Raw genomic sequence first — 72,089 nt, 5'->3', positions numbered from 1 at the left:
TGATACACCTTTAGCTAGTCTAAGAAAAAAAGAGACTCAAATAAAATCGGAAATTAAAGAGAAGCCATAACAACTAATACCACAGAAGTACAGAGGATCATATGGGATTACTATGAACTATTCTATACCAACACACTGGATAATCTAGAAGAAATGGGTAAATTCCTAGAAATATACAACCTTCCAAGAGTGAATCATAAAGAAATAGAAAATCTGACCAGACCAGTAATGAGTAAGAAGATCGAATCAGGAATCGAAAAATCTCCCAACAAAGAAAAGCCTAGGACCAGATGGTTTCCCTGGTGAATACTACCAAACATTTTAAGAATAATTATCACCAATCCTTGTCAAACTCTTCCAGAAAACTGAAGAGGAGGGAACACTTTCAAACTCATTTTATGAGGCCAGCATTACCCTGATACCAAAACCAGATAAAGACACTACAAGAAAAAATTACAGGCCAATATCCCTGATGAAAAAAAATTTTTAATTCTCAACAGAATATTAGCAAACTGAATTGAACAGTACATTAAAAGAATCATACACCATGATCAAGTGGTATTTATTCCTGAATGTAAGGATGGTTCAACATACACAAATAATTAATGTGATATATCACATGAATAGAAAAAAGCTATAAAACATATGATCATCTCAATAGATGCAGAAAAAGCATTTGACAAAATACTTCTTTTCATAATAAAAACTCTCAAGAGGGAATTCCCTGGCAGTCCAGTGGTTAGGACTCTGGCTCTCACTGCTGAGGGCCCAGGTTCTTCCCTGGTCAGGGAGCTAAGATCCCATAAGCTGCACGGTGCAGCAAAAGGAAAAAAAAAAAGAAACACTTTCAAGAAACTAGGTACAGAAGGAATGTACTGCAACATAATAAAGGACATATATGACAAGCCCACAGCTAACATTATACTCAATGGTGAAAGGCTGAAAGCTTTTTTCTAAGAAAAAGGCATTATGCTAAGGGAAATAAGTCAGGCAGAGAAAGATAAATACTATGTGGTCTCACTTAAATGTGGAATCTAAAAAAAAAATAAACCCATAGAAACAAATAGTAGAATGGTGGTTGCTAGGGGCAGAGGGGTGGGTAAAATGGGGAGATGCTGGTCAAAGTGTCTAAACTGGATATGAGATATAAATTCTGGGGGCTAATGTACAGCATGGGTGACTATAGTTACAATACTGTATTATATATACTGTATTATACACTTGAAAGAAATTAAATCTTAAATGTTCTCAACACAAAAAAGAAACGACAGTTGTATGAGATGACAGAGGTGTTAACTAACCCTACTGTGGTAATCGTTTGGTGGCATGTAAATGTATCAATTCATCACATTGTACACCTTAAACTTACACAATGTTAAATGTCAATTATATCTCAATCAATCTGGGGGAAAACAGTGCTAGAGATTCCATAAACAGAAAGACATTCGTTGGCTCTCTACATTTAGATGTACTAAATTCATAAAACATGACCTCAAAGCTCAAAAGGTTTCTAAAGCTTTAACTCTGCGCTGTGCTGGCCCTTGAGTTTAAAATTCAGACTGATGTTTCACGTCTCCCCAGTCCTGGAGAGAAGGGGGAAAAATGGCACGTGAACATAATGACCCATCCTAGGTCCACAGTTGTTGGTAAGTTACAGAACCCTAAAATGTCAGTTAGAAAAGAGGTCTTTTGAATTACCTAACCCAGGACTCACAGACTGGTTTCACTGCACATATATATATATCATCTGAGAAGGAGTGGCTGCCTGGGGTGCTGGGGAGAAATGAGGCTACATCTGAGCCCAAAGGGGAAAAAAGGCTGTGACTGAATTTATCACATCTGCCATGGGCTCTGGAAGAAGAAAGGCAGCACTCACCAGGAACTCAGGCAAACTCCCTTTGTACAATTAGAGAAACCAAGGCAACAAAGGGTTGCAGCCAGTACATCCCGCTCGCCAGGGTCCGACCCTTCTCAGTTCTTGTTTGCTCATCAATTCCCACACCTGAACCCTGTGTGACACCTGCCAGCAATTCCCCCTTCCTGGTCCTCCCCCTTCCAGGACTTGCTTTCTCCTTCTAAAACAAGCTGAAAATTCAGAGTCTACAGTGTTCTACCTGCTCCATGGGGCCCCACAGGGAGTTCTGTTTCTGGAAGTTTCCACCTGTCCTACTTGAGCCATTCTTGGGTTGGCAGGGTTTTGATGTGACACACCTCATCTCCTTAACCTGAGTCCCAATCTAGGTAAAGTGCCCTTACCTAGATTGGCACTTACCACACCTGACTTAACTAGTGTTTGGGTCGTAGCTATTCCTGTATTTCTAAGCCATAAGGTCCTTTAGAGAAGGGGCTGGATCTTTGTATTCTGCACAGTGCATAACATAGGGCAGGGACTTCCCTGGCGGCTCAGTGGTTAAGAATCCGCCTGCCGGGCTTCCCTGGTGGCGCAGTGGTTGAGAGTCCACCTGCCGATGCAGGGGATACAGGTTCGTGTCCCGGTCCGGGAAGATCCCACATGCCCCGGAGCAACTAAGACTGTGTGCCACAACTACTGAGCCCGCGTGCTACAACTACTGAAGCCCACGCACCTAGAGCCCGTGCTCCGCAACAAGAGAAGCCATGACAACGAGAAGCCTGCGCACCGCAACGAAGAGTAGCCCCTGCTCACCACAACTAGAGAAAGCCCACGCACAGCAACGAAGACCCAACGCAGCCAAAAATAAATTAATAAATATATGTGAAATGAGAACATGAGAGGCTATAACTAAGTCTCTTGTTACTCTTTTGTACTTCAGAGCTTCGAGACCAAAGTACACGTTTTTAAATCTGACAGAGCAATGCATTTCACCTCCTTCCTTCTGTACAACACACCTCACCCACACCACTGAAGCTCCCGAATCATTTTTCCAGGTAGTCACCATGCTTGCCTTACAGCCCTTCACTCTTTTTTTGCTTAGTGCAGTAGTTTCCCAATTTTATTTTAGCAGCAGAACTCTTGGGTCAACTCTTTGGTGAAATACTTCACCAAACCCCAAAGATAAAATGGCAAAAAGCAGTGCAGTGAGGGTGCCCTGCTCACATCTCCCTTGCTCCTTTCAGCATCCCCACGGCACTCCCAGGGCCCCCAGATCACTAGAGTTCAGAGCATCTCTCACCAGCTTGTACCATTCTCTCCAGTATCCTATCCCCTAGCCCAGCCTCTACTTAGCTGCCAGCCTAATATTAACACTGGTCTAAGCTTAACACCCCTTTCAACCTGCCATCAAGTTCAAACCCTTCCTGCTGGTTCCTCGGCAAAAACTTAACCGGACACACCTTCAACCTATGCCCCCACTTCCCTCCTCTACTTACGTCCCTCTGGCTTCAGCGGAATCTCCTATACACACCATGCTGCTTTCACTCACGAGACTTCCTTCCAGATCCAGAGCCCCCTCCTTGCCGAGACCCACCCCCCCACCCCGCCTTCAAGTAGCCCATTATCCTCCCCACCCCCAGCCTCTTTCAGATTCCACTGCTTGACGCCACCCTTCACTCACACCAAAATCCACGAGTCACCCTAAATCCTCCCTCTCCCCGACCCTGCACATCCAATGAATCACCAGTGTTGGGATCTGGCCTTGTGAATATAACTTAAACCCATACCCCTCTCCCTCCTCACTGCCATGGCCTCATTCTTAGACTCTCTTACCTCTCTTAGGGATTCTTGGAAAAGCTTCCTGATGGGTCTCCCTGTCTTGCCAATTCACCCTGTCCTAAGCCTAAGGTCATCCATCCAAATTATAGTCCCCTTCCACTGGCCCCCTTGCTTAAAATCCTTCAACAGCTCCCACCGGCTTTGCGTTAAGGTCCAAGCTCTAAGCTGAGTATAAAAGGCTATATTCATCCTCTGGTCCCCATCTACCTTTCTGACCCCACCTACCACGCCCCCAGGCTCAGCCAGCAGTTCAGCCATCCCAAATCATCACCATTTTTCCATAGGGCCCTTTCTCTCTCACCTCAGAGAAAGTTGACGTTCCACCAATACTCACCGGGACAGACTTAGCTGTTAAATACAGAAAGACTTTTGAACAGGTTGGTAAACAGCCACTGCCCCAAACCCCCAAGTGCCTCCTGCTGTTCCAGCCATTCCACCCCCCACCTCCAGCAATCCCAGGGTGAACGTCTGGACCAACAAGGAGGAAAGTTGTTAAACACCTTGGCTCTCACCCCTGCCTGGGGGCCTTTGCATGTACCCTCTGCCTGGACCACCCTTTACCCCAGCCCCTGGTATCCCCTACTTCTCCCCCATGACATCCCTGTCCCCCACCCCCAGGGAGAGGCAGGAGACTCCTCCAGTCTCACTGTGTCACCCCCTCCTCTGTCTCCTCATGGAGCCTTCTTTGTGCTTCTGTTATACAACCTGCCCTGTTATACTGCGACTTCTTACTCATCTCTCCCTCTCCCACTCAACCAAGAAGCTCCCTGGGAGCTACGGCCACGTCTCATCCACATCAGAGATGCTCAATATGTGTTTGGTGAACTAGGCCTCCTAGCAATTTAGAAAAGCCCCACCTCCTTACAGCTCTCTACCTCCTCTCCTTCACGTAATCCCAGACTCACATCTCCAGCACCACCCCAGGGCTTACTTTGTGTGGAGCTAAGCACACAGAAGGTGCTCCCTAAATACTATTTCTAAGGCTGCTATGTATGTACCTCCCCCCTCCAAAATGAGGACATAACAGCCCTGCTTAGCTGAAATCAAGAGATCCAGCTGGGGCCAAGTGAGCCGGGAACTAGCTGCCAGAAACAGCTAAGCACACGCGTCCACGCAGCTGGCGGAGCCAAGAGCCACTCGTTCCAGCTCCTCCTTGTGAAGGAGGAGCACTTTGCCCAGCACCCCCTCCCCAACCCGAGCTTTTCCTCCTGCCCTCAGTTGAGATCCCAAATAAGGCAGCCCAAAGCTGGGTTACAGAAAGATAAAGGAGGGGCTCAAACAAGCCTCTGGTTTCAGCTGCGTGGTGCTGTGTGTTTTTAAAGGAGAGAGAAAACAGAATCAAAAGAATGTCTTTTCTCTTTCAGAGACAACCACAGGCAAAATCACCCAGGCTTTCCCACCTTCAGCAGATTTTTTCCTAACAGGACTTAGAACACAGGGAGAGGGTGGGTGTTGTCTCATGGGCTTGGAGCAGCGAAATCTGATAAACAGAAGTGTCATCAGTGCTTCCTGGGCAGGCTGGGGAGGAGGGGAAGAAGGAAGGAAAGGAGGGAGGGAGGGAGAGAAGAAGGAAGGAAGGGAGGGAGGGAGGGAAGGAAGGAAGGGGGAGGGAGGGAGGGGGAGGGAAGGGAGGACACACGTAATCAGCAGCTACCACAGGCCAGGCACTATGCCAAGTGCTTTGCACGTGTCCTCTCCCTGAACCATGAAAACAACCCTCTGAGCTTGGTATTATTCCTATTTTAAAGCAGAGGGAACTGAGGCTTGGGGAAGTCCTTTGATGTGCCCAAGGGTAGAGGGCTAGCAAGTGGCAGGGCTGAAATCATAAGCCAACATATCTGACTGTGATTCTAACACGCTCTCTGCAGCACTGGCCCCTCTGCCTTCCTTTGAGTTTTCCCAAATCTCCAACAGGATCAAGCTTTGCTTGACATCACTCTCCCCGCTTTCTGCTTGACGGAGCAGGTCTACACCCGCTGTGGCTTCTCAACATCAGGGGAATTTACTCAACACCCACATGCATGCATGTGCTTTTCACAAGGTCAGAGCTAAAGATTAATAGTGGATGGGGGATTAAGGACAGCACTGTTTCCACATGCCCAAGGAAAGTGGAGAACTAGAATCGCCCCTTATTTGAGCATCTATTCAAAGTATCACCTACGCTGCAGGCCTTCCTTGGCTCCCTATCTAGTGTTCTTCTTACCCATCCCCCACTTCCCCTGCTATTACAACACACATAGTTTCTCCTTTCCCCTTACCACAGTGTGGAATTACTCTTACCCATGTTTCCTTGTCCAGTATCTATCTGCCCACTAGAATGTGAAGTCCAGCTATGACAGAGGCAAAGCATGCTGTCCAGGAGTTCTGAGTCAGACCAGAACCCCAACGTGGTTTATTCCACAGCCCAAACCACTCTACCTGGTAGGTCTCCCCACCACTCAATTCACTCAATTTACCTGGCCTGAAAGAGCTGTATGTAATGTACTACCTAACATGAAGCTGGTCTCCAGCTGGATGCAGAGTCTCAACTCTGCTGGCTTCTATCTCTAAGAGATTCTTCCAGCAGCATCAGACTAGATCTCTCCTAGATCTTAGAAGAGCCACTGCAAAATGAGACAAGGGGTCCTCCTGAAGGACGCCTTGCTCTGGCTGCCCACACCTTGCATCAGGTTGACGGAAGCACTACCTCATTTTCCCATGAACTGCTTGTTTGCCAGTCATAGGTATTTGGCTGTAAGTTTACAGCAGTTCCTGAAATGCCAGCCAAATGCAGATTCCAGGGTCCTGAACTTCTGATTCTGGTATGTTGTAACTTCAAATCTTTCCTTCTTACTAGACTCCTGGAGAAAGAGAAGAGAGATTGACCCCGTCTCTGCACTTGTTACCTGTGGACAAGCCATCAGCACTGATAACTCAGAGTTCATTCATACAAATAATGGCTGGTCCAACGATACTTTAAAACTCTTGCACTAGTGATTTTGGAGAGACCAACAGTTCAGTCACTCACCTCCACTAAGGGGACAATGTCACACAGCAATAGGTTCCCACCCATCCCCAGTCCTTCAGGCAACTTGCTATTTCTGAGCACGGTCAAGATTTCCTTCTCCACTTGAAGCTCCAAAATCTGTGTGTGGATGGGGCTAAACAGTTACACTCAGTGGAGAAATAAGATCAGGCTGATAGCTACTGCTCCTGTCACTTATCTCCAGGAAGCTCTTTAGGACGAAGACCTTGAAATATCACTCAGAAAAATCTCACCCAGCCCGTCCCTTTGCAAAGACCAAAAGCTCTGGTCTGGGGAGAAAGCATCGCCACAACAAGGTCTCTCCAGCCCCACACACGATCATATGCCTGACTTCTGCTGCTCCACTTCACACACTTGTTTCTCTCCAAGTGGGGAAGCTGGGTGGTACAACCGCTGCACAAAATCATCCCTGGCACAGTCGCACTTGAGAGAGAAGCCGAAGAAGCCATAAGCCACAATCACCCGTTCCAAAATCCCAAACCTAAGAGAAGCCAAAGACTAAACCCTTGTGACATCACAAAATTGATCACACAGGTGCCACGGAACCTGTCTCATTGATAAGCATAGCGTGGATTCCCAGCAACTATGTTCAGAAGAGATCCCTGGTTCAAGGCTTCCTCCCACGGTGGAAGCACCTCCTCTTCCCACATGGCTCCCATGACTCCACTCCATTCATAAACCAGAGCCTGAGCTTATGAATGAGCTCACACACAGAGCTGAGAAGTCTTACAGAGAATATGACTCCTGTCCCACCACAATTTAATTCATCAAGTATGGTTATTGGTTTCAAGTCTACTTTTACGTTAATTTTGCATATACTACTTCCCACTCCAAAGGAGAAAAGAACTGGAGTGCTACCCAGTTAGAGGAAACAACTCATGGAAGTCTTTCTTAGACTTAATCAAAGGTACCCTTGTTTCTCATATCAAATATGCAAAATTAAGCAAATTATACCAAGATTGCTCTTTATTCTTTTCATTTCATCATAGGTTTGGGGTGTCACCAGAATGGCGCTATATTTCTAAATGGCATTTCTCTCCCCAGCACAAGAGCTATTTTGTCTAGCTTACACAACTGCCAGCCACAGCAGTGTCGTACACTTGGCATTTCCACTCCTCTGAGTTTCACCTTCCCAGCCAAGAACTCTGGCCTTCTGTACCTGCTCCCCACTAAAAACACTCTCTTGAATGTAACTTGACAACCCAATTCAATTCAATCCACAGGCATTATACTTCCATTCAGTAAATTTGTACCTCTCAGTCCACAATTAAGAAGGAAATATGGTCCATGTACCCCGTACATCTTACAGCAGGAAGAAAAATGTATGTATCTGGCTTAAATGAAAACTCCCAGCAAGCTAAGATTCAAAACTGAGATCCCGAGTAAAGGGTTTGCCCTTCTCTAAGTGGTTTCTGAACCAGCCAAGTGTTCCTTCCCCCTGTCGCTCACACGGGGGACCTGCCCAGCCATCCACCTTCTTAAGGGGAAATTCAAGGTCCAGAAGTAAGCAGTGGGTATGATTTAGTTGCAACCCTGAGCCCTAACTCCAAGACACGACCTGTCCAAATATGTTACTGCCATCCGTGCATTTACCCAGAGGCTGATCTCCATCAATAGTTCTTTTGTTTGGAGTTTTGCAAACTCTACTGTCAAAGGCAGCTACCATCGGCAGATGTGAACAACAGCAGTGTTGGCTAGTGTTTCTCTGACCTAACCAACCTGCCAATTCCTCCTGCTTATAAGAAGTGCCTGAATGACACCTCCACTGGCCAGCAATCTGCTGGGCCTCTTCTTCCAATCCTCTCCTTCCCCCACCCCCTTGTCTGGGTCATGTTTCAAGTGTTTTTGGTTACTGTGGCATGTTGCCTGTGAATGTTAAATGTTCAGCAATCTGTGGGCTCCTTAGTGCTTTTGTGCAAATAGGTTGGCTTTGGAAAAAAAAAAAACTGATCTCAACGAAAGAGAGCAACACAGCAAGTCAACAGTTCAAACGAAGTTACAAAGGAAGAAGGCTGCCTATTCAAGAAGAGGTACACAGCACAACACAGCACAGCATGGCGAGGAACTAGGATGTATCTTCTGGGGAGGCAGGATGCATGGGGGAGTAATGACTGCCTGCCAGGAAATGAATCCTGCAAGGCCTTGGGGAAATATGAGAATCCCTGGATCTTGGTGTCCTCAAAAATGGAGAGATTTGTACCAATCTGATGGCGCTGTTTGTGAAGATTTCATGAGGGGAGACATGTGCTTGGCTCAGTAACTGTGAGATCAGATTAGAAACTAAAACACACTGCTGAGGGGAAACCTGAAAATTATCCAAAGTAAGTCTCCATCTGCAGATATTTCCAATCTGGATGTTCAAAAAGGGATGCATATGTTTTGTGCACACACACACACAGGGTTAGCCTGTATTCTTTTTGTATTCTTTGGAATAAACAATGATTACCATAATAATGGTAATATGGCTACCACTAATTGAACACTTACTACTTGCCAGGCACAAGCACTTTATCTACACTCCTTTCATCTTCAGAACAGCCTTTCTGGGGATGACTAGGGTCCCAGTTCAGACTTGAGACTCAGAGAGAAGTAACAGACCTCTGAATATACAAGTAGTTAGTGGCAGATCCCAGAGTTCACCTTCTGGACTGCCTGACACCCATGTCCAGGTTCTTCTCACTACACTGTACAACCTCTCTTCTTATGGAAAAAAGGCTGCTAAGTATAAGAAGGAAATGTCCAGCCAGCGGGGCCTCCTGTTCCCCAGATGCCGGGAATTATGGAAAAACTGCTAAAGCAAGCTTCGGTTCAGAGAGAGGTGGATTTCTCCTTGTTCGAGCTGCCAGTCTGTGCTGACAACCAACATGTTCCAACAGAATTACCCAAATCCCTGTCCTACCCAGTGAATCCCCCTCCCCCGTGTGGCAGCCCCAACAAACAGCCCAGGGTTGCCTAGTTCAAGGGCGTGACCTCTCTCCAGTTTGCAGAGACAGCAAACGTACCCAGGGAGCACGGGACACTCTCAAAGCACAGACACACGCCAGGCCTAATTAGCTTATTTTTACCTATGCTGCTCCTCCCAGCAGGGTCCAATCCCTGCAGCCAAAAGGCTAAGAACCCTGCTGCCAGCATCTCTGCAGTGGCTTCTCAGAGCCTGTTCATAATTAATTTTATAAAGGGCCTTGGCTCCCCATCCCCATTCCATGTGCCTGATTCAGGTGAGATCATGACAGTAATCGTTGCCAAAGCTCTGTCCAGTGGAATATGTGCCCACTGGTATGTGTGTGTGCATGTGTGTGTGTGTGTGAGAGAGACAGAGATGGGGGGTGGGGGCAGATTCTTCAACACACCAAGAAGCTAACAAACGATGTTCTCATGCTTTTCAAATCTAGGACTGGCCTGAAATTCAGGAATTTATCCAACTAATTGGGTGCTTTTGTGTGTGTCAGACACTGCCCTCAGCACTGGGGATGTAGAAATGACTCAGACATAGGATCTCTGTCCCCAAGGAACTTACCATGAATTAGAGCATCTACACATGTCAATGACAAGACAGGTAGTCAGTGCTGTGAGAGGCATCAGGACAAGCTGCTACAAGACCACAGAGAGGGAACATCTCACTCAGTGTTAGGAGGTCCAGGAAGACTTCCCGAAAGCCATCAAAAACTCAGAACCGGGCTTCCCTGGTGGCGCAGTGGTTAAGAATCCGCCTGCCAATGCAGGGGACACGGGTTCAAGCCCTGGTCCGGGAAGATCCCACATGACAAGGAGCAACTAAGCCTGTGCACCACAACTACTGAACCTGCGCTCTAGAGCCCGCGAGCCACAACTACTGAAGCCCGCGTGCCTAGAGCCTGAGCTCTGCAACAAGAGAAGCCACAGCAATGAGAAGCCCGCACAACCGCAACGAAGAGTAGCCCCCACTCGCCGCAACTAGAGAAAGCCGCGTGCAGCAACAAAGACCCAATGCAGCCAAAAATAAATAATAAATAAATAAATATATTTTTAAAAAGCAATATGCACCTGTTCCAGGAAAAAAAAAAACAACAACTCAGAAGCTAGCACAGACCCTGGCACGATAAAGGCACTCAACAAATACTTTTGTATCAAATAAAGTGTCTTCTGTATTGAATGAAAGTTTCTCTATACTGACTCCCTGAAAACCTAATAAGAATTAGCTAGGCATATTTGTATCAGCTAGGAATGCTTTCGCCTACCTCAAGTAGTTTAAACAATTAGGGGGTTACTTTTTCACATAATAAGAAATCCAGACATAAGTGGCAGTTGGTATTGGTCCAGCATCTCAATGATGTCAGAAATGACATCTCAGTGATTCTCTTGATCTTTCCCACATGGTCACAAGATGATTTCCATAGCTCCAAACATCACATCTCACACCAAAGCACAAAAAGAGAAGGAAGCATGGCACCAAGTTGGCTTCTCTTTTTAAAGAAAATCTTTCTTCCAAAATCCGCTCCCCCCCCCCGTGCCGTAGGTTTCTGATCACTCCTTGGCCAGACCTTGCTAAATGGCTACTCCCAGTTTCAGAGAACCCAAGAAAGTCACAGTTTTTAGGCTCCATAGTGAAGACAAGCAGTATCTTTTTGCATCTGGCTTATTTCACTTAGCATAATGTCCATTTTGTAACATGGGTCAGAATTTCCTTGCTTAAGGCTGAATAATATCCTGTTGTATGTATGTACCGTATTTTATTTATCCATTCATCTGTTGATGGACATCAAGTCCTACCTATTTTTTTTTTTTTTTTTCTTTTTTGCGGTACTCAGGCCTCTCACTGCTGTGGCCTCTCCCGTTGCGGAGCACAGGCTCCGGACGCGCAGGCTCAGCGGCTGCTCTGCGGCATGTGGGATCCTCCCAGACCAGGGCACGAACCCGTGTCCCCTGCATCGGTAGGTGGACTCTCAACCACTGCGCCATCAGGGAAGCCCTCTACCTATTTTTTATGCCCCCAAAATAATGCTTTCTCCCATAACCAGAACATTCTAGCCCTCAGTAACCTTTCTTAGTGTATTCACCATCTCTGTGAGAAATAAACACCTATTTTGTTTAAGCTGCATTTTCTATTAATCAAAGTCAAATCTGTTCTTTATTAATATACCTCATTTGTCAAATGAATATATTCACAGTACCCACCTCTGAGGGCTGATAATCATATGGTATGTAACTGTGTGACCGTACCAGTTGTTAAAATACTTCCACACCAGGACTTCCCTGGCGGTCCGGTGGTTAGGACACCATGCTTCCATTGCAGGGGGCGCAGCTTCAATCCCTGGTCAGGGAACTAAGATCCCACGTGCCATGCAGTGCAACCAAAAATTTTTTTAAATTTCCATATCAATAAACAGAAGTCACCTCAACACCCGGGGGAAAAAAACATGAAAAATTAGGAATTGATTTAGGACTCACTGATTTTGCTTCAACTTTATAAATAGTTACAGTTAGTGGTTTGTTTATTGTTTTTTTGTTTTTTCTTTCAGTAAGAACTTTTTCTCACCTCTCCCAGGACATCCATGTGCTTGTGTGCACTTTGTAGTACAGTGTTTAATTTTATCCATCAGCAATACTAATCCTGCTCACTTGTTTGCCTAAGTAATGCCAAAACCATGGGGGGTTGGTTCAATGTTTCCCTCTCAGTCAGTGGTCTTGATGTTTTCCCCACCCCTGTCTTTCAGAACAAGGATTCAGCCTATGTGTCCCAAAAAAGACCTTGAATTCAAACTTGAATTCACCTGGATTCATCTTTGCTGAAACTGTGGCTTTCACACCTTTCTCTCTCTCTCTCTCTGTGCTGCTGATTACAATCTTAAAATTTCCCCCAAGATGTAAGTCAAATCGGTAGGAGAAGAAATGTTACAGAAATGATTTGGGGTGGGGAGTTTGTCAGGAGGTCTGACCAACCAAAAACGCTACATGCCAGTGAACGCATGAGGGTGGCCTCGGTGTAATAAGAACAGAGAACCTTGGGCCTAAGGGTGCCGGCTCTGCTCCCCACAGCAGTAGGCATGTAAGTACAGTGGCTGATAAAAGAACAGGGAGCCTAAAATGACCTGATAAGGAGCTGGTCCCACCACAGAATCTTAAACAGAGCAGGAGCATGATCAGAATAGAGATGGGGACTCCGCTGCATGGGGTGGTGGATTGGAGAAGAGAGAAGCAGAAGGAAGGACAGCCAGGGCAGACACTGCAGCAATCAGCTAAGAAGAGGATGGATCCTACCTATGCTGGGTGACAGGAGGAAGAGGTGCGGCTGGGAGTCTGCAAAGGAGAAACTGCAGGGAAGGACAAGGATTTGATGACTGTCTGAATGTGGGGTACGGAAGTCACAGGAATCAGAACTGCCAGAAGTGTCCACCTGAGGAACAAAGAAAGTGGTGGGGCCCAAATTCGGGCTCTTGGAAAACAACTGAATGGAAAGGGCTAAAGCCTGACATTCAAGGAAAGAAGCAGAGAAGCTCTCTGAACTCAGGTTAGTAGTAAAATAGTCTACTGTTTAAGTCTAGAGCAGCAAATCTAGCCCAACCCCAGGATATAATAACAGCCTACAAGGTGATGGAACAAAAAATGGGTAAAGGTGGCCAAGACTTGCCTTAAAGTTATTGGGGTCCTGTAGCCAGCTCTTACCAGAAATGCTGCACAGCCTTTCTTAAAAAATAAATTATATAAATTTACAATTAAATAAACTATATTAAAAACAAAGGTGCTGAGGGACTTCCCTGGTGGTGCAGATGATAAGACTCCACGCTCCCAATGCAGGGGGCCGGGGTTTGACCTCTGGTCAGGGAACTAGATCCCACATGCACGCCGCAACTAAGAGTTTGCATGCCACAACTACGGAGCCCGCCTTCCACAGCTAAGACCCCACACAACCAAATAAATAAAATTTTTTTTTAAAAAAAAAGGTGACAAATATTTAAAACTCATCACTTCCTAATTATTTTACCACATTTTACTGTTACTACAGTCTATGCCCTTGAGGTCATTTACATGTGTTGTATCAACGCTGTGGAAATACTATGGAATGGTGGGCTACTGCACATATCCGCCGGACTCTGGGTTTGGTGATGTCACATGAGTAGTCTTCAATCAGAAATGCTGGGATTATTTACACCATGGAAATTGGCAAGTGCTATGTACCAGCTCTTCCAGGTCAGGGTTCTGGAAAGCAGCCTTCCACTAGGGTGAAAGCTGGTGTCTCTCATTCAAGTAGGGACACTTGACTTTGCAGTGCCTTCCCTCACCAAGGCAATACTCAGTCCTTGGAAGCCTCTTCCATCTATCTGCCTTACATCCTCTGGCTTTTGGGGTGCCAGGCTTGGGATGGCACCTAGACCTTAAATGGCCTGCATTAAAGCTTTGGTGTCTTCAGGATCTCCAAACTCTATCCAAGTCTCTCGTTTGTTGTTTAAGAACCCTTCTTTAGGGCAGCAGTACATTCTCTGCTCTTACCCAGGCACCTACAAAGATGTAGCCTCTGGGTTAAATTAAGTTCCCAGAGATATGCTGTCAGGGCCTGCCAATCTCCTGCAGGACACTCCCTCACTACTATGCCTTGTCCGTTCACACCAAATGGTTTTCTGTCAAGAAACCTTGTTATCTATAATAGAAGAACAAAGAAAGTCACCAAAAGGCAGCTTAATGGGCCTTTTTAAAAGTTAGGTGGAGCTGTTCCAGCCATGCAAGAGGGTTCTGGAATCCAAGCCCCTCTTCCCAGCCCCCACCATCACTACCACCCCTTCCATTCACACCCTTTATCATCCCTGCTGCTCCGTTTCTGTAACAAACAGCTAGCTCATCTCCCTGATGCTGTTTAGTGCCCTTCTGCCCACTTCATCTGTTCTCCACATGGCAGACACCAGTCCTTCCTAGATGTGAACATGATAGGAGGCCACTGCCTTCGGCTCACACTCCGTGGCCGGGATGATCTGGTCTCCATAACCTCTCCAGCCTCCCTTCTCAGCAGCCTCCCCTGCTCCCCTCACTCCTTCCTAGAGCACCATCCCCTGGCTCCCCTGGCCTTTCTGCAAGTAGACTGCTCTCTCCATAAGGCCTCTACCCACTCCATACCCACTCCTAGCCTTTGGCCCGTCTTCAGGACTCAGCTCAAGGGGTCATCCTCATCCCAAGACTGGGTTGGGGGGTCTCTCTTTGGGACCCCCAGCTTCCTAGGCTTCCTGCCATCATGGTACTGACCACGTGGTATTGCCACAATACCTCCTCATGCTGAAGCCATCAAACCCAACACTACATGCCCCACAGCCAGAACAGCATCTTATTTATGGTAAGACCTTATTCTGGGCATTTGGCTTGGCCTGGCACACAGTAAGCATTCAGTAAATGTTTGAATGAATAGATGGATGACATCAGAGCCTTGGTGTGCTGGCACTTACAAGTATGCCATCTCAAGGGCGGAAAGGTCGGTTGTTTAAGAACACATGCTTTAGAGGGACTTGGATGTACATTCCAATCATGCCTCCCACTCACTGAGTGACCTTGGGACCATTCCTGATGTGAGCGCTTATAAGAATTCTCTATGTATTAACTCATTTAATCCTCATAATCACTCTACGAGGACCACACTGTTGTAGTTATTACTATGATTACTTTTTTAATAATAGTAATAACTATTAGTTATTAATAGTAATAACTATTACTACTAATAACAGAAGAGAAAGCTGAGGCATGAAGAACTTGCTAAGTGGGAAAATCAGCATTTGAAACCTCACACTTATCCCCTAGGCTTCACTGCACATCAGCAGCTTAGAACAAGGCCAGACACGTGGTAAGTGCTCAAGAAATGTGAGCCTCCCCCAGACCACAGCTTTGGGGAACTCCAGAACTCCAGTCAGTTTCCCATATCTAGGAGAGCACTCTCTCTGCCTGATCAATCTGTTGCTATCATCCAGGACCAAATCTTCTAACATTTGTGCCATTTGGTTCCCAGCGCCGGCATCGTTGGGAAGGTTTCTGTCCCACAAGGGAAGCAGTGTGGGCCATAAAAATGACCCTGAACTAAGAAGACAGGGCAAGGCAAACTTCACATTTCTAAAGCTCAATTTCCTCATCTGTAAAATGGAGTGGAAATACAGTTGTCAACAACTTCACAGGGTTGTCCTTAAATTTAAATGGGGTATAAAATGTAAAGTATTTTATAAATCATGGAAGCTATAAAAGACATTGGTTATTAGTCACAGGGGAAGACCAAGGGGGTAGAGTGGTGGTTCAGGTGTGGGTGGGAGTGATTGTGGGGTTGTTCAGAAAGAATGACTCCTTTTCATACCCCTCTCTTCTCTCCTCCCTTGAGCCTGAGCATGGGCAGAACAGCAGCCTGCAGGTCTGTTGCTACATACAGATAAAACAGAATTTCCGTGTTGGGAGTTGCTATAGACTGAACACTTGTATCCCCCTCAAAATTTGTATGCTGCTTTCTAGTCTCCAGTGTGATGGTATTAGGAGGTGGAAACTTTGGACGATGATTAGATCACAAGGGCAGAGCCCTCATGAACGGGATTAGTGCCCTTATAAAGAGGCCCCAGAGACGTCCTTTATGCTCTCCACCATGCAAGTTTATAGCGAGAAGACAGCCATCTATGAACCAGGAGGTGGACTCACACCAGACACTGAATCTGTCGGCGCCTTGATCTTGGACTTCCCAGACTCCAGAATCCTGAGAAACAAATTCCTATTGTTTACAAGCCATCCAGTCTGTGGTATTCTGTAATAGCAGCCCAAATAGACTTAAGAAAGGAGTTTTGTACAAATTATTTTGAACTGACATGATTTCCAAAAGCAGATCTGCCATATAACTATTTTAGCCTCGACATCATGAAAAAAAAAGAGCTCCAAAACAACAACAGTCATAACACAAACACACACACACACACACACACACCCCTCAAACCATTATTTATAACTGGAAAAAATTTCTTGATGAAGTCCAATTCATACTCATTCCGTATAGGGTTTTGTTTGTTTATTTGCAATGCAAACCATTAGTTGCTTGTTTTATAGGGTTTGAATTACTAGAAAAGCTATTACCAGCAAATAGGATTGGCAGCCTGACTTCACCAGGCAGACCTGAACATTTGCATTTTCTGGCTTTTGTATGCTTAAGTTCACAAACTAAAGTCCTCATCAACAAGCTTTTTACATTTGAATAGATTACAAAGTGTTTATAGGTCCGGGGTCCTTCCAAGACAGTAGTTAATTGGTCTCACAAACAACAGCAGGAGAGTCTCATTATCCTGATTTAATGAAGGAAGACACTTCATCCAGAGAAGTTAAGGGACTGGATCCAGGCCTGAGCACTGAGTCTAATCATCATTGTCATCAGCATCATTACCGTAGTCACTAATTTTTAACATGCTAGGAGGGCACTCCAACAATCTGTCCTTGTCCTCCAGGAGCTCAGAGATTAATAGACCTTTGATGTAACCATTTCTCAAAGAGCTAAGTAGGTAATAAAACATAAATTGAGAGTCATGTATTGAGAGTCATATTCTGATGCCTCAGACCTCCATTCTTCATTAGAAGAAGTCAAAGGAACCAACTCCAAAACCATGGGGAGGTCAGTGCTCTGCTGGGTCTCGGTTTCCCCATCTGCAGTAGAGAATCAGTACCCCCGATCATGACTTCTTTTCCTAAGGATCACCTGGCACACTTGTTAAACACTCAGATCCCCAGGCCCCTACACTGCAGGTATGGAATGGACCCAGGATCAGAGTCTAGGGAAAATACTGTTTTAACTAAGGATGCAATAGAGGACAGGATGAAAGCTTTGGGGCTAAATGTGTCCAAGGCACTGTCATTGTTCAGTGCCGCCCTCACAGCTGCTGACCCAGAAATATGGTTTATTTTTGAAGTTTAGACAAACCCAGAGCCTAAGAGATCACTTATCTCCATAGTACATAGAATTGAGTTCAGCTAAGAACACTGAATGGCAATGATCACCCAAGTAGGACCATGATGAGGTGCCTTTTCCACAGGGCACAGTCTATCCAAGAGTAGTCAGGAGGGCATAAAAATGAGGAATGGTCCAAGCCAAAGAGTTTGGGCTCCAAGTGACCTGGAACAAGCTCCTTACCTTCCTTGAGCCTCAGTTTCCTCAGTGGTAAAGTGCGATTAATATACAGCATAGGGCTTCCCTGGTGGCACAGTGGTGAAGAATCCGCCTGCCAATGCAGGGGACACAGGTTCGAGCCCTGGTCCAGGAAGATCCCACATGCCGTGGAGCAAATAAGCCGGTGCGCCACAACTACTGAGTCTGCGCACCACAATTACTGAGCCTGCACTCTAGAGCCCACGAGCCACAGCTACGAAGCCCAGAAACCCGCGCACCTAGAGCCCGTGCTCCGCAACAAGAGAAGCCACCGCGATGGAAGCCGGCGCACCACAATGAAGAGTAGCCCCAGCTCCCCACAACTAGAGAAAGCCCGCGTGCAGCAATGAAGACCCAACGTAGCCAAAAATAAATAAATGTTCTTTAAATATATACATATATATATATATAGAGAGAGAGAGAGAGAGAGAGCGCATAGATAAACCTTGAAAACATTATGCTAAGTGAAAGCCGCCATTCGCAAAAGACTACATATTGTATGATTCCATTTATATGAAATGTCCGGAGTAGGCAAATCCATAGAGGCGTAAAGCACATTAGTGGTGCCAGGGGCTGGGGAGAATGGAGAATGACTGCTTCACGGGTACAGGGTTTCCTTTGGGGGTGATGAAAATGTCCCAGAACTAGAGAGGGGTGACTGGCTGCACAACATTGTGAATGTAATGAATTCCAGTGAATTGTACGTTTTAAAATAGTGAATTATACATTCTGTGTATTTTACCACAATCTTTTAAGAATGCAAATGACAATAACTTGCCTCCACACTCTCTCCCCAACTAGCAGTTAGGAAGTCAGTGACAACAGAAGGGACACCCAGCCAGGCAGGCTGGAGCTACGGTGCTCTCCTCCTCATAAGCATCTTAGAACCAGACTGATTGCCTATATGCCCATGAGGATATTTCCTTCTATAACCCAGTTCTCCACGTGCATTACCATTCAGTCTTTTAATCTTCTAAACTGCCATATAGGAAAGCGAGGCTCAGAGCATCTAAGAGCTTGTAAGTGGGTGACGTAGCCAGATTCGAATCCAGGTCAGTCTGAGACCAAAACCTGAGCTCTTTTGATTATAATACACTGTCTCCCAAGAGCAATGATATTAATTTTTTATAAACACACACATACTTTGTATACTTTTTATACTTTACAAAAGGCTTTCATTCAAACTCTTTGCCTTTATTCTCCTCATAACCCTGTGGAGTAGGTACTACCTCCATTTTACAGATAAGGCAAAGTAATGTGTTCTGCCCAAAGTTACTGGCCAGATCCCAAGAATCTGCTCCTCCTCTTCCCCTGAGAGCAGTTTCCATGCAGAGAAATTAGATTACAAACAGAAATAGGGTAGGTCCCGTGAGAACTTTCTAGATCAAGGGTATGGGGGGGAAAAAAGAAAGTTTTTTTGTTTGGGGTTTGCTTTGTTTTTGTAAACCTTGTATTGCTAGTCATCTATTTTCCCATCAGATATGGAAATGCTGACCCTCCTGAGTCCCCAACTGAACTAATGTACATTAGCTCAGTTAAATGCACATTTCTTCCCTAAGAAAAATGCCAGGGGAGGAAATATGTTTAATTTGTTGCTTCTAGCATCTGAAAAAGAGCAGAAGGAAAAAAGGCAATAGACAAGAAACTCATAGAAGCATGATGTATTGACTCCTTTCATTAAACTAAAATTTATTGAGCATCTACTATGTCCCAAGCATGGTTCTAGGCAGATTTGGGACTTCCCTGGCAGTCCAGTGGTTAAGACTCTGCGCTTCCAGTACTGGGGGCTAAGATTCTGCATGTGCCTTGCGCACAGCCAAAAAAAAAAGATACAATGGTAGACAGGGTGGATACCTGACCTCTGACCGCTGTAGTATTTTCAATCCAACGCAGTATTACATAAACCAAACGGATCACCTAGAGACCTATTTTAAAAACAGATTCCATGGGATTCCCTGGTGGTGCAGTGGTTAAGAATCTGCCTGCCAATTCAGGGGACACGGGTTCAAGCCCTGGTCCGGGAAGATCCCACATGCCGTGGAGCAACTAAGCCTGTGCGCCACAACTACTGAGCCTGCACTCTGGAGCCAGTGAGCCACAGCTACTGAAGCCCACGTGCCTAGAGCCCGTGCTCCGCAATGAGAGAAGCCACAGCAATGAGAAGCCCACACACCGCAACAAAGAGTAGCCCCCGCCTGCCACAACTAGAGAAGGCCCGCACACAGCAACGAAGACTCAACACAGCCAAAAATAAATAAATAAAATAAAATTTTAAAACATAAATAAAAATTAAAAAAAATAAAAACAGATTCCAGGGCCCTGTTCCCAGAGATATTAAGTGAAGCCTAGGAACCTGGATTTTGAAAAGCTTTCTCAGTGATCAGAAGCAAGAGCCAAATCTGAGAACCTAGACTAGTCCTTCCGAAACTTGCCCAGTCATAGACGTACCTGCAGTACTGGATGAACATACAGATTCCCAGGCCTTTCTCCTAGGATGGAGCCCTAGACTCAGAATGTTTAAAACAAGCACATCGGGTAATTCATGGGATCCAGCACGCTTGGGAAACAATGTTCTGGCAGGGTTAGAAACACCACATAACCCAAATCTCATCCCCCCAAGCACTAATCACTTCATAACAGGAAGAGTAACAGTCCCACAAGGCATTATGGAGCCCCCATTATAAAATGAAACCAGTTGTCTATACCATTTGGGAAGCACTCCCTTCTCATAAGATTCTGCCCCTTTCAACAAAAATTCAAAAAGAAAGAAGACACACCTTCTATGTGTTTGTGCTATAAACCATTACCATCAAATCAACTTGAAAGAATTCTGATTTCAAATAAATTGTGCCTCTGTGCTAAGCCCTGCGATGCCAAGTTAACCAGAAGGCATTTCTCTTGTAAGGCCATGAACCTGAGTGTACCTCTAATACCTTATAAATAAATAATGGACGTTAAAAATAGCAATAATGAACTCAGAAAAATACTAGCTAATTTACACCATAATAGAAATACCCAGGGATCTTTAACTGAAGGACGGACGCCAGCCTCCCTAATAAGTACACCAAACCGTAATATTCCACACGTAAGTGTAATTTCTAAATTGCAGTGTATAATTCAGAAGGGTGTATGTTCTCTGAAAGGCAAAAAAGTATTTATATGAATGCTATTACTCAGCTGCATCATCCCCTGATGAGAAAAATCAAAGAAATTACTGGAACAATGTATTCCTTGAGACCCAGGAGCAAAATGTCTCAGAAAAAGGCTATCATTAATCTTTATACAGTCGTGGAGATAAACAAGTGCTCCGTGGCACATGAAGCACTCAGAGCTGTGAGCCTTTGTGTGAGTGGTTTCACTCCTTATACCCCCAGAGGGCTAAGAGAGCTGCCACTGCTCAGCATCTGTGTCCCCAGAAAAGCCCTGTACCAAGACTTGCCACTGACTGACAACAAGAATGATGGGGTCAGCTGATGGGGTCACCACACACCAGAGTCAATTTCCCAAAGCCCAAATCTGATGTCCTTTGATAAAACCTCTAAGTTCCTAATTTTGGCATATGGGATCCCACCAAAATCAGCCTCTACCTACCTCTGCAGCTGTATCTTTAGTCGTTTTCACTCCTCTTCCCCTGCCCTTTATTTCCTTACTTCACGTCTTACACTCCAACAATTTTAGAATATTTTGAGTTTTCTGAACATACAATGGTACAGTGGTTCCCAAAGAGGGGCAATTTTACACCACACACACAGTACATTTGGAAACTCTGAAGACATTTCTGATTGTCACAAGCAAAGCTGTTCCAAGCATCTGCAGGTGGAAGTTGGGATGCTGCTAAACGTCCTACAGTGCACAGGACACCCTCCCACAGAAAGTAATAATCCAGCCCAAAATGTCAATACTGTCACTGTTGAGAAACTCTTCCTTGGTAAACTGTATTAATGGCCCCAAATCTTCACCTGTCCTTGTATCTATACCCTCAGCCCTTTAAGTTTGCAGTCCTCACCCATCATGGGCAGGGCTTTGTTCCCCACCCCTTGACCCTGGACTCAGCCACATGACTTGCTTTTGCCAACTGAATGTAGCAGAATTGATAGAGTACACGTTTCCACTTGGAGCCAGTTCCCAACTAAGCACAGGCTAAATCCACCATTGTACAGGAAAACCCATGAGAAATAATGATTATCACTTGACACCACTGAGTTTCTCAGTGATTTGTTACACAGTGATAGCTAACTATTACACACATGCTGCTTCATGCCTTTGTATACGCCATTCCCTCTGCTTAGGAAGCCCTCTACCCTCATGCCTATTTTACTTGAAAAACTGTTACTAATCTCTCAAAATCCAACCTGGAGATCTCCTTTTCTAGAAAGTCTTCTCGGATTCCCTGCAGAAAAGTAATCTGTCCCTTTTCTTTGACACATTTTTACTGTTGTACTGTACTATGCATATTAACTTGTCTTTCTCTTTTACTAAATAGTGAAGTCCTTCAGGGCAGAGACTTTGTTTCAACTCTCTGGTCTTAAGGCAGCACAGCAGTTAGAGTGGACATTCAGGAAATATTTATGAAATGCAAAGGGATGGATTGGAAGTTTGGGGGAAGGTGATTATCAAGGACATTTATCAGCTTTGCCTCTCACACTGGAATGGTGCCTGGAACATGGCCCAATCCTTGTGACAAAGGAAGAGACTGTTTGGCTCCAGCCTGCAGTCTGGATTTCCCTGCCAATCAAAGTTGTCATGGAGAGGAGCAACCTCTGCCATTACAGTTTAGCACAATGAAACTGTTTAGAGGAGAGCCTTACCTTCAGGAAATTCCAATGAGCCTGTTTTATTGTTAGCCTCCAACAGTGATGACTCCTATGGGATTAAACAGAGTGTAAAGTAATTGCTAAAACATCCCCCGCTGTGGACAGAGAAGGCTGAACAAGACATAATGCTTCCACTTCACTTGGGATGGAGGGAACTGGCTCATGGAAACTAAGAGTGTTATTGGAGCTTTACAGGGTAGGAAGAGGTAACCAAGAGAGGAGAAGATGCATGGTGATGCAAAGGAAAGAGTCCAAACTTTGGAAATGGACCAGCTCAGGGTGAAACCCCAACCACACCTCCCATCACTTCATGACTCTGTATCTTGATTTGCTCATCTGTAAAACAGGGATATAAAACACTTCTCCTCTAAAGGGTGTGATGATAAAAGAGATAATACACATGAAAATGCCTGATGCAAAGGGGCTCAATAATTTTAGTTCCTTTTCCTCCTGTGGAAATTTGGAGTAAAAACATATCAGAACAAATATGCCAAAATTATGGGACCCAGACCAAGAAAACACAAGCTCTAAAGAGATAGTCTTACCAGAAAACTGAGTAGGAAACAACTCAGCGGGAATTGTTAGACACTAGAAACCTCCTTCCCCACCAATAGAGAACCATGTGGCTGAATTCTGGCCAGAAGGCAGCAACTCTCATCTGCCTCTCTCTTGCAAGGATGGCTTCATGAACAAATGACTTGAACAGTTATACAGGGTCCCCTGCTCAGAGGAGCCTCACACTTGGTTTAATGGTCTGCTGTTACTGTCTTGAAATTCTTTATAATTTTTGAACGAGGGGTGCCAGATTTTTATTTTGCACTAAGCCTTGCAATTAGGAAGCCAGCCCTGGGGCTTCCTTGGTGGTGCAGTGATTAAGAATCCGCTTGCCAATGCAGGGGACATGGGTCCGAGCCCCAGTCTAGGAAGATCCCACACGTTGCAGAGCAACTAAGCCTGTGTGCCACAACTACTGAGCCCACGTGCCACAACTACTGAAGCCCACGCGCCTAGAGCCCATGCTCTGCAACAAGAGAAGCCACCACAGTGAGAAGCCCAAGCACCACGACGAAGACTAGCCCCCGCTTGCCTCAACTAGAGAAAGCCCACACGCAGCAATGAAGACCCAACTCAGCCCCAAAAAATGAATAAATAAAGAAAATTTTAAAAATATTTAAAAAAAGAAGAAGAAGGCAGCCTTGCTCTCTTGTTCTTCATTCCCTATGAATAAGGGACAGCCTAGCTTTTCTCCAGGAACTCCTGTCTGCTAAAGATATGTGTACCTCACAGGACCCAGCCCACTGGGAAATTCTAGCCTGAAAATTCATAGTCATCACTAGCAGAAATCCCTAGGAGAGGACTCTCAGGGGTGGAAGGTTGGGGAGGATGCAGACTCCTGCAGACCAGGACTATCAGATAGGGTGGCTTCAGCTGCAAGTAACAGAATATGGGACCAAGAGTGGTGATAGAGACATGTAATTAGCTCATCTAAATAGAAACCTGGAAAGAAGCTCTACCAGGGTGTTTCAGCACCTCTGTGACTCTCCTTGCCATGACTTCATCATCACAATGTGACTGCAGCCATTCTAAAAATAGGTCTTCCCACAACACCACTCAGAGGATGGGAAGGAAGGGAGCCTCTTCCCATACCTATTTTTATTAGAAGAAATTATCTTTTCCAGAAGTCCCCCAGCAGACTGTCCAGTAGGTCTCATTGTCCAGAACTGGGACAGATGGTCACAGCTAGTTGTAAGGAGAGCTGTTAGGCAATACAGATCTACCATAGGGGAATGAGATGACCACAGCTGCCTTATGCCATCTGAACAAGGGTGGGTCCTGTTATCAAGGAAGAAGGAGGAATGTCAGTGGACAAATGACCTTGGATTTGGTGTCATCCCAGTCCCATACCTACTCCTCCTCTGAGGAGCTGATGGAAGCCTGCCTTCCCATCTCTTGCCAAAACTGTTCATGGTTGCCCAAAGCCCCCTGCGTAGGTGTGGCAGAGGGAGTAAGGACAGTTCATCATCTCATGTGGACCACTCAACTAGTTTCAGAAACATTCAGAAGCTCTCTCATTTACCACCAGATCCATATTCTTAGGTAATTTCTATACACCAAGCTTCAGTTTTCTCTCCTGTAAAATGGGAATAATAATGCATGCTATATAAAGGTGTGGACAGGACTAAATGAGATCACTGTATAAAACACTCAGTAAATGTTACTTCTACCTTCCCCATGTGTTACAAGTGAAGATAGTAAGCCCCAGAGGAGTTAAAAAACTTAACGAAGTGGGACTTCCCTGGTGGCATAGCGGTTAAGAATCTGCCTGCCAATGCAGGGGACACAGGTTCGAGCCCTGGTCCCAGAAGATCCTACATGCCACGGAGCAACTAAGCCCATGAGCCACAACTACTGAGCCTGTGTTCTAGAGCCCACAAGCCACAACTACTGAGCCCACATGCTACAACTACTGAAGTCTGTGTGCCTGGAGCCCGTGCTCCACAACAAGAGAAGCCACCGCAGTGAGAAGCCCGTGTACCTCAACAAAGAGTCCTTACCACAACTAGAGAAAGCCCGTGCGCAGCAATGAAGACCCAATGCAGCCAAAAATAAATAAATAAAATAAAGTTATTGGGGAAAAAAAACAAAAACAAACTTACCAAAGCTTGCAAAGCCAGAGGGCAGCAGAACTAAAACTTGAACCCAGGCCTTGCTGATGTTGGGTCTGTGCCACCTCTTTGCTCCTGGGGCATTTTTCCACCCAGCACATTCCAACCCTTGCCTTTGCACCTGGATGACTTTTAGGTGTTCAAGAGTTTCTTGCTAAAATGCAAATGCCTTTGGGAAAGGTATCACTATTATGAGCCATTTCCTCCTGGAAGATGGCTGTTCTCCTGACAAAGGAAGGTCTTGTGGGAGCTAAAGGCCAAGTGGGAAACAGAAAGAGTAAGAAACAGGCTGAGAGGCCCCACAGGCATATTTTCCACCTTTGCAACCTTGTTTCCAAAAATCACACCCAAAGAAGTCAGGCAATAACCCCGGGTGTCACCACCTCCAACATGGTTGTATTTTCTTTGAGCTGACAGAACAAGGATAGAAATGTAATATAGAATTGTGTTAAGTCATATTAAATTAGGGCACTATTCAGATCCTGGCATGGAACTTTAGATAATAACAGTTTATTGATTTGTAAATTACATTCAGTCAGAATTAGGTCTGTCAGCATAAAGCTGGATTTTGGTAATGCAATTATTTTCAGCAACACAGCATTTGGATATCAATAACATTTAACTTTAGAGAAGAAAAAAATAAACACCTACTACCAGGACCATTAAGAATTATGAACCTCCCTATATAAGGCATTAAGTGGGAAGGTCCCACAGGCCGTGGCCCCCGAAGCCTGGAACATCCATCCACGGGGAAAATACAGACTCACTGATTCGGTGTCTGGTGAGAACCCGCTTCCTGGTTCATAGATGGCTGTCTTCTCACTGTATCCCCACATGGTGGAAGGGGTAAGGGAGCCTTCTGGGGTCTCTTTTATAAGGACACTGATCCCATTCATGAGGGTTCTACCCCCATGACCTAATTACCTTCCAAAGTCCATGCCTCCTAATATAAACACACTGGATACTAGAATGTAGCATATGAATTTGGGGGGCGGGGGGGGACACAAACATTCTGCTATAGCACCCCTCATCTGCCTTCACCATGATACAAGTAGTAAGAAACCCACAAGCTGTGATTTGAAGAAGCTTAAGAGACCAGTTCCTCAAACTTCATTCTCCCCTGACATCAAGCCTGGAATTCAACCCCTGATGCTGTATTCACTCATTGGTGGCACAAATATTCTGTTCCAACCCTAACTGGTTACTGCAATTCAATTCTGGCACTACCACCTGCAGCTTGCACAGATGCACAAGTTAAAGGCTCAGTGCTCTGTAAGACTCTCCTCACTTCAGATGCTAACTGTGTTTCAGGGTGTCTCAGACTACCTATGCTTTTGACTGACTATAAATTTGAAGGTTCCCATGACAGGCTTGACAATTTGTTAGAATTACTCACAGAACTCCAGAAAGTGTTATACTTATGATGACAATTTTATTACAAAGGATACAAATCCGAACCAGCCAAATGAAGAGACACACAGGATGAGGTATGGGAGGGTCCCCAATGCAAATCTTCCATACCCTCTCCAAGTGGAATCAGGGCATTTCACCCTCCCAGTACGTGGATGTGTTCAACAACCAGGAAGCTCCACTGAGCTCTGGTGTCCAGAGTTTTTATTGGGGTTTCACTGTGTCAACACGATTGATTAAATCACTAGCCATGTGATTAAACTCAATCTCCAATCCCCCTGCTGCCTAGAGGTCAAGCTGGCTCAAAGTCAAACCCTCTAGTCATATGGTCAGCCTTTCTGGGGACCAGCTCCCATCCTGAAGCTATCCAGGGGCTAACTAGGAGTCATCTTATTAGCATAAACTCAGGTGTGACAGGGGGTTCATGAATAAAAAAGACACTCTTGGGCTTCCCTGGTGGCACGGTGGGTAAGAATCCGCCTGTCAATGCAGGGGATACGGGTTCGAGCCCTGGTCTGGGAGGATCCCACATGCCGCAGAGCAGCTGGGCCCGTGCACCACAACTGCTGAGCCTGTGCTCTAGAGCCCATGGTCCGCAACAAGAGAAGCCACCGCAATGGGAAGCCCGCACACCACAATGAAGAGTGGTCCCCGCTCACTGCAGCTAGAGAAAGCCCATGCACAGCAACGAAGACCCAACGCAGCCAAAAATTAATTAATTAATTAATTTTTTTAAAAAGATACTCTTTTCATTTGGGAAATTCCAATTTTAGAAGCTCTGTGCCAGGAACCTGAGACAAAAACAGACAAATTCTTTATTATCCAATGCACATGAGCTGCCTTTGCCAGCATAAATATAGCAAGGCAGGTAAGCCGTGGGGCCCCTGAGTCTGTCATTTCCCTTTTAAGAGGAGACACAAAAAGAGCTAGTTACCTTGGCTTTTTGTTTTTGTCATATTTATTTCTGTTTATTTTTCTGAACTGATATTTCTTTTCCTGATACCCTAAACCAAATTCTGGACCGCTGAAATTCTGCCTGCCCAAAGTACCAAAGTAGGACCCCTCCTCACCCCCAGATCCAACCTCCTACCACAAACACATCAGCATCAACCACTAAGTATTGTTTCAATGATACTATAAACCCACAGAAAATTTTAAATAGGATACTCATCTTGTATTCCTCACAGCCAGCACATATTAAACTGCCAAGAACTTATCTGGTGCTCAATAAACACTTGTTCAGTTTAATTAGCTGATTAATTTGAATATTAGCTATAACATATCCAACTCAGAAAACCACAAACATTTAATGAACACAAACTGTAATCCAAGCTCTTGAGAAATAACAATGAATAAAGCATAGTCCCTGGTCCCAAGGAGCTGACTATGGCATAGAGAAGACAAAAAATGACAATAATAATTTCATTATAACATTTAAATTCTGTAATAGAATCAAAGTACTATAGGAACCTTAGTAATGATTATTATTTGAGTAGCAATGTGTGTGTTGTGGCATTGGAAGGTAAGAATGCAAAAGAAGGAATTCACAGAAGAGAAGATGTTTGAGCCATCTTTCATTGGAAGAGTCAGACACCAGTAGAGGAGCACAGGCAAATTTTAGGCAAAGTAAAACTGTGGAGTGGGTGAGAAGGGGGCTACAAAGGGGAAGCAAAGAGTAATTTAAGGGTGATAGCATTATTCTGTATGGAACTAGGGTAGATACATTTTTCTGTGCATTTGTCAAAAACCGTAGAGCTTTACATCACAAACGGTGAACTGCAATGTATGTAGATTTTTTTTCTTTAAATATCAACCAGGAGATGGAAGGATCACAGGATGAAACACAGACTGTGACAAAATAATTGAAATGTTTTACAGATATATGAACAGGGTTGGAGAAAAGAATCACTCATCTAAGTAACTTTGGAAAATGTAAGGCAAGAGACAAATGGAAATCTACATAAATATGGTACTCTAGTTGGGGTACTCTAGTTGGTAAAGTTGTTTCTCACAGGGTTACAGGTTAAAAATTCTGAAACCATTTCACATGTACACTGGGACTGAACTAATGGGTAAACAGATGGTGGACTGTGGGAGCCAGGTTTATCACTATCGGTGAGGGAAATTACAGATAAGCAGGAGGGAAAGGCTAGAATAAACCACTGGGTGCTAAATTCTGAGACATTATCCTGAATTCCCTTTTAGCGTATTATAGACACAAGTAGACAGAAATCATTACAGATATGTGTGTAGTCATGAGTTAGTATACACACACATATTTCTTGGCTCTTTCAGCTGGGAGGGCCTAGAAGCAATGACATTCCAGTAGCAATGAGCACACCACGTACCCACATCTTAATTTCTAACACCATTCCCCAATAAAAGGAACCAGGGCTCCTTGGAATATGGCTGAGTCTGAGGCTAGGGCAGGGAAGATACAAAATGAGCCCAGAACATCTTGTAGTGCCAAAAAAATTAAGTACTCAAAAAACAAAAAGATAGGGACATTTAAAACAAAAAAACAAAAAAAAGAATGCAGGAGCCAATCTGAAAGATCCTCAGTGGTCAAAGCTGTAATAATTTAGTGTAGTACTGGATGTTAACCCAAAGTATACAATAAACATTCATGAGTCCATACCGATATAAACAAATGACCTAATAAATAAATCTAGGCTTAGAGACAAGGTTTCCTTACAGAAGAATTCCAAATAATTTATATAGATACTCTCCCTTCCAGGAAATGCAGCTTTGCAGCTTTATCTCCTACACACACACACACACACACACACACACACACACACACACACACACACTTCTTGAGTGTATGACGCACTTAGTGACTTGCATCTAAAGAAAAGAGGATACAAAGGGAAAAAAATAGAAGTAACTTTACAGTGAAGAAATCTGGCAAACACTTCCTTAACCAAATGACCAAAGTTAACATCAGTAAACCATGTTAATAGTTTATACCTTTGATGTGATGTGATGAGAATGGTACTTCACTTCTACAGTCTTCTTCCCAAAAACCCATAGCACAGCCTAACCAGGAGAAAAACATCTGACAAACCCAAACTGAGAGAATTCTACAGAACACATTCAACAGCAGCATTCCTCAAAACTGTCAAGGTTATCAAAAACAAGACTTGAAAAACTGTCACAGACCAAAGAAGACTAAGGAGAGATGACATCTAATATAATGTGGTATCCTGGATGGAACCCTTGAGTAGAAAGAAGACATTAGTGGGGAAAAAAAAAACAAACCCAAAATACAATAAAATCTGAAGTTTAGCTAATAGTCATATGCCAATGTTGGTTTCTTAGTTGTGACAAGGGGGCCAATCAGTCAGGTAGTCATAGAAATGAGGGTAAACAGACTAGAGACAATCTGAGCTAGAAACAATAGCACTTAGTATGTAGATAGGCTAATTAGGTTGGTTTGGGACAATCAGGGAAATCAAAGATTACTGACTACTTTTATCTTAAATAACTGAAAGGTTGGTTATGCTACAAACCAAACAGGGATTTCGGAGAAGATTAAGGTGACAGATCATGAGCGTGGTTTGAGCCTGCTGAGTGTAGAGTACCTCTAGTAGACCCAGGTGCAAACATACAGCAAGAAAAATGAAGTCCAGACCTGACCTCAGGAAGGAGGTTGAGGCTGTACAGGAAGCAGTGGTCACCAACACACCAAGTGCTCTCCAGCGTAGTCCGATTCAAAGTGCCCTGGAATGGCAGTCTCCCCATTTCTACATTCAGTTCGAAACCATTTCAAACATGATGATAGATTTCTCTCAAGACAAAGCTCTTTTTAAAAATGATTATGTAAAAAAAAAATGTTTAAAAATAAAAATGATTACGTGACCTTCAAGAAATTCCATCCACCTCTCATTTCAGCCTTGAAATCCGAGTATGTTCCCTCCAAACGAACTTTACATGTCCAAGGTAAAATTGACACCATGGGCTAACGATCTTATAATTTTACTCTTAAATGATGGCTGAGCAAAGCTATGTAGTATAAGTTAGTGTAAACATGAAAACTAATTAGAAATCATTTGAAGAGGCAATATAACACGGTGGTTATAAAGACAGGCATTGACAAATGAGACTAGGTATGGATTGCGGTTTCAACACTGACTAGCAGTGTAATCTTGGGCAATTTACCAAACCTCTTACAACCTCTACTTCCTCATCTGTAAAATGAGGTTTAAAAACAAGTGTTTAGATATAGTTCCCCACAATAGGATAATAGTGAGAAATGAATGACACGCCTGGCATATACTAAGTCCTTCAATAAATGTTAACTTATAGTGGTAAAAGTATAGTAATAGTAGTAGTAACGTTTGCCTACTCAGTTTCATGTGTATCGTAATTTGGTATCATGCTAACTTTCTTGAATTATTGTAAGAATGTTTTCAGTTATATAGTCACTCATCAACTTGTTAAGACTGTAATATTTTACGGTAAATGAGTAATAAAACATTGGATCAATTCATTTTGTCACTGGTTTACAACTTTAGGAAAAAGGAGGCTGGTTTAAAAGAGGGGAAAAAAGTGAGTCAGTTTTATCTTTTTATTTATAGTTTGTTTCAGATGGCTGGCATTTTGAAATCCTCATTTTGAGAGGAAAAGTCAGTCTCACAGCTGTGATTTTTTTCCCATCTTTGTAGAAAAACATGCCTTTCCTAACACCTGGAAGGACTCCAGAAGGAAGCTAAGGTGATACCCGTTGTGATGCCACAGACTTTCTGCAAAAACTTGATGAACATGCCAGGCCAAACAGAAAGAAACGTTGTAGGCAAGATTACAAGGTTTGTAAAACAACAGCAAAAACAAATCCCACCTATTTAAAGGACGACATTTGATGGAAGTACAATGGAATTAGCTCTTTTGTGACAAAAATTTAAGCGCAGTTACCTTGCAAGGAAAGAAAGAAAATATAATTAATTAATGCCAGTGATGGTTGACCATAATGGAAAAGACATAATGTGCCACCATTGAGCTCATGTGCATTCGATTCAGAGGACACTTCTAATGCAAATGCATCCATTTTATTTTAAGTTATTAGTTAGGTGATAGACTGAAACCAGGAATCTTGAACATAGCAAAGAACATTTTCTTCTAGTCCTTTTTTTTTTTTTCTTTTTGCGGTACGCGGGCCTCCCACTGTTGTGGCCTCTCCCATTGTGGAGCACAGGCTCCAGACGTGCAGGCTCAGCGGCCACAGCTCACGGGCCCAGCCGCTCTGCGGCATGTGGGATCTTCCCAGACCGGGACACGAACCCATGTCCCCTGCATCAGCAGGCGGACTCTCAACCACTGCGCCACCAGGGAAGCCCTCTTCTAGTCCTTTTTATACATGCCCAGCGTGGTGTCTTACACCTTGTGGGCAGCTAAGAACTGTTGACAATTTTGACCTTGAGATGAGTAATTAGAAGAGAAATTAATTCTAAATCTTGAGTGTCAACAAATAATTTTAAATCTTGTAATTGATTTCAGACACCGAGGACAAAACAGAGCAGGGATTAAAAGCCACTCAATAGGGACTTCCCTAGTGGCTCTGTGGTTAAGAATCCGCCTGCCAGTGCAGGGGACACGGGTTCAAGCCCTGGTCCAGGAAGATCCCACATGCCACAGAGCAACTAAGCCCGTGCACCACAACTACTGAGCCTGCACTCTGGAGCCTGTGAGCCACAACTACTGCAGCCCGCATGCCTAGAGCCTGTGCTCTGCAACAAGAGAAGTCACTGCAACGAGAAGCCCGCACACTGCAACAAAGAGTAGCCCCCGCTCACCACAACTAGAGAAAGCCTGCATGCAGCAATGAAAACCCAAAGTAGCCAAATAAATAAATAAATTTATTTTTTTTAAAAAGCCACTCAACAGCTGTGAAGTTGTGGGCGACTGAGTCTCACGTTCATTATCTGCAAAGTGGGAATATAATGGCAGGGCCTACCCCATAAACTCGATCTGAGGATTAGGTGAGAGGACAGCTATCACACTCAGCAGAGGGCCTACAGAGATGTCAGACATCAGTAACTAGTCCTCTTTGTAAATAATTAGCACTAGGGGAGGTATAATTTCTCCTCTACCCTTGTAGGGTCTCTGGCTGGGCCTAAGAATTAAATTGACATAAAACAGATCAACAGGATAAAAGCATACACATTTACTTAGTAATTTTTACATATACATGGGAGCCTTCACGAAAGAAGACCCAAAGAAGTAGTTATGGCCCAAAGCTTATATACTAGGTTGGAAAAGAGTGGTGAACAGTGAAAATATGACAAGACAAAGGAGTGTGGGCTAGCACAGTTAATTGTGGAAAAGTAACTAAAAAAAGGCTAATTTAACAAGGTCTGTTTGTACAGATTTCTCTCTGCCTTGATTCCCTGTCTCTGGTGATAATGTTTCTTTCCTCCTAATACAGGAAGGGCACCTTGCACAGGGGCGTTTTATCTCCTGCTTTCAAGAAGAGAAAGGAAGGTCAGAGTGCCCTTTTTGCCACTTCTTCAAAGTGCCTTTAAAGTAATCAATATGCCCAAATGGCACGTTCTGGGGTGACATATTCTGACATCCTACACTGCCTTTACACACTAGGGGCACAACCCAAATCAAAGGCAATAAAGTGAGAAGTACTACCTATTTCACTGACGAGGAAACTGAGCTGCAGAGAAGTTGACTTGCCCAAGGGCACACAGAGCCAGAATTGAACCCAAATTCCTTTAACTTTAGAGCAGCTCTTCACAGTATTCAATGACTGCCTCTCTCAAAGGGGTACGAAGGTCATCAGAACACATGCTTTTTACCACCCACAAAACTTCCAAGGCAACGAAGAAGAGGTGAGTTTGGGAAAGGAACAGAGTATCAGAAGACATTTCAGAACCCTCTCCATGAACCTCTCTCCACAAAGGCAGCTGATATGATGATCCCCATGGAATCAAAGACTCCCAATCCCAAAGATCAAATGACCCTCAACCCCAAAGATGCACCGACAGCAATTCTTCAGAAGCTGCCCAGGACAGAGTGGAGAAGGGAGGCCCAAGAGAAAAGAACCCGGGCTGTCTGGTACTCAGCCTACTTCAAGCCTAAAGATGGAGGGAAGGATAGTATTTCACATTGGAATAATCATTATAATACATGAATTTCATTGAAGATTTTTCTCAAGCCTTTTTTTTAATCTGGGTACAAAAGTAATACATATTCATTAAAATAGACTTGGAAAAAATACAAGTAAAGGGAAGAAAACAAGTCACAATACTACTACTAGACACAACCACACTTAACAGTCTGATACATTAATTTGTTTTATGTAAATATGCATATTTTAATAGCAAAAAAGGACATCATCCTGTTCTTGCTATTTTGTAACCTGCTTTTCAGTAATATTTCATTCACCTTTTCCCAAAGCATAAGTTTTCCCCTCCAAGTCCCCTGATAGCTCATTTAATGGCTGATACTCTCCTTTGTGCATTTATTAGAACTTATTCAAACAGTCTCCAATTCTGAGATGTCAAGGTGGTTTCTAGCTTATTGCTACTACAAACCATGCTTTTTGTACAAACATATTTAGCCCAGTCATGATGATCTCCCTAGAATAAATTCCTAGATGTAACTATTAGGCCAAATTATGTGCTAATTTTTAAGGCTTTTAATGAATGTTAACAAAATGACCTCCATAAAGGATGCACTGATTTATACTCCCACTAGCAATGTATGAGGACCCTCTCTTCAAAAACAAAGAACAGGGCTTCCCTGGTGGCGCAGTGGTTGAGAGTCCGCCTGCCGATGCAGGGGACACAGGTTCGTGCCCCGGTCCGGGAAGATCCCACATGCCACTGAGCGGCTGGGCCCGTGAGCCATGGCCACTGAGCCTGCGCGTCCGGAGCGTGTGCTCCGCAACAGGAGAGGCCACAACAGTGAGAGGCCCACGTACAGCAAAAAAAAAAGCAAAAAACAAAGAACAGGGACTTCCCTGGTGCCACAGTGGTTAGGAATCTGCCTGCCAATGCAGGGGACATGGGTTCGAGCCCTGGTCTGGGAGGATCCCACATGCCGCAGAGCAACTAATCCCGTGCGCCACAACTACTGAGCCTGTGCTCTACAGCCTGCGAGCCACAACTACTGAGCCCACATGTCACAACTACTGAAGCCTGTGCTCCTAGAGCCCGTGCTCCGCAACAAGAGAAGCTACTGCAATGAGAAGCCCCACGCACCGCAAAGACGAGTAGCCCCCGCTCGCCGCAACTAGAGAAAGTCCGCGCACAGCAACGAAGACCCAATGCAGCCAAAAATAAATAAATAAATACCAAAAAAAAAAAGAACAAAAAGCTGCTCAATTATTGAATGCAAACAGTTCTGTTAATACATTTTAACAGTCAAAATATAACTAAATAAGAGCGAGAATAAGTTTATTTTGTCCTCTCTACAGGGGCCTACTCCCCCTTCCAGGAACTCCCCATCCTCCGTCTATCCTCAGCACTTCAAGAGAACAGCCCTAACTCTGTCACTGGCTTATCCAGGAAACAATGGTGCCCACTCCCTATATATATTCCTGGATACTGCTGAGGTAATCCATTGACCAGATTTTATCTAACTTTGCAAATTCTTATCCTTTTAAAGACAGGATTACTCTCTGGGTTGCTGACTCAAGGGAACATTCCTTTGAAGGTAAAAGATCTATTAACATATAAAAGAACAGTACACCTTGGCAAATCACCCATCACCTCAGATAATCTGTCTTCCAGGAAAACCACTTAACACTATGTAAAAGTTCACTTCTCAAATCCCAATGGTTTTGACCTATTTGGGTTTCTTTAGTCATAAGAAAAGCTCATTGATCCTGAAAACCTAAAAAGCCTAGTAAGTAAACGAGAAAGATTGGAAGCTACTGATAAAATAAGTAGTTATTGGAGTTCAGGATCAATTCACTTCCAGTCTGTTGGAAAAAAGCTAATTTATGGCAGAAAACCATGATTAATCTTAGAATAAACAATATTATGATGCAAGTGAGTTATGAGTTACTGGAGATAGGAAGAATATTTAGTAGAACATGACTTATTCAGACATGTAATTCTTTCCTTAGCTTAGTAAAGCTGTGTGGCAAAAATGCCAAAAACAGCTTTGCAGCTGGAATATGCAATTTAAAATAAGTAAAGATTACCCCTAGGTAGTTTATTGCTTTAACTACATCGAGCCATGTCCCTGTAACAGACTGCATAATGACTCTCATTTCATTTTTTGGTTTGTGCCAAATATCTTCAGTTAGTTTTGCTTTATTGGCTTCACGCAATTTATTGCAGCACTAGAATGTGATTGTAATGCAACTAGTATTTTAGTTTTAAAATATCTTTAAAATACCTTTTTATCTTCCACTGGTAATTTTTCTTCTTTATGGTGACTATACTGTCTGCATTAATACAAGCCATAGAAATTATACAGTGTGGAACCTTGTTTTCAGCAGCTCCTTTTCTCATGAAGAGCAAAATCTTAAGAGCCAACTCCCATAACACGGGTGAGAGCCAAGTAAGTGCCCAGGGAGAAGCAACAACATAAATAACAGAATTTACAACTCAGTAAAGTGATTGATTTGACTACAAATTACTAGAAAGCCTAATTTTCCCATTGATTAGAAAAGAGGTGAAATGTCCTTTAAGATCTTCTATTTATAAGTAGTCTTCAAATAAATCCCTGAAATGCAGACCCAGTATCCAAAGTGGTAGCTTTTGGAGAAGACTAGAACCCTTTAGATACTCTTCGAAAATATATATCGTTAGCCTGGTTTGTATTCATTAATTTGACCAACTTCCCAACACGACTGTAATCTGCTAAGAAATTTTTAAATTATTTCCAATTTCCTGAAAGTTGGCTAAGTAATGTGCTAAATATGATTTTACTTATAGTTAAACCCAATCAATAATATACAGCATTACCTTAGTGGTGGTTTTGTAGGACAGGAAGAAAGAGGACTGTATCTTCCAGTTCTAAGAGCTCCTTATTCTAGGCACCTTTGCAGAGCTGTACCAGAAAAGAAACAAATCAAGTGAGATTAGTCACTTAGGTTCAGCTGAAAACATATTTCTCAACCATTTCCTTGTATCCTGCCTAAACTTTGCTGTGAATAATTTATCCCATAGACTAAGGTATCCCACAGACTCTTTAAACAGTCTCTTGTTAAAATTCAGAATTCCAGGGAGAGGTAGCATAGCAGACTATTATCAGTCATTACTTCTTAATAAAATGAGTTTATTAAATTGATATATAAACACAGCAGAGTCATAATGGAATAGCATACAGGATGGTTATATTTTGAAGGAGAAAGGGAAAGTTCAAAATATGAGTTCTGCACACAGTAATCTCAGCTCACACACTGCAATAGAGGCCAAGGGGCAGCCAGAAAAGAGCCCAGAATACTGGGCAGCAAAGGACAGGAGTGCCAGGAAATCACAGGAGAACACAGAAAGTGAAAATAAAAAGGCTTCATTAAGAACTAAGAGTAATTCAAAAATAATAACAAGCATTGGCAACTATTTGAAGAAATTGAAATCTTCACACATTACTGGTGGGAATGTAGAGTGGCACAGCCATTGTGTAAAACAGTCTGACAGTTCCTCAAAAAGACCCAGCAGGGCTTCCCTGGTGGCGCAGTGGTTGAGAGTCTGCCTGCCAGTGCAGGGGACACGGGTTCGAGCCCTAGTCTGGGAGGATCCCACATGCCGCGGAGCAACTACGCCCGCGAGCCACAACTACTGAGCCTACTGGAGCCTATGCTCTGCAACAAGAGAGGCCGCGATAGTGAGAGGCCTGCGCACCACGATGAAGAGTGGCCCCCGCTTGCCGCAACTAGAGAAAGCCCTCGCACAGAAACGAAGACCCAACACAGCCAAAAATAAATATATTAAAAAAAAAAATTTAGTCATCCTCATTTAAAAAAAAAAAAAAAGACCCAGCAATTCCATTCCTAAGTATACAGGAGAATCAAAAATACATGTCCACACCAAAGCTTCTACGTGAATGTTCAGAGCAGTATTATTCATAACAGCTAAAAAGTGGAAACAACCCAAATATTCATCAACTGATGAATGGATAACCAAATGTGGTATAATATATTTATACAGTGGAATATTATTTAGTAACGAAATGAATGAAGTACTGATATATGCTACAACATGGAAGAACCTTGAAAACGTTATGCTAAGTAAAAGAAGCTAGTCACAAAAGAGCACATATTGTAAAATTCCATTTATATGAAATGTTCAGAATAGACAAACCTATAGATACACGAAGTAGGTTAGCAGTTGCCTAGGGCTGGGGGTTCAGCAGGTAGGGAGTGTCTGCTAATGGGCTTGAGGCTTCTTTTGGGCAGTTGAAAATGTTCTAAAATTAGATTACGGTGATGATAGCACAACCCTGTGAATATACTAGAGAACAATGAACTAATAAGGACCTGCTGTATAGCACAGGGAACTCTACTCAATACTCTGTAACGGTCTATATGGGAAAGAATTTTAAAAAGTGGAGATATATATATGTATAACTGATTCACTTTACACCTGAAACTGACACATTTAAATCAACTATACTCCAATAATTTTTTTTAAATGAACTGTATACTTGAAATGAATAAATTAAATGTTATGTATATCTCAATATACCTATTTAAAAAACTAATTATACCTGGAGTTGACCCAAGTTCCTCATCCAGTCCTATTACCTATATTTCTAATTAACTTCTAACTAACTTATTCTGAAAGAGCATAGAAATGGATAACCCAACGATTAAAAATGTAAAGAATGTGAGCCCCAAACCAAATAGAACTGGATTGGAATCTAAGCTTCATGAACACTTTTTGGAGGTAGTGAGGTAGACAGTTTGTCCTGAGGTAGACAGTTTGTCCGGACCATGACTGGTTGCTCTTGCCCTGATCAAACACTGAGTACAAGCCCCCCAACCTATTTGCCATCCTATCTTGCTAAGTAAACAACTATATTTTCAAAATAAATTCCAGATTTTGAGTTTTCATCAATAACATTCTAGGATACAAAAGTTTAAAAAAATAATAATAAAACTCAGTTGCTCATTAGAGGCAGTTTAATTAAACATATTCTTGAGTGTCTTCCAACCCATGTGAACCACCAGGAGAATGATGACCTGGCCTCTTAGTTGGAATGCCAGGGAAGAAAAAAATACAACCTTGACATAATTATGTGATTGAGATCACGACTGGAACACACAGGAAGCTACATAGAAATTCAAGCTCAAAGCCTCTCGTAAACAATTTCACTTGCCAAAATTTTACTTTTAATGAAATTTGGATTTAGCCTTAATAGATGTGGTGGCATAGCTGTCCACAACATGACTTCTGTAAGGAACTGTAGAAAAACAAGTAAGTACTGACCACTGAAAGAGTTAGTCTTTTGGAGCTTACAGTCTGAAGATGAACTCTCTAGATTTCACAGAATCCAGAATGCTCTGTATCTGCTATAGGAAACTCCTCCATAACAACATATCTCATTATCTTTAAGACAAAGTGTAGGTGTTTACCCCAGCCCTTAACAAAAATTTTACACAAAATGACTCTTCGGATTACAGATTCCCTCAGACTGAACATAGAGTTTACCCCATCTTTGAAAAAAGCTTTCTGTCATCCAGCAAATGTTATAGACTCCTTAACTTGACAGATTTATTCTCAGATTCCATATCGTCTTTCTGCTCAGCAAGCCTCTGAACCAAGCATCTTGTGTGAAGAGTAAAAAGCTTTTGGGTACAACTTGTCCACGGGTACAACTCTACACTCTGCTTCTTACATGTGATAAATCTTCTTGAGGAGCTAGCTATGAACAACGAAGACTTCATACCACACTTATTAGTCTATCCTCAGCCTTCGATTCTGTGGACAGGGACTGTCTTTGCACTAAACAAAATTCCAATTTTAGACAGAATAAAAGAGGGCTTTCTGAGTCCTACTTCATTTTAGCATGTACATAGTAGGCAACTTTATTCCTATTTCCGACACATGGGATGCCTGCCCTCCCACCATTGTTAATAGGAAGATGGATGAGTACTCTAGGGTGAAGCTTTTCAACAGGAAGAGCCTTAAGACCCAATTCAAACTGTAGGCTAATCACTGTCAAAAAAAAAAAAAAAAAAATCAGTTCGAATTCAACTGTGCCAAAGAGAAATGATTGATTTGGGTAGGAATCTGTCAACGTTCAAATAGACTATACTACAGAGTTCCATCCATCAAGTTACCACATGCTGTAGTTTAAGGGTGTGATTTTTTTTTAAAATAAATTTATTTATTTATTTATTTTTAGCAGTGTTGGGTCTTCACTGCTGTGCGCAGGCTTTCTCCAGTTGTGGCATGCAGGGGCTACTCTTCATTGCAGGGCACAGGCTTCTCATTGCCGTGGTTTCTCTTGCTGCGGAACACAGGCACGCGGGCTCAGTCATTGTAGCTCGCGGGCTCCAGAGCGCAGGCTCAGTAGTTGTGGCACACGGGCTTGGTTGCTCCGAGGCATGTGGGATCTTCCACAGGCTCAAACCCGTGTCCCCTGCATTGGCAGGCGGATTCTTAACCACTGCGCCACCAGGGAACCCCAAGGGTGTGATTCTTAAATAATTCATCCTGGTGGGATATCAGAGGACTGTGTGAGATTTCAGCAGGGACTCCCCACAGGTCACTTCGTGTCCAGGAAGCCAACTAGAACCATGGCCTTCCAATTTTTCTTGCCAAAATGCTCCTTTCCTGGCTCTGTGATATAGAATTACCGGGCCTCAAATAAAAACCTCTCTAGGCATTCAAATTGCTAGCTGCATTTTGAGGGAAATTTTTTCTTGCGTACAGGCTCCGCTGTAGCTTACCACCTTGCAAACTTGAGATAACCCTTGCTTCAGGACAAAAACACAGGCTTTTACAACTTCTTTCCTGAATAAGAAAGGCATCTTTATGCAAGGGGATCTACTGCTTCCCTGGATAACATTACAATAGACCATCCTTGAAAGCTCATACACTGAAGCTGACTATGTTCAATCGGAAAAGGAGGGACTTTCTGTTTGTTTGCTTGAGGGGTTGTCTGTTATTTTATGGATAAAGGGTAGCTCATACACTCACCAAGGTATGGAGAACCAGGTTTGAGGTTCAGCTTTCAGGAACAATGCCCAAAATCACACCACAGAACTGAGTTAGTGAGGGCACCGTTAACACTGGCCCTGAGCTCTGGACACCTCGATTGGCCTGTCCACCTCTTTCACACCAGGAGCACCACTCTGCCACCACTGCTGCTGCCTCTTGTACTGAGAAAGCACCACATCCCTGCCTTCTTGTAACTGTGGCACCAAGTGTCGCCGACCCCTTCGAGTGGGACCTCAATGAGACCAAATTCAGTTCAGACACAAGGGAAAATTTTAGCCTTTGATCAAAGAACGGAGAGGCGGGAGCTTATGCTCTAAAGTACACGTTCTCCCCGACCGGTGGTTGGCGGGGTTCGTTTACAGTGTGGAGGGAGGGGCAGAGTTCTCGCGGGTCCTCCGCAGGCCTGTTGCACACAGGTCTTCTCTACCCGGCCCAGAGCACCAAGCTGAAGTGTGGGGTGCAGGCTGGAAACTCTAATCCTAAATGTTAGGTGCAAGTACTCTGCACACGGCCCCCTGTAGGCAAGTGAAACTAGAGTAGGCACAAAAGGAGTTAGACATTATTACTGACCTTTTCAAGTCGGGCTGCAACAAGGGTCTTCCTGCCTGGAGTCGTTGGAGCCAATAAAATGAGAACGCGTTCGATTCAGACGCAAAGGAAAGTTTTATTCTTTCATTAAAGAAGGGAGAAGTACAACCTCCCGCTCTAGAGCACATACTCTCCCAACAGGCTGTGGGCAGCGGGGCTGCTTTATAGGAATCTCGTCAGCAGGGAGGAGAGCGCTCAGAGTGCTCGCGAGACTGGCGCAGCTGTGCGGCTCACGCTCGTACTCTCCCAACAGGCTGTGGGCAGCGGGGCTGCTTTATAGGAATCTCGTCAGCAGGGAGGAGAGAGGGCAGAGTGCTCGCGAGACTGGCGCAGCTGTGCGGCTCACGCTCGCTCCACATCTTAGCGCCGGGCACAGAGCTTCTGCACATGGCCCGCCGCCGCCATCTTGAACTGAGGTATCGTGCGCTGCGCTTCTGCACACGGCCCCGCCTGGCCAGCTGAGGCGTCTGGGCAGCCTGTTTGCACTCTGGGAATTCCGGTCTGAAGGGCCGGGTGCGAGGCGTCTGCCAGCTGCACCCGATGAGCACGTGAAACCAGACTAAGCCCAAAGGGAAAAAAAAGGTTAGACTTTATTTTATTACCCAGATTCTGCTGTTATTTCTTGGAAATTGTTAACGGGCTTTGCCAGTGACAAACCCCTCCTCTACCTTTTGTCCTGCTCAGGTGAGGCCTATCAGCTCTGCATTTTGGGCAGAAGGCCCTGGGGGTCGGCTTCCTGCTTCTGTGACTTGAGTGGGAGGTTACTGTTTCCTGCCAGCCTTTTTCCCTCTCACAGAACGGCTCCCATCCGTGAACCATTCCTCTTCGGGCGTTTGGGAGAGGCTCACTTTCTCCGTTAGATGTGACTGGAATAGACAAGGTCTGTGGTTTCCATGCAATCATGCTCCAGGGGCCCTGTTTCTGTGGGTAACAGGGTGGCAGGATTCAGCTTGTGATAGGTTTTTATGGTAGCTACTGGGTTGTCTAAGAGCATAACCTGGGTTGAAACAACCTTCTGGGGAATAGCCAGCCTGTTCCCTTAGAACTTACTAAAGCCTGAACCAGGTGTGGAGTCCATATAGTGACTGGCTGACCAAACATTAACGTTTTAGCCTCTTTTAGCAGGTGGGCGTCGCTGCTACTGCCCGTAGGCAAAGAGGCCATGCAACCACTCAGTAAGGGAGTCCCAGTGTTTGAGCTAACACCCCAGTGGCAATCCCCCTTTTCTCATGTATGTAAAGGTCCAAGGGTTTAGCTACATCTGGGAGGGCCAGGGCAGGGACCTGAAGTAATAGCTTTTCCAATTCTTTTTTTTTTTTTTTGGCCACTCAATTGCCCCACCAGGGCTTGAACCCCGGCCACGGCAGTGAAAGCCCAGAATCCTAACCACTAGACCACCAGGGAACTCCCTTGCTTTCCCAAGTCTTGAAAGGCCCCTTCACATTCTGAATTCCACTGAAAAGGATCATTATCCTTTCCTTTAACTTTTCGTATAGAGGCCTAGCTATTAGACAAGGAAGTTAGGGATCTGGAGGCAGCAAAACCCAGCCATTCCCAGGAAATCCCTAAGCTGCCTTCTAGTTTTAGGAGGGGTGAGGCTCTGTGAGGGGTGAGGCTGCAAATGGCTTCTTTCCTTTCCTGGGATAGGTTTCCCTGACCTTCTGTGAGAATGAAGCCTAGTTAGGTCACCCTAGATTGTGATATTTGAAACTTTTTCTTGGGCACCTTAAATCCTTTATCGGCCAGATGGTTCACAGTGGTTACAGTATTTTTGCCAGAGGCCTCCTTAGTAGGGCTGGTGATCAGAACGTCATTTACATACTGGAGGAGGGTTCCTTCCTCCAGATGTAGATCTTTTAGGTCTTTAGCTAAAGTTTCGCCAGAGATGGTGGGGGAATTTTTTGAACCCTTGGACCAGGACTGTCCAGCAGTGTTATTGTTGCATATTTGGGTCCTGACACGCAAAAGCAAACATCTCTTGTGACTCTGGGGCTAATGGAATACAGAAGAAGGCATGTTTTCAATCTAATACAGAATGCCAGGTCCTGGTGGACAGTAGAGTGGTCAGCAGGGTGTAGAGATTAGGGACTACTGGATGTATATCCTCGGTGGCTTCATTGGCTGCCCTGAGGTCCTGCACCTCTGGTATTACCCACTGGGTATCTTTGTGGGGAGATTGGGGGTGTTACAGGCTGATTGACATGGTCTAATAAGGCCCTGGTCAGTTAGGTCCTATATAACAGGGACAGTGCCCAACAAGGCCTCTCGAGGAAGAGGGTACTGTTTTCTGTTGGGCCATATATGTCCAGGTTTTAGGGGGACTATCACGGGCCTGGCTCCTACAGCTCATCCCACCCATCCCTGAGCCCAGACCTCAGGATTTACTCCAGGGAGGTCAACTTGCTATGTCCTGGGAGATTTGGTCTTAGCCATTAACAATATCATTTTGTGCCCTTTGTCTAAGGGGACACCAGTCTCCAGTTTGTCTCCCACTAGGTGGACAGTAGCCCCCAGTTAATGTAAGATATCTCTTCCTAGCAGGGGTATAGGGCATTCGGAGACATACAGGAAGGAATGGAGTGAGCATGTGTTCATCCAGTTTACTTTTTTTTTTTTTTTTTTTGGGCTGTGTCGGGTCTTCATTGCTGCACGCAGGCTTTCTCTAGTTGCAGTGATTGGGTACTACTCTTCATTGTGGTGCGTGAGCTTCTCATTGCTGTGGGTTCTGTTGTTGCGGAGCGCAGGCTCTAGGCGCGTGGGCCTCAGTAGTTGCAGCACACAGGCTCAGTAGTTGTGGTGCACAGGCCCAGTTGCCCTGCGGCATGAGGGATCCCTCCAAGACCAGGGGTCAAACCCGTGTCCCCTGCACCAGCAGGCGGATTCCTAACCACTGCACCACCAGGAAAGTCCCCAGTTTACATTTTACATTCTTGGGCCTTCCCATAATTGTACAACTCTTGTGACTGAGTTTGCCTGATCTGGTGTTCAGAACTAAGTGGCACGGGTGTCTACTAAGAATTCAACAGGCTTTCCCCCCATGTCCAATGTCAGCTGGAGCTTCTCGGGGGTCAGTTGTAGTGCCAGCTTAGGAACCCTCTGGCCCCATCATTCTTTATCTGTTCCTCTTATTTTACATATGCTGCACTGATTGGGTCCTAGTTTCCTTGGCTTGCTACCCCTCAGTGGGGGCTGGGGGTCCCTCACCAGAGTCCAGGGTCTTCGTGGGCGATTATTCCAGTTTCCTGTGCCAATGGGTGGACATTGAAGGGCAATAGCCAGTAGGTGGGCTTGTCTCTGGACCTTTTTATCTTCTGACTTTTTCTCCTCTACATCTCTGTTATTAAACACCTAGTAGGCAACCTCGACCAGGAGAGAGGTAATGGTATCTGGTTCTATTTCCAGTTTCTGAAGTTTACGCCTGATGTCAGGGGCACTTTGGGAAATGAAGTATGACCTCAGGATTGCATTCCCTTCCAATGACTCAGGGTCAGTGATAGTATAGATTCGGAGGCATCCCCTAAGGTGCTCCAGGAATCCAGAAGGGTTTCCTTTGGCTCCTGATTGATTTCCTTTATCTTATTCCAATGGACGGGTTTCTTTCCTGCTGCCTGAATTCCCTTTAGGATCATATTTTTATAATGGGTCAGCCTCTGTCTTCTTCCCCCTTCTCCATTGTCTCTGGGTCCCAGTTAGTTTCCTTATCTGGGACTGCTTGAATCCCTCGTCTGAAAATAGCATGACCCACCCACGTTGTTTCTGTTCTCTTTGTCTGCTTAGTCTCGGACTTTTTGAAAAGATCTTTTCTCCCCCCAGTTAGGAGTACATTGAGGAGGCTCTGGATGTCAGCCCAGGTGGGGTCATGGGTCTGAAAGATTCCCCTAATCAGATTCAGAAACCCCTCTGGATCTTCCCAGAACTGTTTACTATGAGTTTTCCAGTTAGACAGATCAGAAGTGGTAAATGGGATGTGTACCTGGATGAGCCCTCCTTCTCCATCGGGGACCTGCCTCAAAGGGATTACTTTTCCTAGTGGGTCCTTAGACCTTGGCTGGTAATTAGTCCCACTTCATGTACATGCTGGACTGTGTTCAGGGGGAAGGGGCTGGTATGGAGGGGGCCCTCATGCCTGTGGCCCAAATCAGGACATATGAAGGAAGGGGGTAGGGAGAGAGAGTAGGAGGAAGGTTAGGGAGGAGATCAAGAAGATCCTCAGAGGGAGGGTCAAGGACTGGTGTTACCTCAGTGGAGGAGAGCTCACATCTCTTTTGAAGACCTTTGTTCTGATGTAAGGCCATAAAAAACTGGACATAGGGAATTTCACCCCATTTATTTTGTCTCTCACATAGCAGGTCCAATCATAAAATGGTGTTACAATTTAGAGACTCAGTAATGGGTCAACTTTCCCCATCTCCCAGCTGATATTGAGGCCAGGCTGTATTACATAGGAAGACAGACACATGAGTTTCAGTCTCTGATCCCAACGATGCCACAGTACGGTCCGCTCAAGGGGGCTCAGTCCAGATGACTCTGGGGGCTACACTGTGAGCACCACATCCAGGTATTGGGTTGCTAGGCAGAGTTGCTCTGAATTCCCCCAAAGGCTGCAGAGTTCTACCGCATCAGAGTGGCCTCAAAGACCAAGAGTCAATCATTCCCTTGTGAACCTCCCAAAGCCCCCACCATCCTCCTGCTGGTGCTGTGGTTGAGCCCGTTGTCTAGCGGATAGGTGCAGGCAAAAAGGCCACTGAATTGTTACTGGGCTTTGCTGGTGACATTATCACTAGATTCCATCTTACTTTTCCCGGGACCCCATAGGCTTTGCTGGTGACACAGGGTTAAAGTGTGACATGCGTATAACTGATTGGCAGAACTTATATCCCCTGCCTGAGTCCTAGCTTCAAGGGATACTAAGAAAACAAATACAGAATATTTTAGGGTCTATACAGGATAGTTTTTGCCCCAAACCAAGACTCAAAAAAAATGAGGAGTTTCCTAAGCAAAGAAAGGGATTCACTTGCAACCTAGCCATAATGAATGACAAATATCTACTACAACTAGCATTCAGTACCGTACTTCCAAAAGTATCATTGTAATAACTAGTATTTAAGATTAAGAATTTATGCAAAGAGTAAGCTAGCTATTCTTTTAGGTAAACAATGGCAGTGGTTCCAAAACCTAATTTTTCATCAGAATGATTAGGAGAACTTTGTTCAGTTCCCATGTGTGGAGATTCTGATTCAGTAGACTGGAATCAGGGCCTTGGAATCTGTATTTTAAACAAATTCCCAGGTAATTCAACTGCAATCAGTCTTCAGTCATTTGGAAACTACTTGTTGAAACCTTGTCCTTATACTCCTAGCCCTCGGAAAACAAACACCGGCCTACGTTAGTTTTGCTCCTAAGGTCCAAGAAGTGGCTGCATAAAGAATCCATCCTCATTTTTTTTTTTTTTTTTTTTGTGGTACGCGGGCCTCTCATTGTTGTGGCCTCTCCTGTTGCGGAGCACAGGCTCCAGATGTGCAGGCTCGGCGGCCATGGCTCACGGGCCCAGCCACTCTGCAGCATGTGGGATCTTCCCAGACCGGACCGGGGCACGAACCCATGTCCCCTGCATCGGCAGGCGGACTCTCAACCACTGCGCCACCAGGGAAGCCCAATCCTCATATTTTATAAGTGACTAAGAAAGACACTAAATTCAAGGAAGATTAATAGGTAATGATTAAGTGTGGTTTATCTGTATGATGAAATGTTAGGCAGAATTTTTTAATGTTTGTTACAAAGAATTTTTAATGGCATGGGAAACACCTATTATACAATATCTAGAGAAGAAAACATAATACTTAATATTATGTTGTGTATGCGTGTGTGTATAATGTGCTCTCAACCATGTAAAATAAATGTTCCAATAAGTGACGAAAGTAAGATATAATGTGTGTGTTCCACACCTCCCGATCGCCACCCACTAATGGAAGAGAGGCTGGGAAAACTAGGAGGAAGATTTAAGCAAAGAAACTAAATCTGTCAACATAATTAAGAGCTGGGGGAGAGAGAGAAAAGACTCCAGTTACAAAAGAGGAAGTATCTTTTGAGAAGGGTGATTGTCACTTATTACACGGGTCCAATCAGGACCTTTTCAGGGTATTCTGGAACTTAGATTATTCTCTTTTCCCTGCTAGACATAGAAGAGGAAGCATGTAGACCAGGAACAGGATTTCCCAACCTCAGCACTACTGACATTTTAGGCTGAATAATTGTTGTGGGGAGCTGTCTGTCCTGTGTATTCCTGGCCTCTACCTCCTAGACACCAGTAGCATCCTGCCCCTTCTACCCAGTTGTATCATCCAAAAATGTCTCCTGACATTGCCCCATGTCCCCTAGGGGGCAAAATTACCCCCAGTTGAGACCCACTGTCCTGGAGGTAGATCAGTGCTAACTTGGGCAACCTTGTAGCAAACACTCCTGAGAAAAGAACCAACTCTGGGCAAGCAGAACTGAGAAATGGAGACAGGAATAGTAGTGGGCCACATTGTTTGTGCCCAGAAAAAGACTCCCATGAGACCAGACTTAACCCCAGCCTCTACAGGAGCTTATATGTCTCCCCCTTTTGTTTTTTTGTTAAACTCACTTACGTTGACTTTTTTGTTGTTTGCATGAGAAATCACCCACTCTGGGACATCACTGGTGGTGCAGTGGTTAAGAATCCACCTGCCAATGCAGGGGACACAGGTTCGATCCCTGGTCCGGGAAGATCCCACATGCCACGGAGCAGCTAAGTCTGTGCACCACAACTACTGAAGCCCGTGCACCTAGAGCCTGTGTTCCGTGACAAGAGAAACCACTGCAATGAGAAGCCCGCACACCACAACAAAGAGTAGCCCCTGCTCGCCGCAACTAGAGAAAGCCCGCGCACAGCAGTGAAGACCCAACACTGCCAAAAAATAAAAAAGAAATCACCCACTCTAATGCCCTTAAAGTTTTTCAAGAGAATTAAGGTTAGTGGAGAAATAAGATAAAAGAATTGGAATCCCTCAAAACATCTTCAGCTGGTTGGAGGGATCTATCATCTACCTAGAGTTCCAGATGTTAAAATGGTCACCTGATAGAAAACAAAATCTCAAGCTGGTGGCATTTGCAGGAGGGGAGCCCAAGTCCACAACCACTCACAGGATGAGGAACCACATACTGAAAATTCAATATATCCACTAGCCTGGAACTCATGAAATTTGAAGGGCAAACATGGGACCATCCTGTTGGGATACTTTTGAAACCCAAGGCCAAAGGTCACACAAAGAAAATCCATTTGCATTCAAGATGTGCACTCAGTAAAAAATTATTTAACAAGTTGAGATCCTATGTTGATAGATACAGGGTTCCAAAGTAAGTTACGAGGCAGCTTTCCATGGAGAAATTTCAAAGGAGGTGGTCAAGAACTAGTTAGATGACTCTTAAAACCCTCACCCAAATCAAGAAGGGGACTTGGATATTAGTGAACGTTGTTTTGGAGAGAGTTACTGGTGTGTCAAGACTCACTTCACACAATGAGGAGAGAGAGAGATAGAGGAAGGTAAGGGCTGACAGCATGGACTACTGTCTGACTCCCACCTGAGAAATCCAACGTGCAAGAAGCAGTCTGGTGGACTTCTCTGTGGACTGATGCTCTGGGATCAGCCTTCCCTTCAGAATGTGTTGAGGCAAAAGATGCATGTGTGTTTCCAGTGTCCTGGATGTGGACCACGTGGAAGAGAGAGCTGATGTAAGATTCACCAAGGAGTATGACCAAGTCTCAGTAGAGAGCAACTGAAGGTAACACCAGACTCCAGAAGCTGTGATAAAAGCAGAAGACAGCTGAAGGTCCTCTCCATCACCCAGGAGAGGGGAACATGAGACAGCTGGGAAGGGAAGTCTTGGAAGAATCCACAAACATGCCCAAGGAAAATAAGTCAACTTTAAACACTTGCCAGGCTCCGGTAGCACAAGGCCATCTAATGACAGTACCAATCAGTTAAGAACATTCCCCTCCCCTCCAGCGGCAGAGAGAGAACATTCTCATTGAACTGGCAGAAAATAACTAGGGAAAGAAAGAATCCAACCATAACCCCTTTTCCAGGATAAACTGCTGCAGCAGAAGGGCAAGGTCATGGCCTTTTAATGAAAATTGAAGCGCCAATTATTACATGGGATTGGACATACATATTTGAGACTGTGATTTCAGTGTAAAGTAACCGTAGAACCTTTTATTTCCTAAAAGTGAAAAATTGGCATGGGCCCTGCACAAGCTTACATCCAAAGGCAGTGGAAAAACTAATCCAACTGAGAAAAATTTAAAGGGTGGCAGAAGTAAAAGTAAAACTGCTTTTTGATTACGTACTGTCCAAAGTACCAGTTATCTTCACAATTTAGCTGACGAAACTAGTTCCCATAAGAGAGAGAGACAACAAAGGCAACAGATTGCAGAACATACATACTTAAGTAATTTAGATGGTGGATCAATCTTTTTTTAAAAACCCTTAAAATAACAGTGTTTTAATTTTTAAATATAAAGGAATAGAATTCATTAGGCAAGACTACATTATATTGAAAATAACAGGAACACTTGAAAAAACTTAGGCAAATAGAAGTTTGAAAATAAAAAATATGGTCCTTGGGCTTCCCTGGTGGCACAGTGGTTAAGAATCCGCCTGCCAGTGCAGGGGACACAGGTTCGAGCCCTGGTCTGGGAAGATCCGGCATGCCGCAGAGCAGCTAAGCCCATGCACCACAACTACTGAGCCTGTGTTCTAGAGCCTACAAACCACAACAACTGAGCCTGTGCGCCACAACGAAGGGTAGCCCCCACTCGCTGCAACTAGAGAAAGCCTGTGTGCAGCAACAAAGAACCAACACAGCCAAAAATAAATAAATTTTAAAAAGATATGGTCCATGAAATAAAAATAATCAGAGTAGGTTAGATAGCAGACTAGACACTGGGGAAAAGAAACTTAGTGAACGGGAAGGTAAATTTTAGGAAATCATCCAGAGCTTCTTTGAGCTTTTCAAAGATGCTGGCATCCCATCACCAGTGGGTTTTCTCAAGATCTACTCCCCCACATGATTCCCCTCAGACCCACCAATTCATATAAGCCAGGTCCTGCAACTGGAGTGGGGGGCTATGTCTTCCCAGAGCAGTGACTGTATTTCCTCCCCTGGGCTGCTCTGTGACCTGATTTTAACTCTTGGTCAAGAGGAATGAGAGGCAAGACCTCAAGGAAGATAAGCCTCATCTTGTGAGGCTTTGCAGGTTTACACATAAGAGAAGGCTGCCTTCCCCTACCAAAGCAGAAATTCTGCTTCTGCTAGTCCAAAGTAATAGGAGAATCTGGGGTCCCAAGATTCTCAGGCCTGTCTATCCAAATGTCCTAATACCAGAACTCAGTCTTCTATCAGGGTGCTTCCTTTGGCATAGGGAACCTGGTGGGGTTGTACTTTCAGTCTCTTCTGTAACATTGCTATCCTTACAGTTGGTTTCTGAGCCTGGATTTCAGCACTGTCTGCCCTGCAGCTGCAGGAGATGTATCTGTTTAAAAACTACCTTGGGGGCTTTCTAACGTTCACAGTGTGCCTGAGTTGACAGCTGAATTAGCCTGCATTTTCTATTTTTAGGCATTCTGTATCAGTTAGGGTTTGATCAGAAAAATAGAACCACTAGAAATGTTCTAGACTATGGGATTTATTATAGGGATTCGACCTTATGCAATTGTGGGAACTGGTTATACAGTCTACATACATCTGTTGCCTCTGCATCCAGTGCTAAGACTAAAGTAGGCCAGGCAGACATGTCTGATCCAGGAGTCAGAGAAGCTGGAGGAGACCTGGTGGGAGCTAGAAGAGCTGTGGGCTGGCTTACCCACAAGGCAAGCCAACAGATCAGTGACAATATCCACGAGTTGCCACAACACCTGGTACCCTGCCCACCTTCTGCCCTGGTCTGAACATTCAGGTCCCCCCAAACCCCAACATCCATATGTTGAAATCCTAATCAGCGTGATGGCATTAGGAGGTGGGACTTTTGGAAAGTGCTTAGGTCATGAGGGTGCAGCCCTAAAAAGTGGGATTAAGTCTCTTATAAAAAGAATGAATGGGTCTCTAATAAAAGGGCATGCAGAGCTCCCTAGCCCTTTCCACCATGTGAGAATACAATGAGACCTGGAAGAGGGTCCTCAGCAGATCGTGCTGGCAACATGTTCTTGGACTTCTGGCCTTTAGAACTAGGAGAAACAAAGTTCTGTTACTTATAAGCCACCCAGTCTGTGGTATTTTGTTATAGCAACCAGATCAGACTAAGACACTTTTCTGATTGTAAAAGGAATATGGTTATCTTCCAAAGCTCACAAAAATCACGTGACCCAAGCAGAACCAGGCTATGCAGTAAAGGAAATGAAGTTCCAGCTTAGCTCAGGTGAGGCTGAACCTATGCACCACAGCTCTTAAAGCAGTTAAAAAAATTCAATCAACACTATAATTCTTATCATTACCATTGTTCCCATTATTATTCAAGTGCTACAGCTACTCCATCTGCCCCCCAGGCCACTGACAGTCTGGTAAATGGTGCTACCTGTATGTCAGGAACCATCATACCACTTAGCTCGGGCAGTGAGTTCCCCATTTCCTGCTGACCAGAGTAACTCTATTTCCAGCATCTACCCTGAATCTGCTTTCTAGACCATTTTGGCCTATATTTCCCTTGGAAAACAGAACCTGAGACAGGGGCTTGTGTGCAGGCAGCTGATTTAAGAGGTGATCCCAGGGATAGGAGTGGGGAGCAGGTGAGAAGGAAACTCAAAGTGGAGGGTGAATTCTTGAGTTCCTCATCACTGTGGAAAAGTAGGGCTTAATTCTGCCAGGATCTCTGAGAAGCCATGTAAAAATGCACTTCAGAATTGTCCACAGGGGAGATGGATGAAGGAATTATTTACAGATAAAGGGAGTATTTATCTACCCAACCCACATTGGACAAAGTTTGTGCCCTAGGGTGTTAACTTCCTCTCACTTTCCAAGAAGAAAGTAGATGAGGGGGTCTGTGGTATCCCAATACTGGAAGCCATGAAAGCTATGCAGGACACCTGACCCAGGGACATCAGGTTCACATGCACAGAGCTGGTGGCTACAGCAATGGCCAAAAGTAAAAGGTGAGGAACAAGGATTTGAAATGGGGCGCAAGTGCTGCCCAAGACAAGGAGGAAGGGGAGAAGGAAAAGGGAGAGCACGCAGGAAGGACACAGAAATACCAGAAGTTTTGGTCCCTCGGATGATACCTGACCAGGTGGAAATCACAGGTACAAAAGCAGACGGTCAATTTATTTCTTTATATATATTTTTTAGCATCTTTATTGGAGTATAATTGCTTTACAATGGTGTGTTAGTTTCTGCATTATAATAAAATGAATCACCTATACATATACATATATCCCCGTATCTCCTCCCTCTTCTGTCTCCCTCCCACCCTCCCTATCCCACCCCTCTAGGTGGTCACAAAGCACAGACCTGATCTCCCTGTGCTCTGCGGCTGCTTCCCACTAGCTATCTATTTTACATTTGGGAGTGTATATATGTCCATGCCACTCTCTCACTTCGTCCCAGCTTACCCTTCCCCCTCCCCATGTCCTCAAGTCATTCTCTATGTCTGCATCTTTATTCCTGTCCTGCCCCTAGGTTCTTCAGAACCATTTTTTTCTAGATTCCATATATATGTGTTAGCATATGGTATTTGTTTTTCTCTTTCTGACTTAACTTCACTCTGTATGACAGACACTAGGTCCATCCACCCCCTACAAATAACTCAATTTCTTTTCTTTTATGGCTGAGCAATATTCCATTGTATATATGTGCTACATCTTCTTTATCCATTCATCTGTCAATGGACACTTAGGTTGCTTCCATGTTCTGGTTATTGTAAATAGAGCTGCAGTGAACATTGTGGTATATGACTCTTTTTGAATTATGGTTTTCTCAGAGTATATGCCCAGTAGTGGGATTGCTGTGTTGTATGATAGTTCTATTTTTAGTTTTTTAAGGAACCTCCATACTCTTCTCCACAGTGGCTGTATCAATTTTACATTCCCACCAACAGTGCAAGAGGGTTCCCTTTTCTCCACACCCTATCCAGCATTTATTGTTTGTAGATCTTTTGATGATGGCCGTTATGACTGGTGTGAGAGGATACCTCATTGTAGTTTTGATTTGCACTGCTTTAATGATTAATGATGTTGAGCATCCTTTCAAGTATTTGTTGGCAATCTGTATATCTTCTCTGGAGAAATGTCTCTTTAGGGCTTCTGCCCATTTTTGGATTGGGTTTTTTGTTTTTTTGATATTGAGCTGCATGAGCTGCTTGTAAATTTTGGAGATTAATCCTTTGTCATTTACTTCATTTGCAAATATTTTCTCCCATTCTGAGGGTTGTCTGTTTGTCTTGTTTATGGTTTCCTTTGCTGTGCAAAAGCTTATAAGTTTCGTTAGGTCCCATTTGTATATTTTTGTTTTTATTTCCATTTCTCTAGGAGGTGGGTCAAAAAGGATCTTGCTGTGATTTATGTCATAGAGTGTTCTGCCTATGATTTCCTCTAGGAGTTTGATAGTGTCTGGCCTTACATTTAGGTCTTTAATCCATTTGGAGTTTATTGTTGTGTATGGTGTTAGGGAGTGTTCTAATTTCATTCTTTTACATGTAGCTGTCCAGTTTTCCCAGCACCACTTATTGAAAAGTCTGTCTTTTCTCTGTTGTATATTCTTGACTCCTTTATCAAAAATAAAGTGACCGGGCTTCCCTGGTGGTGCAGTGGTTGAGAGAGTCTGCCTGCTAGTGCAGGGAACACGGGTTCGAGCCCTGGTCTGGGAGGATCCCACATGCCGCAGAGCAACTGGGCCTGTGAGCCACAACTACTGAGCCTGTGCGTGTCCGGAGCCTGTGCTCTGCCACAAGACAGGCCATGATAGTGAGAGGCTCGCACACCGCAATGAAGAGTGGCCCCCACTTGCCACAACTAGAGAAAGCCTTTGCACAGAAACAAAGACCCAACACAGCAAAAATAAATGAATGAATTAATAAACTCCTACCCCCAACATCTTCTTTAAAAATAAAGAAAAATAAATAAATAAAGTGACCATATGTGTGTGGGTTTATCTCTGGGCTTTCTATCCTGTTCCATTGATCTATATTTCTATTTTTGTGCCAGTACCATACTGTCTTGATTACTGTAGCTTTGTAGTATAGTCTGAAGTCAGGGAACCTGATTCCTCCAGCTCTGTTTTTCTTTCTCAAGATTGCTTTGACTATTCAGGGTCTTTTGTATTTCCATACAAATTGTGAAATTTTTTGTTCTAGTTCTGTGAAAAATGCCATTGGTAGTTAGATAGGGATTTCATTGAAGCTGTAGATTGCTTTGGGTAGTATAGTCAGTTTCACAATGTTGCTTCTTCCAATCCAAGAACATGGTATATCTCTCTATCTGTTTGTATCATCTTTAATTTCTTTCATCGGTGTCTTATAGTTTTCTGCGTACAGGCCTTTTGTCTCCTTAGGTAGGTTTATTCCTAGGTATTTTATTCTTTTTGTTGCAGTGGTAAATGGGAGTGTTTCCTTAATTTCTCGTTCAGATTTTTCATCATTAGTGTATAGAAATGCAAGGGATTTGTGGGCTTTAATTTTGTATCATGCTATTCTAAATTCATTGATGAGCTCTAGTAGTTTTCTGGTAGCATCTTTCTGACTCTGTATGTATAGTATCATGTCATCTGCAAACAGTGACAGTCTTACTTCTTCTTTTCCGATTTGGATTCCTTTTATTTCTTTTTCTCCTCTGATTGCTGTGGCTACAACTTCCAAAACTATGTTGAATAATAGTGGTGAGAGTGGACAACCTTGTCTTGTTCCTGATCTTAAGGAAATGTTTTCAGTTTTTCACCATTGAGAACGATGTTGGCTGCGGATTTATCGTACGTGGCCTTTATTATGTTGAGGTAATTTCCCTCTATGCCTACTTTCTGGAGGGTCTTTATCAAAAATGAGTGTTGAAATTTGTCGAAAGCTTTCTCTGCATCTATTGAGATGATCATATGGTTTTTCTCCTTCAATTTGTTAATATGATGTATCACATTGATTTGCATATATTGAAGAATCCTTGCATTCCTGGGTTAAACCCCACTTGATCATGGTGTATGATTCTTTTAATGTGCTGTTGGATTCTGTTTGCTAGTATTTTGTTGAGGATTTTTGAATGTTCATCAGTAATATTCGCCTCTAGTTTTCTTTCTTTGTTACATCTTTGTCTGGTTTTGGTATCAGGGTGATGGTGGCCTCATAGAATGAGTTTGGGAATGTTCCTCCCTCTGCCATATTTTGGAAGAGTTTGAGAAGGATAGGGGTTACCTCTTCTCTAAATGTTTGATAGAATTCGACTGTGAAGCCATCTGGTCCTGGGCTTTCGTTTGTTGGAAGATTTTTAATCACAGTCTCAATTTCAGTGCTTGTGATTGGTCTGTTTATATTTTCTATTTCTTCCTGGTTCAGTGTAGGAAGGTTGTGCATTTCTAAGATTTTCTCCATTTTTTCCAGGTTGTGCAATTTATTGGCATATAGTTGCTTGTAGTAATCTCTCATGATCCTTTGTATTATGCAGTGTCAGTTATTTCTCCTTTTTCATTTCTAATTCTATTGATTTGAGTCTTCTCCCTTTTTTTCTTAATGAGTCTGGCTTATTGTTTAACAATTTTGTTTATCTTGTCAAAGAACCAGCTTTTAGTTTTATCGATCTTTGCTATTGTTTCCTTCATTTCTTTTTCATTTATTTCTGATCTGATCTTTATGATTTCTTTCCTTCGGCTAACTTTGGGGTATTTTTGTTCTGCTTTCTCTAATTGCTTTACATGTGAGGTTAGGTTGTTTATTTAAGATGTTTCTTGTTTCTTGAGGTAGGATTGTATTGCTATAAACTTCCCTCTTAGAACTGCTTTTGCTGCATTCCATAGGTTTTGGGTTGTCGTGTTTTAATTATCATTTGTTTTTAGGTATTTTTTTATTTCTGATTTTTGAACTGCTTTTGCTGCATCCCATAGGTTTTGGGTTGTTGTGTTTTAATTATCATTTGTTTCTAAGTATTTTTTGATTTCTGATTTTTGATTTCTTCAGTGATCTCTCGGTTATTTAGTAGTGTATTTTTTAGCCTCCATGTGTTTGTGTTTTTTACAGATTTTTTCCTGTAATTGATAACTAGTCTCATAGCGTTGTGGTCGGAAAAGATACTTGATACAATTTCAATTTTCTTAAATTTACCAAGGCTTGATTTGTGACCCAAAGTATGATCTATCCTGGTGAATGTTCCATGAGCACTTGAGAAGAAAGTGTATTCTGTTGTTTTTGGATGGCATGTCCTATAAATATCAATTAAGTCCGTCTTGTTTAATGTATCATTTAAAGCTTGTGTTTCCTAATTTATTTTCATTTTGGATTATCTGTCCATTGGTGAAAGTGGGGTGTTAAAGTCCCCTGCTATGATTGTGTTACTGTTTATTTCCCCTTTTATGGCTGCTAGCATTTGCCTTAAGTATTGAGGTGCTCCTGTGTTGGGTGCATAAATATTTACAATTGTTATATCTTCTTGGATTGATCCCTTGATCATTATGTAGTGTCCTTCTTTGTCTCTTGTAATAGTCTTTATTTTAAAGTCTATTTTGTCTGATATGAGAATTGCTTCCTAGCTTTCTTTTGATTTCCATTTGCATGGAATATCTTTTTCCATCCCCTCACTTTCAGTCTGTATGTGTCCCTAGGTCTGAGATGGGTCTCTTGTAGACAGCATATATACAGATCTTGTTTCTGTATCCATTCAACCAGTCTGTGTCTTTTGGTTGGAGCATTTAATCCATTTACATTTAATGTAGTTATCGATATGTATTTTCATATTACCATTTTCTTAATTGTTTTGGGTTTGTTATTGTAGGTCTTTTCCTTCTCTTGTGTTTCCTGCCTAGAGAAGTTCCTTTAGCATTTGTTGTAGAACTGGTTTAGTGGTGCTGAATTCTCTTAGCTTTTGCTTGTCTGTAAAGGTTTTCATTTCTCCATCAAATCTGAATGAGATCCTTGCTGGGTAGAGTAATCTTGGTTGTAGGTTTTTCTTCTTCATCACTTTAAATATGTCCTGCCGTTCCCTTCTGGCTTGCAGAGTTTCTGCTGAAAGATCAGCTGTTAACCTTATGGGGATTCCCTTGTGTGTTATTTGTTGTTTTTCCCTTGCTGTTTTTATTATTTTTTTTCTTTGCATTTAATATTTGATAGTTTGATGAATATATGACTTGGCATGTTTCTCCTTGGATTTATCCTGTGTGGGACTCTGCACTTTCTGGACTTAACTGAGTATTTCATTTCCCATATTAGGGAAGTTTTCAACTATAATCTCTTCAAATATTTTCTCAGCCCCTTTCTTTTCTCTTCTTCTGCAACCCCTATAATTCGAATGTTGGAGCATTTAATGTTGTCTCAGAGGTCTCTGAGACTGTCCTCATTTCTTTTCATTCTTTTTTCTTTATTCTGCTCTGCAGTAGTTATTTCCACTATTTTATCTTCCAGGTCACTTATCCCTTCTTATGCCTCAGTTATTCTGCTATTGATTCCTTCTAGAGAATTTTTAATTTCATTTATTGGTTGTTCATCACTGTTTGTTTGCTCTTTAGTTCTTCTAGGTCCTTGTTAAATGTTTATTGTATATTCTCCATTCTGTTTCCAAGATTTTGGATCACGTTTACTATCATTATTCTGAATTCTTTTTCAGGTAGACTGCCTATTTCCTCTTCATTTGTTTGGTCTGGTAGGTTTTTGCCTTGCTCCTTCATCTGCTGTGTGTTTCTCTGTCTTCTCATTTTGCTTAACGTACTGTGTTTGGGGTCTCCTTTTCACAGGCTTCAGGTTCATAGTTCTCGGTGTCTGCCCCCAGTGGTTAAGGTTGGTTCAGTGGGTTGTGTAGGGCTTCCTGGTGGAAGGGACTGGTTCCTGTATTCTGGTGGATGAGGCTGGATCTTGTCTTTCTGGTGGGCCACGCCCGGTGGTGTTTTTTGGGGTTCCTGTGATCTTACTTTGATTTTAGGCAGCCTCTGTGCTAATCGGTGGGGTTGTGTTCCTGTCTTGCTAGTTGTTTGGCATAGGGTGTCCAGCACTGTAGCTTGCTGGTTGTTGAGTGGAGCTGGGTCTTAGCATTGAGATGGGTCTCTGGGAGAGCTTTCGCCATTTGATATTATGTGGAGCCGGGAGGTTCTGGTGGACCAATGTTCTGAACCTAGCTCTCCCACCTCAGTGGCACAGGCCTGACACTCGGCCGTAGCACAAATACCCAGCCACACAGCTCAGAAAAAAAGGGAGAAGGAAAGAAGGAAGGAAGAGAGGGAGGGAGGGAGGGAGGAAGGAAGGGAAAGTTATTAAAATTAAAAAAAGTAAACTTATTAAAAATAGAACAATTAAAAAGTAGTAAATTAAAAAAAGAAAGAAGATAGCAACCAAACCAAAAAACAAATCCACCAATGATAACAAGTGCTAAAAACTATACTAAAAAAAAAAAAAGGACAGAGCCCTAGGACAAATGGTAAAAGCAAAGCTATATAGACAAAATCACACAAAGAAGCATACACATACACACTCACAAAAAGAAAAAAAGGAAAAGAATATATATATCTTTTGCGAAGTCTGAGGTCTCTGCCAGCATTTACTAGGTGTTCTGTAGGAGTTGTTCCACATATAGATGTATTTCTGTTGTATTTGTGGGGAGGACGGTGATCTCCATGTGTTCCTCCTCCGCCATCTTGAAGGTCTCCTCAGAGGGTCAGTTTAACAAGCAGTGACCATGGACCCTCAGGCCATTCCAGCAGGCTGATGACACATGAGAGATTAGTATTGCTCTTCACATACCACTCCAAAGAGTCTCCCCAGGATAACTATCCCTGTTGCTCTCCTAAATTATACTAAACTCATCCACAGCCAAACTCCAGGTGAAAGTGACCCATGTAAAAGAAGGGTCATAATGATAAGAGCAAATACCAGATGTCTAAGTGACCCAGTTATATACATTTTATTGAGTAAGGGCTAAGAGAGGGAAATAAAGAGAGAAAGAGACTAGTCCGCTATTAAGCAAAGGCCAGGGGGAGATTGGAGATCTAAATGCCCTCTCCAGTGAATCATGGAAGAGCACTTTGTCATAGCTTGAACCCTTCCCTGACAAGTTCCCATTTTCGATTTTGTCCCTAAAGAACAGCTCAGGTGAAAAGGAGGGGGGCTGAGGATGGGTTTATTTGAGGATGCTGACCTATTACAGCCCACGCATAGAAAGAGTTTCCTTTTTCTCCTGCAGCCACCTTAGAAATGTTTCCAGAGAATCCTCCCTTGTGGGAGGATTACACATCTCCCACAAGATGTGTAATCCTTATCAATGTGGCAGAGGGGCTATCAAAGCAGCAAAGATCACATGGCTGTGAAGATAAAGGTTTGGTAGTTCCTGGGTGGGCTTATCAAGGTTTAGCAGTAAGCGAGTTGTGTTGCTTCGACTGCTTTTAAAAAGTTCACTGATTTGTAGCTAATACCAAGTTGTTATAGTTTCATGAGTAACAGCTTGTGGTTTGCAGAATCAAAGCCTTTTCCTGAATCAATAATAGTGGATTTACTGAGGTGGCTTGAGCATCTGCAGAGAGGGGAGAAGCCAAGAAAGATGCCCTGGTACAGAAAAGGAGTAAATGTGGTCAGACCATAAGTGGTTTATAAAAGAGGAAAAATGACACTCTCCTTCTCAAAGCAGCAGGAATTGAGCCTTTTAAGAATTCGAACTAACCTGTAAAGAGACGATTGTTTTGAAAACATTTACAGATTAAAAATGTGCATACACACATATAATAAATTGACTCTAAGTTGGGGGAAGGCCAAATTGAAGATTTTTTTTAAAAGCTTATCAATTGGTTTAATCTTCATCAAGACAGCTTTTCCACATCCTGAGCTTGGCACAACTGAGTATTTTTCTAGACCCAGCTTCTTGGAAAACATTGACCTCTACCTCTCTTTACTCCCTAGGGGGAAAATAAGCACATGCAAGTGGGCACACATGCAGACTCACACACACAAACCCATTATATTGTCCCTAACTGTACTAAGACGTATTTCTAATAATATTTTCGTGTTGTGTTGGACTTTCATAGCATTTTCTCAGCCTACTCCATTTAAGCTCCATAGTGTCCATGTTGTACTGAGAGAGCTGTTATTTTTATCCCCTTTTGAATAAGAAAAAACTTTAGTCTTAGAGGGAGTCAGAACATCCAGCCTAATTTTCCTAGCGGTGCCCAAGGCAGACATCAGTAACTGATCAAAGAAGTGTTTCCCAAGAAGCTCAGATTAAGCCTTAGAATCCTTCTGTCAGCTGACCTCCGGGCAGCCACTATCAGTTGATAGAAGATGACATGAAAAGTAAAACCTATTTGACATCCTGGACCCAAGTGACCTGCCGGAGGTCATAGGACTACTTCATGGTAAAGCCAAGTCACACATCTCTTCTTTCTGTGCTTTCTTTATGAGGTAGAAAGCTTTTACCCCTGTGAGGTAAGTTTGCCTTTTCCACAACCAAAAGCTATGGCCACTTGGGGAATTTTACATCCTTTCATACAGCTGCCAAACCCTATTCATGCTCACTATTTTAGAAGGCTTAAGGCATTACAGAGAGTTCCTAGAAACTTTGAAATTACGTATGTGGTTCACATCATATTTCTACCAGACTATGTTGCTCTAGATAATATGTAGCTGTCAGAATCTTTAAAGCCTAATATTCTTTAATTTAAATATCTATTGAGCCCAAATAATTTCTGAGAGTGATAAATGCCAAGAAAAAGATGAAGCAGAATAAAGGGCTGAAGAATGACAGTGGGTGGGGATGAGGTGAGCAATTACAGATGTGGTGATCAGGTAAAGTCTCTCTAAGGAGGTGACATTGGAGCAGAAACTTGAATGAAGTGAGGGGTGTGCCATCTGAAGAGCTGGAAATAGCAAGAGGAAAGGCCTTCAAGAGGGAATAAGTTGTGCATGATTGAGAAACAGCGTGGGAAATGTGTTAGGAGATGTCAGAAAGGCCATAGTGCAGAGTTTCCATGGTATTCTGGGCATGATGGGAAGACTGTAGAATTTAAGGCAGGTAAGTCATAAAGCTGACTCAGTTTGGAAAGGTCACACAACCAAATATTTATTTTTAAAGATTACTCTGAGAGTAGTGTGAACAATGTACTCAGCAGAAGGGGGAAGGAATGAAGGTGAAGCAAGAAGTTGAGGTCACTCACTGCAAAATTCCAGTTGAAGTTGTCTAAATCAGAAGTGAGAATGACAAGCCTGATGGCCAGAGGAGAGTAATCCATAAACAGAGACTGATTGGGGGTCATTAGCTATGTAGGCTTGGGTCTTCCTAGAAGCAGACCTGTAGACAGGAGTACACATACACGAGATTTACTGGGGGAAATGCCTGTGAAGGATAAAAAGGCATAGGCAGAGAAGGCAGAGAGAGCCTTCAGACGATCGGGCAGGTCTGGCACGTGCACAGGAGACGGGGGAAGGAAGATGGGACCAGAGGAGTCTCAGACTGCAGCACAGTTCCCAGAAAGGGTTAGCAGGGGGAATCCTCGTGCCAAAATTGCCACAGGAATGGCCCTGCCATGCTTAGTCATTTACCAGGAACAGCCTGTGGGAAGCATGGGTTTCAGCAGGGATGTGGGGGTGGATCCAGAAGGATAGCAGCTGAGGTCATCAGTCAATTATGTTTCCCACAGCAGGAGATCTGAGCAGCTGATTTTCATGGCCACCATAGCAGCCAAGAATGTGGATGGGCCCATCCTCTCCTGCCTTCTCAGGGACTTAGCTCCTACGTCTTCATCCTATCCATCTCTACTCAAACAAGCTTTAGGAAGTTGCATCTTTAGAAAACCTTCTCTTGATCTCAAATCCTCCTCCAAATAATGCTTTCTCTTGTCCCCATACACATCCAATTTTCTACAAAGAGTTGTCCACCAAAGGTGCTTCTACTTTCTCCTCTCCCTTCACTCTTCATTCCTCTCTTCTGCTCCTCCCATGGCACTGAGGCTTCTGTTAAAACCAGCAGCAACCTCCATCTTGCTAAATCCAATAGAGACTGAAGTTCTCTTCTTACCTGATCTTGGCAGAATTTGAAGAGGTTGATTATTCACTCCTTAAAATAGTTTCTCTTCGCTGATTTCTGTGATGTCACATTCACAGTGTTTTCTTTCTGCCCCTCTTATTATTCCCTGCTGGCTCCGCACTCCTTCTAAACATTCTCACTCTATTTTCCTTCAGTCTGGAAGAGGCTATTGCCTTCCTGTGTGGTGGGAAGCTGCCTTTACATCATGTCTTTCATCCTTTTTCTCTGGAGCTTAAAGTAAAAACTCTGTGCTCAGTCCTCCAAGTTTTACCTCCTAGGAAATCACAAATCCTTTCTTCCCTCCACAAAATCTGTCCCTTGCAAATGAAAAGGATTTGTTTTTCCTACCCTTATTTAAAAAGTAACCTATTTTGAGAACAAGGCTAAGCCTTTGTTCTAAGCTTTGTCTGCCCTTCTCTGAAGCAGTGGAATGCCTCATTTTCAACGGTGGAGAGTCCTAGAACAAACCAAATTGCTGAGAATGAAATATCTCAGCACCAAACTGTCTATCAAGCATATCCACCTGTATATCTCAGAGGTATAACAAAATATTACATGCTTAAAACTTGTGATCCTCTCCACATCCAAATCTGTACTGTCTCTAATCTCCCTCCACAAAGAGAATGGTTCCTGTGCTCATTCAGTTGCTCAGGTCATGAATCTGGGAAACAGATTCAAGTTTCCCTCTCATCCCTCCCTCTCATCCATCACCTCCAGTGGAGAACCAGATCTTGCCCATTCTGCTGCCTCCACCCCCAATTTTCTCTCCCCTGTGTTCACTTCTCTCCATCTCCACTCTACCGCCCAACTCTTAGCCATCATTATATCTTCTCTGGATTACTGAAATAACCTTCCAACTGGTTTCCCTGCTTCCCTTCTTGCTTCTTTCTAATCCTGTCCCCACACAGTAGCTGAATGATCCGACAAAGCCCATCAGGTCATGTGAGCGCCCTACTCTATATTCTCTTAATGTTTTCCCAGTGCACTTGCAATAAAATACAAAATGCTTGTCGTGACCTTCAAAGCTTCACATGTTCTGTCTGCTGCCTCCATCTCTAGACTCACAGCATGCTGCTTTTTCCCCAGGCTCCAACACAGGTGTTCCCATGGTCTCTGAATGCTCCAAGTACTTTCCTTTCTCTGAGACTTCACATGTGTTAATCCTTTATCTTCCCAACACCCATCCTTTGCCTTCTATTCAACATCCTACCTCAGATTCCTTAAAGGGGATTTTCCTGAACTTTTCAATCCAAATTAAATCCCTAAGTTACGCTCGAGGCACCCATTTCTTTTCCTTCATGGCAATGATTGTCATCTGTAATTTAAAGTCTTTAATGAGGTTTACCTATTAAATGCTTGCAGCCCCACTAGACTTAAGGCAGGGACCATGTCATTGCTCATCAACTATCACAATCCCTAGCACATAGTAGGGACTCACTATTTGCTAAATTAAAAAATGGTCTTGTATAGGTAGAATTATAAAGGAAGAAGGAAGAAGATGGAACCTTAGAGAAAAGAGATCATGTAAAGAGGAGGCAAAGGAAGAGGAGCCAGAAAAGAAACAAAAAAGATAAGGAAAGAAGTAGAATCAGAAGAAAAAAGAATTTGTGATTTTAAAAGAATTACATGTTAGAAAACTGGGCAAGAGTTTTTAACTATACATCCCAGACAGAAAATACCAAATGTTGGTGAGGAACAACTGGAGTTATCACACATTACTGATACAAGTGTAAAATGGTACATGAACTGTTTGGCAATATCAGAGCTGAGCATATGCATACTTACTGTACCAGCAATTCTACTCCCAAGTTTATGCCCAAAGGAAGTATGTGCATATGTGCACCCATAAAAACATGTACAAGAATGTTTATTGCAGCACTATTTATTATAGTTAAAAATTAGAACAACCCAAATGCCCATCAACAGTAAAACAAATAGTAATATATTCATGCAATGGAATATCATATAGCAATGAAAATGAATTAATTATACTACACACAATGACTTGGATGCATCTCACAAACTTATTGTTGTGCAAAAGTAGTTAGACATAAAAGAGTATATAGGATTTGATTCTATTTGTTTAAAATTCAAAACTAGGCAAAACTAATTTACAGTGTTAGAACTCAAAATAGTGGTTGCCTTTGGGAAGAGTATGAAGTGTTGGGGCACAAGTGGGGTTTTGGGGAGCTGGTAGTTTCTGTTTCTTGATCTGGGTTTAGTTTGTGAATATTCACTGAAGTGTACACTCATGATTTGTGCATCCTATGTTTCCTATACTTCAATAAAAGTTTACTTAAAAAGACAACTTGGTAGTCTTCTATTTAAATTGCTTAGCAGCTTAGCAGTGCCTAAAATAGATTATCACTGAATCTTTTCAGGAAATGGAAATGTTGGTGTGTATGCCTCTGCGTGTGTATGTGTGGGTGTTGAACATTGAATATTCTTCAGAAATGCAGTCAGGTGAAAGGAAACATCAAATTTATTATGCTTTCTTAAATAACTTGGCTTATGTGCCATAGTGTTTCCATAAAAGATTCTCTATTCAATGAGAGTCAATCTACTTGTGTTGTTAAAAGGATCTTAGGTAACCCCAACCCCATGCCACGTCTATCAGATTTCATTTTACTGTCTCCTTTTATTCAGTAAATCATTCAATCACTGAGCATTTTCTCTACACCAATCCCAGTAAGAGGTGGTGCGGATTCAGAGAAAACACTATATATATGCCCTTCTTATCTCTATTCTTAGGGCCTGAGGAATTCATCAGGGATGCTTGCCAAGAGTGTCTAAGCCTCAGGAACAGGGGCAAGAGTGTGTGAGGTTTTCACCTAGAATAGCTGGAAATTATATAATCAAAGGGGCAAGGGAAGCCAGAGTCCACTGGGAGAGAGAAATGGTACAAAGAATCACAGATGGTAGGCAAGCTGACCTCAGGACACAGACACTAAAGAGATCAGGCACAGGTCAGGAAGTAGATGTAAAGATGTCCCAAGAGAACAGCAGAGAATCAAGAGTGGCAGTAGGTGGGGTTCATATCCAGTGCATCGATAAGGGGTGCATGGTCTCTAAAAATTTAAAAACAATGTGAAACTGATTAAAAGTCTAGCTGCCTTTTGTTATTACTACACATCAGCAATCCTAAAAAAATGTTTGTAAAATACTCCAGCCTCTGAATGTTCACTACAGTAGTGTTAATAGCAGTGAAAAATTGGAAGCAGCCTAAATGTCCCTCACCTGAAGAATGGAGGAATGGATCATGGTATATTCATACAGGGCAGTGGAAATAGATGACCCAGCACTCCATATATCAACCTGGGAAAACTCCAAAACATAATGTTACTAGTTGCAGAAGTCTACCTAGTCTAATGCCATTTACACAAAGTTTTAAAACATAAAATGAGAGTTACATGTGGATCCGGGTTGCGAAAGTATACAGAGTGCGTGGGCATGACCAGCACTGGGAAGGGCAGTGACCCCTGGAAGTACGGAGGAAGGAAAGCAACCAGAAAGAATACACAGGACATATATTTGTAATTTTTTTTTAAGCTCAGAAGTGGAAACCACAGTGCATAATTTTTACTGTCTGTTCTTTTTCTACATGTCAGAAATACTTCATAATACAAATAAAATTTTTAAACACACAAAATGATCCTGCCTGCCAGGGATGACTGTGCCTGCCTGACCCTTAATACACTAGTACAGGTGAACTGATTCACAAAAAAGCTGACATATGTGAAGGTATCCAGAGCCCATTGCTATTGGTGGCAAGAGGTGGGCATGGGACCAGGGTAAAAAAAAAAAATCTGGGGCTTCCTTGGTGGCGCCGTGGTTGAGAGTCCACCGGTCAACGCAGGGTACACAGGTTCCCTGGTCCGGGAAGATCCCACATGCTGCGGAGCGGCTGGGCCCGTGAGCCATGGCCGCTGAGCCTGCGCGTCCGGAGCCTGTGCTCCGCAACGGGAGAGGCCACAGCAGTGAGGCCTGCGTACCACAAAAAAGAAAAAAAAAATCTGATTTTCTCAGAAAGAGGCTTTAGTGGTGTGTTATCTGAAGACAAGATGACATGTTCTTAACACTGATATAGGGTAAAAAGGTTAACATCCATGTGAAAACCTTCCCAGAACCACCACGTCCAGACCTTATATGTAGGCAGGCAGGCAGGGATGACTCAACTCTCAAAAGCTCTGAGTCTGGGAAACAGCATGCCTGTTAGAACCAGGTGCCATGACATTTTGGAATATGTGTTGGTAAGGTTCTCCATGTTAAGTAGCTTTACAAGTTGTTATTAGAATCACGTTAGTACAGCGCTAGAGCAAACATCCCACGTCCACAGATGATTCTTTCCAAGAAACCTATTGGTTTGCTTTTCTTCTCTTTTCCTTCTGAATAGCAGCTGACAGACCAAGGGGAGCTGGCCCGGGCCTTTGATGCCAGTGCCAATTGAACAATAGCCCTGCTTGTGGCAATCATCCTCTTTGTTCAGGCAAGAGAATGCTGAAGCTGTTGCTCTGGATCCTGTGTATGTGGGTGGCCAGAGCAAGGTGCATTTGGTAGCCAGATGTAGATTCTGGGTGGTATGAGCTGACTGTCCACATAGCTAAAGCTTGGGACTTGGCTGGAACTCTCCTGACCAGTGCAATCAGAGAGACCAGATGGACTTGCCTCCTGGTCCTTTGAAGATGGTGTCCTTTATTTAGCTAAAGGGAGGAGACAGCCAACCATCTGACCTGGAAAGCATTCTTGGGCAGCCCAGTTCTTTTTGTGCACATCTAAAAAAAAGGGAAAGTGCGCTGTCGAAAGGAAATTTGGGGAGAGCCTTTGCAAGCCACTGAGGAGCTTGTAAAATCACACTTAACAAATGGGCACCAGAGGTTCTATTAACCAGTGGGAGCTTCCCATTTGTTTTCCTGGGGCAGCTCCACTTAGAAAGCAGATGACACTACAGGGAATTTGTCACCCTTTCTAGGGGTTTCCTTGCTAGTGCTGCTATAGTGCTGCCAGTGCTGCTCTGGCTCCTACTGACACCACAGCCATTTCTAGCCACTGGAGTTGCTCCTCACTTTAGACCACCCTCCTTAGGAGGACAATCTGGACATGAGTGGTAGGCTGGGGTGCAGGGGCTTTGCTTGCCACGCCCTTGTTTGTGCTGCTCTCCAGTGGAGGTACTGAGATCACAGTCCCATGGGGATCCAGTTTTGATCAAGGTGGACTGTAGCATAGAGCTCCATCCCTGCCCACACCAGGTCCTGGGATTCCTCTAAAATGTAATCCATTGGGCTAGGCCCTCTACTTAAATCCATTTGGAATCAACCAACCACCTTATGTTTTGAGCTCTGTCCCTCTAATACAGTTTCCGCACCGTAGCTTCATACACTCTCTGGCTAACACCCTTCAGATAGTCTACCTAGTTGGATGAGTGTTTCATCCCTTACCACAAACTCTTTGCCCATAGAGCCTGCTCTATTATCCTGCTCATCTGACACTTGTTGGAGTTGAGGTTTGTGTCTGGGAGCACAGGACCACTATGCACAGTTGTATAAGTTGTTCACTGCACAAAGTCTTCCAGCCAAGATGGTGAATGGGGACTGAAATACCATTAATGGGTCCTATGGACTTATACTATCTCCATTTCATCAGTACCTAATGAGTGCAAGTGCCAGTGTTTGACACCTTTTCTTCCACTTGATTAAATAAACACACCTCTTTTTTAGAAGAGCTATTACTCTCTCAATTCCAACCTCATAGTTCTAGTGGAAGCTGGCAATCTTATTACCTAGTACCCAAACACCTGGCCTCAGGAGTGGCTGCATGACACAAGCTGGGACGGAGTCTTTTTGATGCATATGTAAATGGAATTATTTTCTTAATTTCATTTGTAATTGTTCATTGCTATTGTATAGAATAAAACTAATGGGTTTTTTTATACTGTTCTTGTACCATGTAACCTTGCTGAATGCCTTTGTTAGTTTCAATAATTCAGGATTCCTTAGGAATTTCTATATAAAAAAATCATATGTGCGAAGAGAGAGAGTTTTACTTTTTTCTTTACAGTCTGAATGCATTTTATTTATTTTTCTTGCTTAATTGTCCTGGCTAGAACCTCCAGTATAATGTTGAATATAGGTGGTAAAAGCAGACGTCCATGTCTTGTTCCTGATCTTAGGGTGAAATTTTTCATACTTGCACCATTAAATATGATATAAGCTGTGAGTTTTTGTATTTTATACACTGTATCAGGTTGCAGAAGTTCCCTTTTATTCCTAGTTTGTTAAGTGTTTTTATCATGAAGGGATGTTGGAATTTTTTCAAAAGTTTATTCTGGGTCTACTGAGATGACTGTATAGTTTTTGTCCTTTATTCTGTAAAATGGTATATTACAACGGCTGATTTTTGAACTTTAAACCACTCATTCATTCCTGGGACAAATCCCACTTGTTCATAATGCATAATCACTTTCATATGTTGCTAGACTTGGTTTTCTAGTGTCTTATTGAGGATCTCTGTGTTTATACTTACGAGAGATAGAGGCCTGTAGTTTTCTTTAATTGCGGTGGCTTTACTTGTTTGGGGGTAACATTAATACTGGCTTCATAGAATGAGTTAGGAAGTGTTCCCTTCTCTCCCATATTTTGAAAAAGTTTGTGAAGATTGGTGTTAATTATTCTTTGTATGTTTGGTAGAATTCATCTTGAAACCAAGTCCAGGCTTTTCTTTGTGGAAACTTTTAAATTACTAATTTAATCTCTTTATTTGTGATAGGTCTATACAGATTTTCTAATTCTTGAGTCAATTTCGGTAGGTTGTATTATCCTAGAAATTTGTTTATTTCATCTGAGTTATCTAACTTTGTTGGTATATAGTTGTCCATAGTATTCCCTATAATCTTTTATTTCTCTAAGGTAGTGATCTCACCCCTTTCATTCCTGATTTTAGTAATTTGAGTCTTTTTTTTTTCTTAGTCACTCTAGCTAAAGGTTTGTCAAATTTGTTGATCTTTTTAAAGAATCAGCTTTTGGTTTTGTTGATTTTCTCTACTGTTTTTCTATTCTCTATTTCATTAATTTCTATTTTGGTCTTTATTATTTCCTTCCTACTGCTTGCTTTAGGTTTGTTTTTCTTTTTCCATTGTCTTAAGATAGAAAGTTAGATTAGTGTTTTGAGATTGTCCTTTTTAAATATAGGTATTTACAGCTATAAGTTTACCTCTAAGCACTGCTTTAGCTATAACCAACAAGTTTTGGTATGTAGTGACTTCATTTTCATTTTATCAAAGTGTTTTCTAATTAGCTTTGTGACTCTCTCTTTATTTAGGAGTGTGTTGTTTAATTTCCACATATTTTTGAACTTCCCAAATTTCTTTCTGTTACTAGGGTTACCAATGTAACACTAGTAATTTTATTCCATTGTAATTGAAGAACATACTTTATATAATCCCAGTCCTTTTAAACGTACTGAAGTTCTTTTATGGCCTAGTATATGATCTGTATCACAGGATGTTCTGTGTGCTCTTGAGAAGAACATATATTTTGCTGTCGTTGTGTGGAGTGTTCTATAGATATCTCTCATCTCTATTTTGTTTATAGTGTTATTCAAGTTCTTTATTTCCTTGTTGAGCTTCTGCCTAGTTGTTCTATCCATTATTGAAAGTGGGGTATTGAAGTCTCCAAATATAATTATTGAATTTTCTATTTCTTCAGTTCTGTCAGGTTTTTGCTTCATGTATTTTTGGGGCTATGTTTTTAGATGCATTTATGTTTATAATTGTTAAATCTTCCAGATGGATCAACGCTTTTATCATTATAAAATTTCCCTCCTTATCTCTAGCAACATTTTTGTTTTAAAGTCTATGGTATCTGATATTAGTGTAACCCCCCAGCTTTCTTATAGTTACTATGTGCATGATATATCTTTTTCCATCCTTTTACTTTCAATCTGTTTGCATCTTTGAGTATAAAGTGTGTGTCCTGTAGACAGAATATAGTTGGATCTTGTTTTTTATCCAGTATGTCAGTCTCTGCCTCTTAATATGATTATTTAATCAATTCACATTTAATGTTATTATTGATACAGTTGGATTTACGTCTGCCATTTTACTTTTTGTTTTCTATACGCCTCATGTAATTTTTGCTCTTCTGTCCTCCTTTACTCCTTTCTTTTGCATTAATTAACTATTTCCTATGGCACATTTAAACTCCTTTTAATGATTCTTTCACTATATATAGTTTAGTATTTCTTAGTGGTTTCTCAATGGCTTACTATATACATCTTATCAGAATCTACTTCAGATTAATTTCAGTGAGATATAAAAATGTTCCCTCTATATAGCTCTATTCCCTCCTCCACCTTTTTTTTTGCTACCATTGATATACATATTACATCTATATATGTTACAAACCCAACAATACATTTCTATAAGTATTATGTTACATAATTTTATGTCTGTTAAAGAAGATGAGCGAAGAAATGAGAACAAGTATTTATAGTTTGTTATATTAACCTTCTTATTTGCCATTTCTGATTTTCTTGGCTTGTTTCGTGTGCATTCAAAAAGCCATCTGGTGTTGTTTCTTACTCCTATACAGCTTTGCTCCCACTTGTGTCTTTTGTGCTGTTACTGTCAAATATATTACACTTTTATACGTTATCAGCCCAAGAATATCACATACATATTGTTTTATGCAATCGCTTTTTAAATCAGTCAAGAGAAGAAAGGAGAAAAATATGCATTTATATTCTCTTTTATAATTACATAATTACCTTTATTGGTGTTCCTGTTGTGTGTGTGTGGATTTGCACTACTGCTTGGGTCACTTGCTTTCAGCCTTTGACTTTCAGAATTTTCTTTAGTATTTCCTATAAGAGAGATCTGAGAGCAATAAATTCTCCTGGTTTTTGCTTATTTGCAAATGTCTTTATTTCACCTTCATTTTTGAAAGATAGTCTTGCTGGATGTCAGATTCTTGGTTGACATTTTTTTTTTCTTTGAGCACTTTGAATATGTCATCCCATTTCCTTCTGTACACCATGGTTTCTGATGAGTCAACTATTAATATTGGATTTCCCTTGATATGAGTAGTTTTCTCTTGCTTATTTCAAGATTTTCTCTTTGTCTTTGTCTTTACATATGCCTGGTGTAGAGCTTCCACCCTGTAAGTGGAGGTTTGGTAGAGGAAGAAGCCCCCAGACCTCTCAGTTGCTCTTTCCTGGATTAGAGCTTCTGCAACATAGAGCTGGAGGGATGAGAAATGCTAGTGGCCTGCCCTCCTGGGGAGGCGCACTAGTCCTCAGCTGGGATGATGCTCTTGGCTCACCCACTCAGAGTGGAGCTTCTGTCACTTTGAGTTGGGGGGTAGGGAGCGGGGGCAGGGAGAGGAAGCAAGTCCTGACTCAAATGTCACAGACTCTCACTGCTTTTATTGCAATTTTGTAGATTTTCTTGAATAAATGTTT

This window comes from Orcinus orca, chromosome 16 (genome assembly GCF_937001465.1).
Source record: "Orcinus orca chromosome 16, mOrcOrc1.1, whole genome shotgun sequence".
NCBI lineage: Eukaryota > Metazoa > Chordata > Mammalia > Artiodactyla > Delphinidae > Orcinus > Orcinus orca.
Note: the sequence above shows the minus strand (reverse complement) of the source record.